Genomic DNA, 72,089 nt, shown 5'->3' with positions numbered 1-72,089 from the left:
TAGTTAATTACTGTTTATACGGAATGCAACCAAACGGCACTAAACGCAACTCTATCACTCAAGTCCCTACTACATAATACCGATTAGTCGCCGGGGCCAGGCGAACGGGTTATTAGTTGATAGCGCTATTTAGGTCTTACCAGCCTCACACCGTGCCATGGTATGGGATCGGTCGTGAACTAATGTACTCAGGCATCCGTCAATGATGATAGAACATTGACATCGGGGCATCCTGCGGAAACGCAAACGGTTACCTAGTGTTCGGTATTGGAAAAACAGTTTAGTCGCTAACTTTTGGGGTAGCTCCCCATGGCATGTATAAACGGGTAAATTAACTGGCGAAACAAGTTTTTGGTAATTAAAACTGGACAACTAGTGAACTCACTCAGCATTATTGTTGACCCCGTACTGCATGCTTTGCAGGTGGCCAGTGACTGGAGCAGCTGCTTGGGATGTGTAGTGGGCGTCTGCCCGTGTGTTGGGCATTTATCATGCTTACCTTATGAACATTGTTTAAAACTGTTAATTGTGCTTCCGCTACATTTTACTCTTAACTTAAGACATTGAACTCTAAACTTAACACTTGCTAATCGTGTGGTTAGTAAGTATTACTTTTGTTATCAATTTAGTTATTCAGTATAATTGGTGGCTGGATCCTGGTCAGTCACGCCCTCAAAGCGGGTGTCATCCGCGGGTGGATTTTGGGGGTGTGACAGATTGGTATCAGAGCCATTGGTTATAGTGAACTTGGTTTTAAAAAGGGAAAAATCTTTTTGAGAAAAACCAGACTATAACCCGTGACTCGTGACGACACTACACTCCAAGTACAAGGCTCGACTTATCTGACCTCATAGCTCGGACCCATATTTACTCGCTTAATTGTCTTATGCTTTCTACTTTACTATACGTACTAGTCTGCCTGATTAGATAGATGTGTCTCCTCTCTTCTATCTTATTCTCGCTATGTTACGACACCACACTCATACTATGTTTTCTGGTTATGAAGACAATGAGTGGACGCGGACGAGGAAACGTCAACATGACTCAGGCTCAATTCACTAACCTGCTCAACACTGTGGCTGCAGCTTTCGCAGCTCACCCTATAGGTAAGCTCGTTGTTTTAGGATGTTTAGATCCTACCGCCACATCGTCTTTTCTCCTCTAAACCTATTTCGCTTCACTCCCCACAACAGGTCAGCCTGCACCTGTGCAACCACGTGTCTGTACCTTCAAGACCTTCATGGATTGCAAGCCTCTTCCGTTCAGTGGCACTGAGGGTGCCATAGGTCTCCTGCACTGGATCGAGAAGGTCGAAGCTGTCTTCGCTGTCTGCGAGTGTCCCCCTGCTAATTGGGTGAAGTTCGCTACTGGTACTCTCGAGGGAAGCGCACTTTCATGGTGGAAGGCGCAAATTCAAATGCTTGGTTTGGAGACTGCTAACGCTACTGCATGGGAAGATTTCAAGGATATGATCAAGGAAGAGTACTGTCACAGGGATGACATCCACAAACTCGAGGACGAGTACTATGAACTCAAGATGGTTGGGTCAGAGATTGAGACCTATACCAAGCTGTCCAACGACTACGCTGCTCTTTGTCCAAACATGTCCCGACCCATGTACCGAAGGATCGAATTGTACATCAAGGGTTTAGTCCCGGAAATCAGGAGCCATGTAACCTCGGCTAACCTCCCTACTATACAGCCCGTGGTTCGTCTTGCCCACAAACTCACCAACCAGGCTGTGGAGGAGGGCAGGTTGCCCAAAAGGATCAGTGCTGCGGAAGGAAGTTCTAGTGATGGTAAACGAAAGTGGGATGGAAATCAGGGCAAGGATGCTAACCCTACTCAAGCCCCAGCCCAGCAAAGGAAAACTGACAACAACAAAGGCACACAGCAACAGGGTGGCTACCGGGGAAGCTACCCTAAGTGCAACAAGTGTAACAGGCACCACAATGGGGCATGTAACAGGGGTCAGTGTCAGCGATGCCACAAGATGGGGCACGAAGCCAAGGATTGCAGAAGTCAGTTCCCAGCAAGGCAGAATCAGCAACAACCTCAACAGCAACAGCAGCAGGGAAACAACCGGGCATGTTTTAAATGTGGGGCAACAGGGCACATGCGAAAGGATTGCCCTGAACTGAATCAGAATCGCAACAACAATCAGGGAGCTGGGAACAATGAGCAGAACAACAATGCTGGGAATGCAAGGGGAAGAGCTTTCGTGATTGGAGCTGGAGAAGCAAGGAACGACCCCAACGTCGTGGCGGGTAAGTTCCTACTTGATGATCGTTATGTTTCTGTGTTATTTGATTCCGGTGCCGATGCCAGTTATGTGTCCCTTCGCATTAGTAAGAAACTTAAGCACCCGCCTGCGTTATTAAGTTCTAAGCACATCGTCGAGATAGCTAATGGTAAGAACATCGACGCCACGCACGTGATCCACGACTGCACACTAGAATTGTCTGGCCACACGTTTAGTATCGATCTTTTCCCCGTCAAACTTGGAAGCTTCGACGTCGTCATTGGTATGGATTGGTTATCCAAACATCGCGCTGAAATCCTCTGTCAAGAGAAAGCAGTTCGTATACCTCGTCGTTCTGGCCAACCCCTCATCGTCAAAGGCAACAAAGGTGGAGAAGTCACAGGCATCATCTCGCTCCTGAAAGCCCAGAAGTGCTTACAGAAAGGGCACGCCGCTATCCTAGCACTTGTCACCAGCACCCACGAAAAGGAAAAAAGGATTGAAAATTTTCCTGTAGTACGTGATTATCCCGAGGTATTCCCTGAGGAACTACCTGGACTCCCTCCCCACCGTCAGGTCGAATTTCAAATCGAGCTAGCTCCTGGAGCAGCACCCATAGCTCGTGCACCGTACCGTCTAGCCCCTGCAGAACTGAAGGAACTTTCTACGCAACTACAAGAACTTTTGGATAAAGGATTTATCCGTCCTAGTTCATCACCCTGGGGAGCACCAGTACTCTTTGTCAAAAAGAAGGATGGCACGTTCCGAATGTGCATTGACTATCGTGAGTTGAACAAGGTTACCATCAAGAATCGTTACCCTCTCCCGCGCATCGACGACCTATTCGATCAGCTGCAAGGATCGAGCTACTATCCTAAGATTGACCTGCGATCAGGCTATCATCAGCTGAGAGTTCGTAATGAAGACATCTCTAAGACTGCATTCAGGACTCGTTATGGTCATTATGAGTTCCTCGTTATGCCTTTTGGAATGACCAACGCGCCGGCAGTGTTCATGGATCTTATGAACCGCGTATGTAAGCCTTACCTCGACAAATTCGTGATCGTGTTCATCGATGACATCCTGATTTATTCGAAGAGTCAAGAGGAGCATGAACAACACCTACGCCTTATTCTGGAACTCCTTCGCAACGAGCAGCTGTACGCCAAATTCTCTAAATGTGACTTCTGGCTCCGAGAAGTCCATTTCCTCGGCCATGTAGTTAATAAGAACGGAATTCATGTTGACCCAGCCAAGATCGAATCAATAAAGAACTGGCCTACGCCTAAGACCCCCACTGAAGTTCGCCAATTCTTGGGATTGGCAGGTTACTACCGCAGATTCATTCAGGGATTCTCGAAGATTGCACAACCCCTCACTATACTCACTCAGAAAGGCGTCGCCTACAAGTGGAATGAAGCACAGGAATCTGCTTTTCAGAGGCTTAAGGATAACCTCTGTAGCGCTCCTATTCTCTCGTTGCCTGAAGGCACTGACGACTTCGTAGTTTACTGCGATGCATCTATTCATGGGCTCGGTTGCGTGTTAATGCAACGCGAGAAAGTTATTGCTTACGCCTCTCGACAACTCAAGACGCACGAAAGGAACTACACGACACATGATTTAGAATTGGGAGCAGTGGTTTTTGCTCTTAAGATATGGAGACATTACCTGTACGGTACCAAGTGCACTATTTACACCGATCACAGGAGTCTCGAGCATATCTTTAGGCAAAAGGAATTGAACATGCGACAACGTCGATGGGTCGAACTCTTGAATGACTACGAATGCGCCATCAAGTATCATCCGGGCAAGGCCAATGTCGTGGCAGACGCCCTCAGCCGAAAGGACACTATACCGAAGTGCGTGCGAGCATTGCAACTTACCATCCAGTCTAACCTCCCTACCCAGATCCGAAATGCTCTAGTTGAAGCATTGAAACCGGAAAACATCCGGGCTGAGTCTCTGCGAGGGTCGAGACAGCAACTAGAACAGAAAGAAGATGGTGCTTACTATGTAACAGGGCGCATTTGGGTTCCACTCTTTGGAGATTTACGTGAACTCGTGATGGACGAAGCCCACAAGTCCCGCTACTCAGTACATCCTGGTTCGGACAAGATGTACCACGACTTGAAGACTACATATTGGTGGCCTGGTATGAAGGCCCACATAGCAGCATACGTCAGCAAATGTTTGACTTGCGCAAGAGTCAAGACAGAATACCAGAAGCCAGCAGGTCTACTCCAACAACCAGAAATCCCGAAATGGAAATGGGAGCAAATTTCCATGGATTTTGTTACAGGGCTACCTAGGTCTCAACGCGGAAATGATACTATTTGGGTAATAGTAGATCGATTGACCAAGTCTGCGCACTTTCTGGCTATTAAGGAAACAGACAAGTTTTCTACCTTGGCGGAGATTTACTTAAAGGAAGTAGTTTCGAGGCACGGGGTGCCAACCTCAATTATTTCCGACCGAGACGCTCGTTTTACTTCGGAATTGTGGCAAGCTATGCACAAATCCTTCGGCTCACGTTTGGACATGAGCACCGCTTATCACCCGCAAACGGATGGACAATCCGAACGCACCATCCAGACTCTAGAAGACATGCTTAGAGCGTGTGTGATCGATTTTGGCAAGAACTGGGAGAAGCATCTACCGCTAGTAGAGTTCTCCTACAACAACAGTTACCACACTAGTATTCAAGCAGCACCTTTTGAGGCATTGTACGGTCGTAAATGCCGGTCACCTCTCTGCTGGGCAGAAATCGGTGATAGTCAAATCACGGGCCCAGAGATGGTGGTGGATACAACGGAAAAGATTGCCCAGATCAGACAACGCATGGCGGCAGCTCGTGACCGTCAGAAGAGCTACGCTGACAAGCGTAGGAAACCCTTGGAATTCCAGGTCGGTGACCGGGTTCTACTTAAAGTCTCACCCTGGAAGGGTGTGGTTCGCTTTGGTAAACGGGGCAAGCTTAATCCACGATACATTGGACCATTCGAAATTACCGAGAAGATCGGTAAGGTTGCTTATAGCTTGAACCTGCCTGAAGAACTGAGTGCGGTACACAACGTTTTCCACATATCCAACCTGAAGAAGTGTTTGTCGGATGAAACACTTGTGATTCCTTTTAAGGAATTGACTATTGACGAACAGCTACACTTTACTGAGGAACCGATTGAAATCACTGATCGAGAGATCAAAATCCTCAAACGTAGCCAGATACCCCTTGTACGAGTTCGTTGGAACTCGCGACGTGGCCCAGAGTATACCTGGGAGCGGGAAGACCAGATGAAGCATAAGTATCCCCAGTTGTTCCTTAACGAAAACCCCAGCACTGAAGCTACAGCCGAATTTCGGGACGAAATTCCAAACTAACGGGGGGATGATGTGACACCCCATTGAAACGCTTTCACTTACGCTAGCTTGACAGTGGCTGCCTTAACTTTCGGGACGAAAGTTCCTAAAACTTGGGGATAATGTGACACTTTGGATTTTCCCGGATAACCTTTTGATGTAACTTACGTATGTATGTGTTTATTAAATGGAAAATTTGAACTATTGTGTTACATGTTATGTGTGCCTATGAATATGTGTACATAGATATATATATACGCGTGTGTGTTACTAGTGAGCCGAGACCACAAAACCCGACTCGAGCCCACGGCCTCGAGTGAACAACAACTGATGGGCCGGTTTGGGCCTTGTGACCGAGAAACCCAACCCGGAATCACCCTAACCCACTCGCAATCTTATATAAACCAACCCACCCCTCCCTTTAACCATTTTTACAACACTCTCATACTCTCCTCTCATCTCTCTCACTAAAAACCCTAAGAATTCTAGCAACCAAGATCACTTCCTCACCATCTCATCTCTCTCGGGTCAAACCATAGCATCAAGGCTCGCGGATTCAAGCTCAAGATCATCTTTCGGAGCTTAGTTTATCGAATTCTTGGACCACTACTTCTAACCGGTTAGCATGAATATTTCTACAAGTTGTTTTGCTTTGCTTGTTACTAAATGATGCTTGTAGCCTCTTGTTATGTTATCCGATTGATGCATTTAGGACCTAAAGATCATAATCATGTAGGTGTTGTTTGCTATGATTATCCGGTTAGATATTGGAGTTTGATTAAATCGTTGCTAGTTGTAAGGATTTATGCATGATTTAAGGTTGAATGTTTATGAATTGTGTGTTATCCGGCTTGTTATATTTCGTTGGTTAAATAGTTTTGTTATTCGGTTGTGATAAGGGTTGGTTAGATGGTTTTGTGCATGGTTTTGGGTTATAAATGATGAATGTGGTTTGAATATTGTTTGATTATATGATGAACAGTTTGAAGATGGTTTGCATATTCAAAAATATGTGTGTTTGATCCATTTTAGACAAGGGTTAGACAAGAAAACATGTTTTAGTGGCATAGTACAATCTGATTTCATGAAATTGCAATTCTATTGGCCAGTACTGTTTGCAGGTTCTAGAAGGATTTCTGTGCACGTAATCACGGTTGCGAGTCGGAACCTTTGGTTGCGACTCGAGACCACAGCAGGATTTGTCGAGACCTCTCGGTTGCGAGTCGTAATCAACGCTTATCGAATCCGGTTGCGAGTCGTAACCACTGCTACTGAGTCGGAACTGCTGGTTGCGAGTCGTAACCTCTGGTTGCGACTCGTAATCAAAACGTGACGGACCGAGACCTCGGTTGCGAGTCGCAACCTCGGTTGCGAGTCACTCTTGTCTCGACTGGACTGTTTTAGGGTTATTGGGCTTTTGACTGTTGGGCTTTCTGTTGACTGGACTGCATGTTGTTACTGCTGATTATATGTTTAGGGCCGACCCAATAACCCAACTGTTTGTGTATTCGCATGTTATACGTGTTTGCTATATGTACTGCCATACGTGTTCGCTATGTGTTTACTTGTACCCGACTTGACCCATACTTGGTAACCATGCTAGGACGTGGTGACCAACATACTTGACCGGGTAAAATATCTACCGAGCAACCCAAGGTGAGTTCACAACTTAAAAGCATGCGTCCCGGTGGTTTGGGACACGAGACTAAAACAACCCTATCCCCTTGCAAAGGGGATACCATTTACATTCCTTCCCTGGTTATTGGGAACAAACTTACTTTTCTTTCCCTTGACATTGGGAAACCTTTTAGTTAATTACTGTTTATACGGAATGCAACCAAACGGCACTAAACGCAACTCTATCACTCAAGTCCCTACTACATAATACCGATTAGTCGCCGGGGCCAGGCGAACGGGTTATTAGTTGATAGCGCTATTTAGGTCTTACCAGCCTCACACCGTGCCATGGTATGGGATCGGTCGTGAACTAATGTACTCAGGCATCCGTCAATGATGATAGAACATTGACATCGGGGCATCCTGCGGAAACGCAAACGGTTACCTAGTGTTCGGTATTGGAAAAACAGTTTAGTCGCTAACTTTTGGGGTAGCTCCCCATGGCATGTATAAACGGGTAAATTAACTGGCGAAACAAGTTTTTGGTAATTAAAACTGGACAACTAGTGAACTCACTCAGCATTATTGTTGACCCCGTACTGCATGCTTTGCAGGTGGCCAGTGACTGGAGCAGCTGCTTGGGATGTGTAGTGGGCGTCTGCCCGTGTGTTGGGCATTTATCATGCTTACCTTATGAACATTGTTTAAAACTGTTAATTGTGCTTCCGCTACATTTTACTCTTAACTTAAGACATTGAACTCTAAACTTAACACTTGCTAATCGTGTGGTTAGTAAGTATTACTTTTGTTATCAATTTAGTTATTCAGTATAATTGGTGGCTGGATCCTGGTCAGTCACGCCCTCAAAGCGGGTGTCATCCGCGGGTGGATTTTGGGGGTGTGACAGATTGGTATCAGAGCCATTGGTTATAGTGAACTTGGTTTTAAAAAGGGAAAAATCTTTTTGAGAAAAACCAGACTATAACCCGTGACTCGTGACGACACTACACTCCAAGTACAAGGCTCGACTTATCTGACCTCATAGCTCGGACCCATATTTACTCGCTTAATTGTCTTATGCTTTCTACTTTACTATACGTACTAGTCTGCCTGATTAGATAGATGTGTCTCCTCTCTTCTATCTTATTCTCGCTATGTTACGACACCACACTCATACTATGTTTTCTGGTTATGAAGACAATGAGTGGACGCGGACGAGGAAACGTCAACATGACTCAGGCTCAATTCACTAACCTGCTCAACACTGTGGCTGCAGCTTTCGCAGCTCACCCTATAGGTAAGCTCGTTGTTTTAGGATGTTTAGATCCTACCGCCACATCGTCTTTTCGCCTCTAAACCTATTTCGCTTCACTCCCCACAACAGGTCAGCCTGCACCTGTGCAACCACGTGTCTGTACCTTCAAGACCTTCATGGATTGCAAGCCTCTTCCGTTCAGTGGCACTGAGGGTGCCATAGGTCTCCTGCACTGGATCGAGAAGGTCGAAGCTGTCTTCGCTGTCTGCGAGTGTCCCCCTGCTAATTGGGTAAAGTTTGCTACTGGTACTCTCGAGGGAAGCGCACTTTCATGGTGGAAGGCGCAAATTCAAATGCTTGGTTTGGAGACTGCTAACGCTACTGCATGGGAAGATTTCAAGGATATGATCAAGGAAGAGTACTGTCACAGGGATGACATCCACAAACTCGAGGACGAGTACTATGAACTCAAGATGGTTGGGTCAGAGATTGAGACCTATACCAAGCTGTCCAACGACTACGCTGCTCTTTGTCCAAACATGTCCCGACCCATGTACCGAAGGATCGAATTGTACATCAAGGGTTTAGTCCCGGAAATCAGGAGCCATGTAACCTCGGCTAACCTCCCTACTATACAGCCCGTGGTTCGTCTTGCCCACAAACTCACCAACCAGGCTGTGGAGGAGGGCAGGTTGCCCAAAAGGATCAGTGCTGCGGAAGGAAGTTCTAGTGATGGTAAACGAAAGTGGGATGGAAATCAGGGCAAGGATGCTAACCCTACTCAAGCCCCAGCCCAGCAAAGGAAAACTGACAACAACAAAGGCACACAGCAACAGGGTGGCTACCGGGGAAGCTACCCTAAGTGCAACAAGTGTAACAGGCACCACAATGGGGCATGTAACAGGGGTCAGTGTCAGCGATGCCACAAGATGGGGCACGAAGCCAAGGATTGCAGAAGTCAGTTCCCAGCAAGGCAGAATCAGCAACAACCTCAACAGCAACAGCAGCAGGGAAACAACCGGGCATGTTTTAAATGTGGGGCAACAGGGCACATGCGAAAGGATTGCCCTGAACTGAATCAGAATCGCAACAACAATCAGGGAGCTGGGAACAATGAGCAGAACAACAATGCTGGGAATGCAAGGGGAAGAGCTTTCGTGATTGGAGCTGGAGAAGCAAGGAACGACCCCAACGTCGTGGCGGGTAAGTTCCTACTTGATGATCGTTATGTTTCTGTGTTATTTGATTCCGGTGCCGATGCCAGTTATGTGTCCCTTCGCATTAGTAAGAAACTTAAGCACCCGCCTGCGTTATTAAGTTCTAAGCACATCGTCGAGATAGCTAATGGTAAGAACATCGAGGCCACGCACGTGATCCACGACTGCACACTAGAATTGTCTGGCCACACGTTTAGTATCGATCTTTTCCCCGTCAAACTTGGAAGCTTCGACGTCGTCATTGGTATGGATTGGTTATCCAAACATCGCGCTGAAATCCTCTGTCAAGAGAAAGCAGTTCGTATACCTCGTCGTTCTGGCCAACCCCTCATCGTCAAAGGCAACAAAGGTGGAGAAGTCACAGGCATCATCTCGCTCCTGAAAGCCCAGAAGTGCTTACAGAAAGGGCACGCCGCTATCCTAGCACTTGTCACCAGCACCCACGAAAAGGAAAAAAGGATTGAAAATTTTCCTGTAGTACGTGATTATCCCGAGGTATTCCCTGAGGAACTACCTGGACTCCCTCCCCACCGTCAGGTCGAATTTCAAATCGAGCTAGCTCCTGGAGCAGCACCCATAGCTCGTGCACCGTACCGTCTAGCCCCTGCAGAACTGAAGGAACTTTCTACGCAACTACAAGAACTTTTGGATAAAGGATTTATCCGTCCTAGTTCATCACCCTGGGGAGCACCAGTACTCTTTGTCAAAAAGAAGGATGGCACGTTCCGAATGTGCATTGACTATCGTGAGTTGAACAAGGTTACCATCAAGAATCGTTACCCTCTCCCGCGCATCGACGACCTATTCGATCAGCTGCAAGGATCGAGCTACTATCCTAAGATTGACCTGCGATCAGGCTATCATCAGCTGAGAGTTCGTAATGAAGACATCTCTAAGACTGCATTCAGGACTCGTTATGGTCATTATGAGTTCCTCGTTATGCCTTTTGGAATGACCAACGCGCCGGCAGTGTTCATGGATCTTATGAACCGCGTATGTAAGCCTTACCTCGACAAATTCGTGATCGTGTTCATCGATGACATCCTGATTTATTCGAAGAGTCAAGAGGAGCATGAACAACACCTACGCCTTATTCTGGAACTCCTTCGCAACGAGCAGCTGTACGCCAAATTCTCTAAATGTGACTTCTGGCTCCGAGAAGTCCATTTCCTCGGCCATGTAGTTAATAAGAACGGAATTCATGTTGACCCAGCCAAGATCGAATCAATAAAGAACTGGCCTACGCCTAAGACCCCCACTGAAGTTCGCCAATTCTTGGGATTGGCAGGTTACTACCGCAGATTCATTCAGGGATTCTCGAAGATTGCACAACCCCTCACTATACTCACTCAGAAAGGCGTCGCCTACAAGTGGAATGAAGCACAGGAATCTGCTTTTCAGAGGCTTAAGGATAACCTCTGTAGCGCTCCTATTCTCTCGTTGCCTGAAGGCACTGACGACTTCGTAGTTTACTGCGATGCATCTATTCATGGGCTCGGTTGCGTGTTAATGCAACGCGAGAAAGTTATTGCTTACGCCTCTCGACAACTCAAGACGCACGAAAGGAACTACACGACACATGATTTAGAATTGGGAGCAGTGGTTTTTGCTCTTAAGATATGGAGACATTACCTGTACGGTACCAAGTGCACTATTTACACCGATCACAGGAGTCTCGAGCATATCTTTAGGCAAAAGGAATTGAACATGCGACAACGTCGATGGGTCGAACTCTTGAATGACTACGAATGCGCCATCAAGTATCATCCGGGCAAGGCCAATGTCGTGGCAGACGCCCTCAGCCGAAAGGACACTATACCGAAGTGCGTGCGAGCATTGCAACTTACCATCCAGTCTAACCTCCCTACCCAGATCCGAAATGCTCTAGTTGAAGCATTGAAACCGGAAAACATCCGGGCTGAGTCTCTGCGAGGGTCGAGACAGCAACTAGAACAGAAAGAAGATGGTGCTTACTATGTAACAGGGCGCATTTGGGTTCCACTCTTTGGAGATTTACGTGAACTCATGATGGACGAAGCCCACAAGTCCCGCTACTCAGTACATCCTGGTTCGGACAAGATGTACCACGACTTGAAGACTACATATTGGTGGCCTGGTATGAAGGCCCACATAGCAGCATACGTCAGCAAATGTTTGACTTGCGCAAGAGTCAAGACAGAATACCAGAAGCCAGCAGGTCTACTCCAACAACCAGAAATCCCGAAATGGAAATGGGAGCAAATTTCCATGGATTTTGTTACAGGGCTACCTAGGTCTCAACGCGGAAATGATACTATTTGGGTAATAGTAGATCGATTGACCAAGTCTGCGCACTTTCTGGCTATTAAGGAAACAGACAAGTTTTCTACCTTGGCGGAGATTTACTTAAAGGAAGTAGTTTCGAGGCACGGGGTGCCAACCTCAATTATTTCCGACCGAGACGCTCGTTTTACTTCGGAATTGTGGCAAGCTATGCACAAATCCTTCGGCTCACGTTTGGACATGAGCACCGCTTATCACCCGCAAACGGATGGACAATCCGAACGCACCATCCAGACTCTAGAAGACATGCTTAGAGCGTGTGTGATCGATTTTGGCAAGAACTGGGAGAAGCATCTACCGCTAGTAGAGTTCTCCTACAACAACAGTTACCACACTAGTATTCAAGCAGCACCTTTTGAGGCATTGTACGGTCGTAAATGCCGGTCACCTCTCTGCTGGGCAGAAATCGGTGATAGTCAAATCACGGGCCCAGAGATGGTGGTGGATACAACGGAAAAGATTGCCCAGATCAGACAACGCATGGCGGCAGCTCGTGACCGTCAGAAGAGCTACGCTGACAAGCGTAGGAAACCCTTGGAATTCCAGGTCGGTGACCGGGTTCTACTTAAAGTCTCACCCTGGAAGGGTGTGGTTCGCTTTGGTAAACGGGGCAAGCTTAATCCACGATACATTGGACCATTCGAAATTACCGAGAAGATCGGTAAGGTTGCTTATAGCTTGAACCTGCCTGAAGAACTGAGTGCGGTACACAACGTTTTCCACATATCCAACCTGAAGAAGTGTTTGTCGGATGAAACACTTGTGATTCCTTTTAAGGAATTGACTATTGACGAACAGCTACACTTTACTGAGGAACCGATTGAAATCACTGATCGAGAGATCAAAATCCTCAAACGTAGCCAGATACCCCTTGTACGAGTTCGTTGGAACTCGCGACGTGGCCCAGAGTATACCTGGGAGCGGGAAGACCAGATGAAGCACAAGTATCCCCAGTTGTTCCTTAACGAAAACCCCAGCACTGAAGCTACAGCCGAATTTCGGGACGAAATTCCAAACTAACGGGGGGATGATGTGACACCCCATTGAAACGCTTTCACTTACGCTAGCTTGACAGTGGCTGCCTTAACTTTCGGGACGAAAGTTCCTAAAACTTGGGGATAATGTGACACTTTGGATTTTCCCGGATAACCTTTTGATGTAACTTACGTATGTATGTGTTTATTAAATGGAAAATTTGAACTATTGTGTTACATGTTATGTGTGCCTATGAATATGTGTACATAGATATATATATATACGCGTGTGTGTTACTAGTGAGCCGAGACCACAAAACCCGACTCGAGCCCACGGCCTCGAGTGAACAACAACTGATGGGCCGGTTTGGGCCTTGTGACCGAGAAACCCAACCCGGAATCACCCTAACCCACTCGCAATCTTATATAAACCAACCCACCCCTCCCTTTAACCATTTTTACAACACTCTCATACTCTCCTCTCATCTCTCTCACTAAAAACCCTAAGAATTCTAGCAACCAAGATCACTTCCTCACCATCTCATCTCTCTCGGGTCAAACCATAGCATCAAGGCTCGCGGATTCAAGCTCAAGATCATCTTTCGGAGCTTAGTTTATCGAATTCTTGGACCACTACTTCTAACCGGTTAGCATGAATATTTCTACAAGTTGTTTTGCTTTGCTTGTTACTAAATGATGCTTGTAGCCTCTTGTTATGTTATCCGATTGATGCATTTAGGACCTAAAGATCATAATCATGTAGGTGTTGTTTGCTATGATTATCCGGTTAGATATTGGAGTTTGATTAAATCGTTGCTAGTTGTAAGGATTTATGCATGATTTAAGGTTGAATGTTTATGAATTGTGTGTTATCCGGCTTGTTATATTTCGTTGGTTAAATAGTTTTGTTATTCGGTTGTGATAAGGGTTGGTTAGATGGTTTTGTGCATGGTTTTGGGTTATAAATGATGAATGTGGTTTGAATATTGTTTGATTATATGATGAACAGTTTGAAGATGGTTTGCATATTCAAAAATATGTGTGTTTGATCCATTTTAGACAAGGGTTAGACAAGAAAACATGTTTTAGTGGCATAGTACAATCTGATTTCATGAAATTGCAATTCTATTGGCCAGTACTGTTTGCAGGTTCTAGAAGGATTTCTGTGCACGTAATCACGGTTGCGAGTCGGAACCTTTGGTTGCGACTCGAGACCACAGCAGGATTTGTCGAGACCTCTCGGTTGCGAGTCGTAATCAACGCTTATCGAATCCGGTTGCGAGTCGTAACCACTGCTACTGAGTCGGAACTGCTGGTTGCGAGTCGTAACCTCTGGTTGCGACTCGTAATCAAAACGTGACGGACCGAGACCTCGGTTGCGAGTCGCAACCTCGGTTGCGAGTCACTCTTGTCTCGACTGGACTGTTTTAGGGTTATTGGGCTTTTGACTGTTGGGCTTTCTGTTGACTGGACTGCATGTTGTTACTGCTGATTATATGTTTAGGGCCGACCCAATAACCCAACTGTTTGTGTATTCGCATGTTATACGTGTTTGCTATATGTACTGCCATACGTGTTCGCTATGTGTTTACTTGTACCCGACTTGACCCATACTTGGTAACCATGCTAGGACGTGGTGACCAACATACTTGACCGGGTAAAATATCTACCGAGCAACCCAAGGTGAGTTCACAACTTAAAAGCATGCGTCCCGGTGGTTTGGGACACGAGACTAAAACAACCCTATCCCCTTGCAAAGGGGATACCATTTACATTCCTTCCCTGGTTATTGGGAACAAACTTACTTTTCTTTCCCTTGACATTGGGAAACCTTTTAGTTAATTACTGTTTATACGGAATGCAACCAAACGGCACTAAACGCAACTCTATCACTCAAGTCCCTACTACATAATACCGATTAGTCGCCGGGGCCAGGCGAACGGGTTATTAGTTGATAGCGCTATTTAGGTCTTACCAGCCTCACACCGTGCCATGGTATGGGATCGGTCGTGAACTAATGTACTCAGGCATCCGTCAATGATGATAGAACATTGACATCGGGGCATCCTGCGGAAACGCAAACGGTTACCTAGTGTTCGGTATTGGAAAAACAGTTTAGTCGCTAACTTTTGGGGTAGCTCCCCATGGCATGTATAAACGGGTAAATTAACTGGCGAAACAAGTTTTTGGTAATTAAAACTGGACAACTAGTGAACTCACTCAGCATTATTGTTGACCCCGTACTGCATGCTTTGCAGGTGGCCAGTGACTGGAGCAGCTGCTTGGGATGTGTAGTGGGCGTCTGCCCGTGTGTTGGGCATTTATCATGCTTACCTTATGAACATTGTTTAAAACTGTTAATTGTGCTTCCGCTACATTTTACTCTGAACTTAAGACATTGAACTCTAAACTTAACACTTGCTAATCGTGTGGTTAGTAAGTATTACTTTTGTTATCAATTTAGTTATTCAGTATAATTGGTGGCTGGATCCTGGTCAGTCACGCCCTCAAAGCGGGTGTCATCCGCGGGTGGATTTTGGGGGTGTGACACACATGGCAAACCACAGCTGGTAAAAAGTTGGCAACCACAGCTTGCACTGTAGGCTCTCAACCCGTCTTCCTTACGTTTTAGTTCCATACTCAAAAGCTCAATCGCATATATTGAAACCTTTCTGAGAATATATGCAAGCATGGGCTGATTCTTGTGGTGCGTCATCACTTTTCGGAGGCTTGTTTCAAAGCTACTTCTAATCTCGGCGTATTGTCTATCAACAACATGATCAACATACAGTACAAGTTTATCCAGTGTGTTGCGATGACTTGGAAAGTGACTTTTTACTGTTGCATGCATGCCCTCAACCCTGTTGGTCGTAGTTTGGTGAAAGTTGATAGTTTGGTTAATCCAGCAAGATACAAACTTTTCACGGTACGGATCCAACCAGGATTTCTTCAAATAATCAAAAACCTCTAAAATTAAAAAAACGTAAATAGTCAGTTTTTGTTATTATATAAAATTTGAACATAATTATGTAAGAAATACTCACGTTCACGGTCAGCTTCTTTCAACTGTACTTCAAGGTTTTCCAAGTTATACCTGTATATTTCCTCGGTCGTAGACTCGCACAATGTCCAAAATGTACGTACGAATTCTTTCCACTCCTTGCTGTTCTTATTAATATTTTGTTGAATATGGAACCGACAAAGATACTTATGCGCTTTTGGAAAAACTTGTTCACACGCGTTCATTAGCGCAAAATCCTTGTCTGTTAAAATCACGCGCGGTTCCATACATCCTGCCAGCATAGACTTGATCCTCTGCAACACCCATAGGTAGTTCTCTGACTTCTCAGCGGAAATTACCGCACAAGCAGCCGTAAACGATTTGTTTGTCGACGTCATGCCTACGACCTGAAAAAATGGCAGGTTGTACATGTTCGTTTTGTAGGTGGCGTCAATCATTAGCACATGCGGGAAGGCACACCACATAGTGAATGATTTTTCGTGAACAAAGAAGACGTCTTCAACTTCGTTCGATATCTCATTCGTGCGCATGTAATAAGTGTAATTTTTTTCGATAAGAATGTTTTCAAGTTTTTTTTTCAAGTTTTTGCATCGGAGACTTACCGACATTTTTTTCGGCGTTGATCTTCTGTACAACGTTGTGTATATCTTTCGGAATAAGCTTTCTAGCCGGATTGTTTTTTGTCAGCGTTCGCCAGATACTTTGGTTGGGAATATCTTGCTCTGCCAACTCCTTAACCAGTTTTTTGTCCTCCGAAGAAAGCCTTCTCGCATAGGCGTGACCCTCGAAGTTTTCAATAGGAGTGTGGTTATGCTTCGCCTTCGTCACCTCGATCCTCCAAACACTTCCGGATGATTCCGAAAACCCGATCATCTCGAACGGGCAGCCTATTTTCTTGCTACCCGTTTTCCTCTATGTAGCTATACTCTTATGCTCCCCACCAAAAGTACATTGAAACCAAATCTTGTAATTCTCTCCTCTTTTATTCGACCTCTTAGTCACAATGAGGTAACCATTGTCTTTTGCCGTGTCTTGTACCCAACGCACCAACTCTTTACGTGACGAAAAGGTCTACGTTGTATCAAACGAAAATGTAACCGGGTAACAACCTTCCTCGTCAACAGACACATCCTCCGGCTCACCATCGTCACCGAGGTTCGAATAGACTTGATGTTCAAAGCTCTGTTCACAACCGTAACTCTGGTTTGGATAACACTCCTGCTGTACAAAGCTTTGCTCGCCACCGTAACCGAAATTCGAATAACCTTGTAAGCTCTGTTGACAACCGTAACTGTCGTTTGGATAACACTCCTGCTGTACAAAGCTATAGTCGCCACCGTAACCGAAATTCGAATAACCTTGTTGTGCGTAAGGGTCCTCCACAGGGGTATTCAAATCCAGCTGCACCGTGTTATCACGATAATGAATGCCAGATACAACCTCTGTCTCCCTCAAGTTGGACGACACCGGTTTCTCAAACGAGTCAGAAATAGCGGTCCCCTCGTAAGAATCAGGAACAACTGACTCGTCAGAATATTGACAGAAAAGATAATTACTTAACCACGACATCGTTTTTTCAAAACATGTAACTAATAGAGCAAAGAAGATTGACAAAAAACAATCTGAATTATGAATGTCGAGTCTGTCCAGGGATTTAAAGGCAGCATTTGGGGTCGAAGCGCCGCGCTATGGCCAAAGCGCGGCGCTTAGGGTTCACGGGGCGACTGAAACCTCGTATCACCTTTATGTCTCTGTGTCAGTCAGTCAGTCAGTCATTCGAAACCTCGTATCAACTTTTGTCGCCCTAAGCGCCCCGCTTTGACCATAGCGCGGCGCTTAGGGGTGTGAAAATTATTTTTGGCGTGTGTAATTAGCATGACCCACCAAAAAAATGCCTGCTGTGATGATGCCAAAGAGAAAAGGTTCTTCGATTGCACAAGACAAGAAAAGGATTTACAGTTTACTGGTTACATCATCCTACAATGGCGCTTTTCACATACAAGCGATCTAATTACACAGAGTTAGTTTTTTCACATACCAAAATTTATCTAATTTCATCAACTTTTCCCGCCAATTTCCTTTTTTAAATGTCAAGTTCTTCAATTGAAATTCGAGGCTGGTTGTTTGATGGAGCACTTCCAGATCTAGAAAGTACACAATCTGGTGCAGGCGAGTTGTATGATCTCTTGCAATGCAGAATAGCGTCTCGGATTCCATCCTGTTGTTCTAATGCGGAATCATCATTCTTCGTTACAGGCGTTTGCAGAATTGCAGACGCCGAACGGCTCTTACCTAACCGCTTTCGAACCTCTCGGAACACTGCGCCACCGCCACCACCGCCTCTTTTCTCTTCTTTCCTTGGAGAAAACACCGACGACGCCGGAGACGACGACGGCGTAGTAACAGATTTCTCCGATAACCTCGATTTCTCACCGCTCCGTTTCGAAACCTTAGCTTTCATCCGATTCAAATATTTATTCACAACGTCCTTCGAAAACCGCTTCGAAGGCGTCTGATCCGTTTCCAGAAGCTTCTCCGTCATCAATTTACACCTCAAACTGTTATCTCTCTTCAACAATGCTCCAATTTTAACCTCTTCTATCTCCGGTTCCAGTTTCAGATCATTCCGAAACCCTAGCATCACCAGCCGAAGAGGCGAGTGAGGCGTTTTCGAATTCGGTGAATCAAACGAGAAAATATTCGCCTTATCGTTAATATTGTTCGTATAAACCTCATCTGGCGATGAAAACCTGAAACTCGCGTTCGATTCACGGCTACAAAAGCTAAAACCGTTGAAACTTGGAGATCTGCCATAACTGTACTCGTTCTCATCAGTGAACACCAGATCGAAGAACGACTCTTCGTCGTCGATTGAGGAATCGAAGTCTCCGGAAGCTGTTACATCTCCGCCAGCACCGGTGGTTCTCCAGAAGTTTAGCAGGCTGAAAACGTCCATTGTAGGGAAAGCCAGAGTGATTGATTAAAGAAGAAATGGTTACAGAGCTTTTTGCAGTGGAGTGAGTATTGAGTGTTTTGTTTGATTTGTATTTATACGAGTCATGGAGGTGATGGGTGAGGAGCATGTGAGTTTTTTGTTTTTTTTTTACAAAGGGTAGATGCTATGTATAAACATTAGCACTTTCTCCCATTATTTTTCTTTTCAAATTTCAATGATCTCTATGTGATCAAAATGTCACAAGGTTAATTAATTTTATTTTTTTAATCAGTTGTTAGGATCAAAAAATCTTAACAAGGGTAGGGTAGATACTGTTTTGTTCAGATGATTGGAATACAAGAGAGTGATTGCATTATTGTTTAAATAAATGTAATTATTCGGATAGGTTAAAGTCGACAAGTTTTAGTACATGAACATCTTAGGCTAAATAAATCTCCTAATTGTTGTTAGCCAACTTACAAAAAAAAATCATGTTGAAAGCGGGTCCGGAAAATTTTACTAGTATGAATTAGTGAAAATGTTTTGTAATGTCATTCGAGTGTCTGATACATATAAATCATAAAAACTTGGGATAGTAAACCAACTCGAACTTAATGGGTAAACCGAAACCTAGAGCATTTGGGACGGTCATTCGGAAATGCGATTTAGTATAAAATTAGTTTAAAAAAATTTACTTGTATAAGATAAGTATGGTATTAGAAGATATTTGTCCAGATTATCCAAAATATATGAGTTTAAAATATGATCTGTGCTTTTTTTTTTTTTTTCTGTTTAAATTGCTTAAAACGACTAACTCACTGTCCTTCGAACTCACTCCTAAGGGTGTAAGGGGTGCTCACCTAAGAGGTGAGTCCCCTCTCTTACGCCCAACCAATCCTCGTGTGCCACGTCAACTCCCCTCTTAAACTCCCCTAACACCCTAAATTGATGGCGGCACTCCCCTCTTAGGTGAATTGGTTTTTTGTTAAAAAAAAAAAAAAAAAAAAAAAAAGCATTGATTGGACAAGGCCTCTCTCTCTCCTCCCTCTCTCTTCGGTGAGCCGCCACCGGGAACACCCCCTCTCTCTTGGTCACCGCAGTGATGGCGGTGTCTTACCGCTCGGTTAAATGGGTCACCGCATGGGGTTGCCGAAGGCACCCCGTGGTGCACGGGGTGCCTTCGGCAACCCCATGCGGTGACCCATTTAACCGAGCGGTAAGACACCGCCATCACTGCGGTGACCAAGAGAGAGGGGGTGTTCCCGGTGGCGGCTCACCGAAGAGAGAGGGAGGAGAGAGAGAGGCCTTGTCCAATCAATGCTTTTCTTTTTCTTTTTTTTTTTTTTAACAAAAAACCAATTCACCTAAGAGGGGAGTGCCGCCATCAATTTAGGGTGTTAGGGGAGTTTAAGAGGGGAGTTGACGTGGCACACGAGGATTGGTTGGGCGTAAGAGAGAGGACTCATCTCTTAGGTGAGCACCCCTTACACCCTAAGTTTACATTAAGACTACAACCTTGAACACATGAGAAGATACACCACTACTACACACTTCAAACAGCTACTCTAAAAGCTCTTTGGTGGGTAAGTTTAGGTCAAAGGTAATAAAATGTAGGGGCAGCATTTTTATCTTTACTAAAAGTAACCTTTTACCACTAATGTCGGCCCAAGGCCCGTCATCTAAGAATAAAATAAAACTGTAAATAAGAGTTATAATTGAAAATTGAAAAGTGATGTAAGAATAAAATAAAACTGTAAATAAGAGTTATAACTGAAAAGTGAATAGAGGGCCAGAAATAAAGTGCATGACAAAGTAAAGAGAGTTTATTATCACTTTTAATTATTTTTTCTTCTGCCACCATGCATACAACCAGTGTTGTAAAAGTCGGATTTCTCGGCCGAGTACTCGGCGAGTACTCGGTCCTCGGACCTCCACCTTGGCAACTTCCTCCTAGGCGGTCTCAACTAGTCGGCCTCGGGAGTACTCGGTCCTAGTCGGCGCCTAGTCGGCCTAGTCGGAGCCTAGTCGGCCTAGTCGGAGCCTAGTCGGCCTAGTCGGAGCCTAGTCGGTCAACGTGGTTTGTTGACTTTTAATCGGTCAAACTCGGTCAAAATCGGCCTACTCGGCCTTGTACTCGGACTACTCGGCCTTGTACTCGGACTACTCGGCCTTGTACTCAGACTAGTCGGACTTGTATTCAGAATATTTGAACTTTAAACATGTTTCATTTTAAATTATACCCAGTTGACATGAATTATGCTTATTTTAACACATAAATAATATATAACAATTAATTTTATTTATATTTACCATGTCCGCGTACTCCCCGAGTACTCTCCGAGTACTCCGATTACTCCCAACTCCCCAGTCGACCGACTAGGGACCGCCTAGCGACTTTTACAACACTGCATACAACTATACAACATTACAATGCATTGTTCAGTTTGAAAAAAACAAATCCCAAAATCACATAGTTTTATTTTTAAGTTATGTCATTAGTATATTAACATACAATCAAATAATAAAATAATAATAATAATAATAATAACAACAGTAACAATTAGAAGCTGTTTGGTAACTTCTAAATGGTTAAGTGTTGAACTAGTAAGAGATCTTATTTATTAAGTGCTGAACAAGTAAGAGGTCTGAACCATTAAGAGCCAGTATAATGCATAACCATTCAGAGGCAAATGTCTAACCAATTCAGATTAGAGGTCTTAACCATTCAGACTCTTTATAATTCTTAACCATTCAGAGGCAAATGTCTGAACCATTCAGACATTTTCTCACGAAACAAACAGTCTGAATCATTAAGTACTGAACCAGTAAGAGGTAAACATTAAGAGCTCCATTAAGTACTGAACCATTAAGTACTGAACCAGTAAGAGTTCTGAACCATTAAGAGCTCCATTAAAAGGTAAACAAACAGCCCCTTAGTGTATTACTATTTCAATTTTAAATATCATTGGTTTTTTTAGGTTAAAAGGTGACAAATATTTGACAGTAAAACTGATTATGGAGATTAGGTAATCTTTTTGGCTTAAATATATAGTTAATCCATAATATAGATTAGCATTTATTCAGGGTAAATAAAATTTTTCGTCCTTTATATTTATACTAAATTTCAGTAGATGTTCTTTACTTTTAAAAATATAAAAAATCGTCCTTTAAATTTTAAAAACCTTGTTTCGGCTGTCTTTTGGCCCTAATCACGTCTCTTTTCAGTGCTATATCTAGTCATGTGGACCCCACGTGAGGGCAATATTGTATTTTTTTCATCCCTCTTTTATTTCCCCTCATATAATTTATAAAAAAAACACATTAAATTAATAAATTCACAAAAAAATGATTAGAGTAAACTGCCATTATGGTCCCTGAGGTTTGGTCACTTTTGCCACTTTATTCCAAAACTCAAACTTTTTGTATCTGGTTCCCTGTGGTTTCAGTTTTAATGTCATTTTGGTCCAAAAGTGAAATCAGGTCGTATTTGTTTTATAAAATCCTGCTATCTTGTCCTTTTCCTCAGGGGCAAAATGGTCATTATATAGAAAAATTATATAATATATTTTTCTTTTTCTCCCATCTCAAACTCTGCACTCTCTCTCTCTCTCTAAACATCCCTCTGTCTCTCTCTCTTCTCTCTCTCTATCACAGGTTCAATGGTGGAGACGATGGTGGATGATAATGGTAGAGACGATGGCGGTGGTGGATGATAATGGTGGAGAGGATGGCGGTGGTGGATGTTAATGGTGGAGACGATGGCGGTGGTGGACGTTAATGGTGGAGATTGTGGCGAGCTAACTCTCACCGGACATTTTCCGCTCCGATCAACTGCTCTGGCTCGATTCGGTTTATGAGCACAATGTTCGATTTGTTGATATGCAAATTCGGTGGCTATCTGTGCTTGAAATTGAATGATTAGTGGAACGTAGAAGACCTTTGAGTTGCAGAACTTCAAGAATTTGTTTAAGTGTGTTCAGTTCTTTGGAAGGTTGAGTGATGGTTTAAGTTGCAAGTGGTGGTGGATTTGAGAAAGAGAGAGAGAGAGAGATAGAAGAGAAAGAGAGAGAGAATGTTTAGTGATGGGTTTATGTAGGTAAGAATCAGATGGTGGCGAGCTAACTCTCACTGGACTTTTTCTGCTCCGATCAACTTATCTGGCTCGATTCGGTTTACGAGCACAATGTTCGATTTGTTAAGATGCAAATTTCGATCATAAACAAAGTCCCGGTGGTTATTAGTGTTTGAAATTGGTGAGGGTATCAACAATATCAGGGGTTTCAAGGGTTGGAGGGCTGTCGAAATCGGGTGAAAGAGGAACAGAGACAGAAACTTACCTGGTGCTGCAGGGAATGATGGTGGTGATGTTGTGGTTCAGAAACGACAACTGGAGATGACTGGCGGTGGTTGAAGACGTGATTCAGAAGTGGTGGTGACAAGCGGCGATTGAATACGGAGGTGCGCGACGGCCGCCGGTGGTTGTGGCTGGATAGATGAGGAAGACGAGAGGGGCACGGTGTGTGAGGTTGGAGGAGAAGCTGATTTCTTGATAAAGACAATAGATAAAATTAAAATGACCATTTTGCCCCTGAGGAAAAGGACAAAATAGCATAATTTTAAAAGATAAATATGACCTGATTTCACTTTTAGACCAAAATGGCAATAAAACTGAAACAATAGGGACCCAGATGCAAAAGGTTTGAGTTTTGGACTAAAGTGGCAAAAGTGACCAAACCTCAGGGACCAAAATGGCAGTTTACTCAAATGATTTTATATATACACATACATCTAAACTTTCCAATCACAACCGTGTGGCCACCAACAGCCACTCTTCCCCACCAGCAAAACACTAGCATCGTATCCTCACTCATCTTCATCTCACTCCGGTGAGTAAGCTAATCAGTCGCCGCTAAACACCCCCATTGGTCATTGATCATCCACCCACGCTTATCTCCACCTTCCTTCACGTTTTTTTCCGGCAACGACCACCAAGAAGGTCGTCGACGGCTAGAGATTCTTGGTGAAGATGGTTTTTTCTTGTTTTTTTCAACAATGACCATTACGAGGACGCTATTGCCAACGACTAGATTTGAAGTTGCAGGTTCAGATCTGAAAATAGACGTTTCTTTGTTTCCTGCTCTCTCTCCCTCATGGATCTGTCCCGATTTGTGAAATGGACTGAAGTTGGGGTTGGGCATAGCGTGTGACAACTCGCATTTTCAGGTTTTAAATAATTAGAAAACTACCATTATTATAAATCTCAAGATCTCCTAAATCAATGGACAAGATTTGTTCATTTTGTTCACAAAAACACAATGGTTCACTCTTGAACCCTACTATATATATATATATATATATATATATATATATATATGAGTAGGGTTACTTCGCAAAGTGTGTTTTTCCTACAAAGTGTAGGAAGCGATCTGGGCCATCCGATTGGTGTGTTTAATGGTTGAGATCAAGTCAGTGGCATTTTTGTAATATGTGTGTCATTGATTAATTTTCATAATAGGTTAGAGGTAGTCTGGTCATTTTACGTGTTTTAAATCAATCAAATAACTGTCATAAATAACATACCCCTACAATCTCGCGATTTTCCATCTCTCTCTAAAACCAATTATAGAAAACCCTCTTTCATACCAAAAATAGCTAGAATCATGGATCAAGATAACAAATTCTGATTGAAATATAAGCACGATTGATACCATGTTTATCATTCCATTCTCAATTCATCATCTTCTTCTAAAGCACATTCAATTCGTATTTCATCCCAACTAGTTCGTCACATTGTGTTTTATCACTAAAATACACTACTATGAAACAAATCCAGCATCCAACTTCAAGTGTAGTAAAACACAATACTGTGATAAAACACAATTTGATGACACTAGAAACTGATAAAACATAGCGTCAACACAATGTTATTTACATTGATATTGTTTTAAGGTTTGATGTGTTAAAGCTACATTGTGATTAAATCCTGCATATACATGTATCCAACATGTTTTGTTGAAGACAATGTTGTTTTTTAAAGTTTGATCATAGTACTGTGTTTTGCTAAACTTGATGTTGGATATTAAATGTGTTCATAGTACTTTATTTTAGTGATAAAACACAATGTGACGAACAAAGTGACTGCCTTGGTAAAGGTGTTGTTTTTTACATTGATATTGTTTTAAAGATTGATGTGTTAAAGCTACATTGTTATTAGATCCTGCATATACATGTATTCAGTATGTTTTATTGAAGACAATGAGTTTTTTTAAAGTTTGATCATAGTATTGTGTTTTACTACACTTGAAGTTGGATAGTGGATGTGTTCATAGTAATGTGTTTTAGTGATAAAACACAATGTGACGAACCAGATGAAATACAATTTGAATGTGCTTTAGAAGAAGATTAAATGCGAATGGAATGATAAACATGGTATCAATCAGTTCGAAATTAATGAGATATTTGGTTTCCTTAAATTTATCATATGTTAGTTTAAAATATAATAAATATCAAATTACATTCTTGCTCTTTTCATTAAAATAACTAATTTCCACATGTCATTAGGATGTGGCTTCCTATACTTTCTAGAAAAAATTGGCTTTATAGCCAACTCCTACTCATATATATATATATATATATATATATATATATATATATATATATATATATATATATATATATATATAGGGGATGGTTCAAACGAAAACCACTTTTATTGTGAAAACTCGAAAACTAACTAAAAAAAGCCTAAAAAATACACAAAATTTTTTTTTTCAATTTTTTTTATAAAAATCGCTGGTTTTTATATATAAAAAAACTTTTTTTCAAAAAAAAAAAATTTATAGTACACAAAAAAAATTTTTTTAATTTTTTTATATAAAAAAACCTGCGAAATTTGGTTTGCAAAAAAAATAAATAAATAAATAAAAAAATTTGTATGTTTTTTTGGCTTTTTTAATTAGTTTTCGAGTTTTCACAATAACTAGTGGTTTCATTTGAACCTTCCCCTATATATATATATATGTGTGTGTGTGTGTGTGTGTGTGTGTAGGGGAGGGTTTTAATGAGAACGCTAAATTTCGTGAGAACCGTAAGAACGAATGAAAAAACCGCAAAAACTTGGTCAAAAACATTTCAAACTCAAAGTTTCTTTTTATAGTTATCATTATTATTCGAATACAATGTTAGAAATTTGATTAACATGTTTAAATTTACATGTATTCGTAAATATTGAAAATTTACACATGTGTAAGTTTTCTCATTTACACATGTGTAAATTTGTTGTATTTAACAAATTTACACATGTGTAAAAAATCTAATAAGAGTGATTTTGAGAGAATAAATAAATTATTTGATGTTGTAAATTCTTTTTTTAATGTTGTATCTTAATTACAATGACAGTTGGAAATACATATGAACATGTGTTCATCAACGCGAGGTCTCTATTGGTTACTATAAGAAAGGGCTCCATACAATTATCCAACATACCTTTGAACTTCTCTAACACCCACACAAAGTTCTCCTCTCATTCGTCGGTTATAAACGCATGGGCAATAAAAAATAGATGTATATCGACATGGCACCAATAATTTGAATGAGTGGCAGTTTATACTTGTTCGTTTTGTACGTCGCATCTATCAGCAACACATGTAGAAGGCACACCACAGATCATGTGATTCTGGGTGGATAAAAAACATCTTGTACCTTGTCATCGGTTTCTTATGACTAGTGGTAGTAAATAAAATCTTTTGAGCACAGCAGCTTGAAAAGAAATTGCGGTTGAGTGTCACGAACTTTCTCACTTTCTCGAATTGACCCAATTTCACTCGTGCGTTGTATACTGTATTTCTAGTGGACACATTGTCGGTGTTCTGCTCCTTAATGGTTGAAAGTATGTCTCATGGGAACATGTTCTGTTCTGTGAGCAGCCACACCGTCCTTTCTTCATCTGGGGTAAGCCCTTTAGGATACAAGAAAGGTTCATGGTTATGCTTAGCGTGTCTTACTTCTAACCTCCAAGCATTTATTCTATTTCTGTATGACCCAATCAATTAAAATTTGCACCTGTTTCTTTTTTCACCACGTCTAACCTTGGTTGTTTGCCTATGTTCGCAACAACAATTAATTCTAAGCCATTTTTTTTTTATAATCTCATCGGTTTTAACGTCCTTCTTTATTCCCTGGGTGACTATGGCCTATCCGTTATCACGTCCTACTGCAACACACCATTCCACCAAATCTTTTAACCTGACAAATCTCTGAAAAGAAAAACTTTGTGGTTAGACTACAATTCTATTAAGTGTACGACATATAAGTATAGAAATGTGTACCTGGTTGGTTAGAAATACACAAGGTTCGTCATTACTAAGCCCCTCATTACAGTGTTCACTAGTAGACACTATATCTTTCTTGGGTTCAACCAAACCCAAACTCGTTAGGATATTCAACGTCATAAGTCCCCAGATAGTTATCATACAACCCTGATGCATTAAACGACCCCTGATTTAAATTAAACCACTCCCGATCTAACTCCAATGTTAAAACTCTAGATTGGTATCTTGATTCAAATCATACGTCACCTGATACGAATTGCTAGTAGACTCACCACCAAAAAAATAATTGTCGTCCCAAAACGACATTGCTAACTAAGATAACTTGAATATAGAGATAATCGAATAGATATGAATAGAAATTGGATGAAAAATGAAAAAGCTCTTAGTCGTTTATATGTCTTATCAAATAATTGGTGCGTAAACAGAGGAATATGACGTTTAGTCAAATAATTGGCGCACATAACGAGGACTATTACGTTGAATTAAACAGCTCACACGTGAACAGAGGAATCTTACATCGAGTCAAATATTAAATAAAAGATTAGACATATATACAACCTGTATAACATTATATGAGCCGTATAGATGTTCGCATATCATACATACAAGTTAAAAAAAATTGTTCTGACACCCTATATACTAGCCGTATAAGAGTATATGACCCGTATATAAGGTGCCAAAACAAAATTTTAAAGTGTACCTATATTCTCGATGTACAAGTGAACCACAATTTTGAGTTTATGTGTTTACTTTTTTGTGATTACTTACATATGAATGGGAATTGATGATATGGATTCGGTGTTTTAAAGCTTGTTTTTAGCTTAACTTGGTAAATTATGCAATGGCACCTAGACTTAATTTTATATATTTGTTTACTTTTGAATGTTTGATGTATTGATAATGTATTTAGACTTTATGTCCGAATATTCACATTGCTATTAACTGGTGTGCGTTTGTATTCATTCATTATGGTGTATGTCTTTGTTTACATTCGTTTGTGTTGATTTACACTGGTTTATGTCCAGGAATTGTTCTAACAAACTCACACGAACACGTTTATATTTTAACAAACTAACACGATCTAGGAAGTCCGTTAGTTCTATTTTTCCTTTAAGGTTAAACGAACAAACTCAAAAGATGCTGAAGTAACTTTGTTTTTTTAAACTAAATAAATCATATTGATACATTTGTCTTCATGCATCATAGTGGGCCTATTTAGAAACTTGGTTCAAAAGTATATTCTTTGAGAATGTATCTTCATTTTGTTATTTATTTATGATTAGAAAAAAAAAAGGATATACAAACGCATAAAGGGATAGATGCGTGTTTGTCCATCAAGTTAGACATACCAACCATATTAATTTCTTTTTTCCTTTGGATATAATTGATGATCATTCATCATCCATGGCCACTCTCATCTAATCTCACATGAAACCCAGAGACAAAAAAGATCCGAATCCGAAATCATGATCTTTTGGCTATGATGAAAAACTCATATCTCGGTTTTCATTTGCACCCTCCAAAATCTTTCATGTATTCTTCAACTATGCTACTTACATCCATATTATGGTAAGATATTTTTCCTCTCATCATCTGTCGTATATGTAAACACATATACACATATGCAAAATCTCATGTATGAATTGTGATAACAATGTTATATGAATACGATAAAATAGATGAATCAAGCATACATGTGGTGAGATTTTCTGAATTAGACAACTGTCTTTGTACTTTTAGCATTCTTGGTATTAGTTAATTACAAGTACGTATGATTTTGCATTGTCAGTGACTCGTCTATTTGCATTGTCAGTGACTCGTCTATGTTATGTTAAACCGTATGCCTGTTGTGGAATATCGATTTATTTTCTTACCTTAGTTAATCATCGAACTTAATTAAAGAACCCAACACTCAATTGGATGGTTCACCAACGACAAGAAGATTTGTGTAACCAAGACTAAATTGGATAGTTCACATTCCACCACCGACAAATGGAATTATGGAAACAACATGTGAGCTTTAAACCGGTTCGGTTAATTAACGAGTTATTTTCGGTTAATAACCGGTTTTTTTTTTATTTTTTGGTTAACCGGTCCGCCGGTTAAAAAACCGGTTCCTATACTGAATATCAATAACCGGTTACTAACCTACGGTTAAAAATAACCACTAACCGGTTATTCCTTGATCGGTTAATAACCGGTTACGGTTAATTAACCTTATTAGCCGGTTATTTTGCGCACCTCTATCGTCAGTTACTCGTCTATGTTGTGTTAAACCGTATGTGTGATTGTAGAATCTCGATTTTATTTCGTTATCTTATCGAACTTAATTGAAGAACCCAAATTTGGGTAGTCTCATATGGGCTTTAACTAAACCAACATTAAATTGGAAAGTTTACAACAGCCCATAACCAAAATTGTAAACTGGTCCGAATCATGTGGGCTTTAAAGCCCACCATAAATCATAAGGGCCCAACAAGAGCCCATAACGAACCCTAACGTCGTCACTTTAAACGGAATTCCCGCTCACTTTTATCTCTCACACCTGCTCCACATAGGTTTCCGTGAAAAGCCACTAGCTTCGGGTAACCCAAACCTAAGGCTCGGTTCCGAACCTCCAACTTAAACCTACAGATATTTATTCATTTCATTTCTCTTCACACACACAAACGAATTTTTTTCAAACAGTCTCTTGATTTCCGGCGCCGAATCTCCGTCAGATCCGGTAACCGATCTTTCAGAAAATGGCCGATAACGTCGCCGGTGAACACGAACAACATGAGCACGAACAATCATTTGTTGAATCTGTGACGGAGAAGATCACCGAAACGTTTCACAAAGACGATTCATCGGATTCCGACGGTGAAGCTAAGAAGAGTTCACCGGTTTCCGATCTCAAGGATAAGGTTTACCGGCTGTTTGGTAGAGAGAGGCCTGTTCACAAGGTGTTAGGAGGCGGCAAAGGTATATACATTTTACTGTGATTTGTAGATCTTCGTGATTTAGAAGTGTTTGGTGAAGTAGATCGTACGCTTTGTTGTTAATGTTGTGGTTATTGATTTGTGATTGATTGTGTTGATTGTTAGTTTTAGTTTAGGTCGGTTGACTTATTATTTGTGATCTAGATCTGCAATGATTATAATTCGATTTTGCATTTTGAGTGTTAGTAAACTTAATTGCTAGATTCGCTTTATGTGTTGAATGTGTATCGATCCATTGATTGTAGTATGTGTAGAGAGATTTAATGAATTAGTTTTTGAACGATGTAGCTTTGGATTTTTGTGAATTTGTAATAATTGCAAAAGGAAGGGTTTTATATATCTTTTTTTAGTGCAGTTTCTGTGAACTGTGCTAGATTTGGTATGCCAATTAATGTCAATATTTGTTCTCTGTTTTGGTATAATGAAAATTCTAATGAGTTGACACACTTACAAAATGGTTTGGTTTTACTGGTTGGGAATTCAACCTTTTTTCACTTTCGTTCAAAGTTGTAGTTTGCTTTAGGTTGTATGAATACGTATACTGTTATACATAAGGTTAAATGGCCTGTTCTAGGTTTCAAAACTTTTTCAAACAGTCAGAATGTCAAAATTCAACCATTAAATATGTTGAGTTTACGGGTTTATATTGGCTTGGTGGTTCAATATTTTTCAACAATTTCTTAACTATAAAATCTGGTTGCTTTTATAGTTTAAGTGTATTTACTGATGTGCGTTCGTGTCGCACTTTTTTAAGATATAATGTGGCAATTGCGATTGTTTGCTCGCTGTAAGTTTCATTTTTGAAAAACTAGAATAGCTCTTTTGATATAACTAAGTTCTTGCGTATTAAAGTAAGAAGATTTAAGCTTTGTAGTCTTGTGACATCTTATACATTTGAAATCTTTCATGACAGCCGCTGATATATTTTTGTGGAAGGACAAGAAAGTTTCTGCTGGTGTTCTCGGCTTTGCCACGGTGATATGGGTCCTTTTTGAATTGGTCGAGTATCACTTGCTTACACTAGTTTGCCATACTCTAATATTAGCACTGGCTGTTCTTTTCTTGTGGTCTAATGCTGCCAGCTTCATCAACAAGTAACCTGCCACAGTTTTCTTTTGTTATTTTCTGGCAATTTTGACCCGTATCCATCTTTGCTTGATCTCTATTTATTGATAACGTCTTCAGGTCTGCACCGAAGTTCCCGGAAGTCGCTCTCCCAGAAGATATTGTCCTTGGTGTTGCTTCTGCTATCAGGACTGAAATTAACACTGGTTTAGCAATCCTTAGGAACATTGCTTCTGGCAAAGATTTGAAGAAGTTTCTTGCTGTAAGTATAGTTTCTTTTTTGTATGTATCAAGGGTGCTAAACAGGTCCGTGGGTTCAACCTGACCTGAACCCGAAAATTTTAGACGAACCTGAACCCAAACCCGACCTGGGTATTCGTGGGTTGACCCAAACACGATCCATTCATTCTGAATTTTTATTATTTTTTCGCAAGTTAATATATTAAATTTCACTAAAAACGCTAATGCATATAATATGATTATATTTAAATTATAAAATCTTCTGTCAATTTCTATTTTTAAGTTATAACTATGAGATAAAATAAACACCCTATTTAATTATGACATAAAACATATAGTAAAAAACTATATAACATAAAAATGGGTTAAACGGGTCAACCCACCAACCTGACCGGGTTGGCTCAAACCCGACTCATTTAGCTAAACCCAAAACCCATAGTTGTCAATAGCGGTCACTATAGCGAATAGCATAGCGTATAGGTCAAAGGTCGCTACAGGGTATGTAGCCCATAAATAGCGATTGAACATAGCTATAAAATTTCTAGATTTTAGGTTTTTGTTAAATATACATGTAAAATAGCGTATATACTAGGGTATTTTGATATAATATACATATATTTTTTTTTAATTCTTTTCTAGTGTATCGCTATATATAAAACAGCGCCCGCTATTTATCGCTATTCGCTATGTAGCATATAGGTACCTATTGCTATTATTTGCTATTTGCCATTAACAACAATTCCCAAACCCACAAATTTCGTGTTAGGTTCGTGTTGTGTTTTTGGGTCGTGTTAGAAATTAACACCCTTAGTATGCGTATAGTCGTCAATGGTAGATGAGTTCTGATGTTCTTTTTGCGCTAAACAATTCATTCACTGTTATCAGGTGATTGCTGGTTTGTGGGTGCTATCAATTTTGGGAAGCTGCTGGAATTTCTTGACCTTGTTATACACAAGTAAGAATCTTTTTCATCTTTGTGTTGTAAATTCGTACATTCATTGCCATTCGAGACTAAGTACATCTTTTTTCAGGCTTTGTTTTGCTGCACACGGTGCCTTATCTATATGATAGATATGAGGACAAGGTTGATGCATATGCTGAGAAAGCAGAGGCCGAGATCAAGAAGCAGTATGCAGTATTCAATGTTAAGGTTTTGAGCAAGATTCCTGTTGGGACATTGAAGAAAAAGTTTGCGTAAAGATGATCTAGCGGTGCCACTAGTTTCAGGTGACTGGCTAGTCGGGTCTTTGGACTTGTTTGTTATATTTTATAAACTAGGAACCGTGTATTTCATTGATTTGCTGATATGTTTTGGTGAATCCGTGATAATTTAATCATGTTCAGTTATCATGTGATGAAGTTTTAGACGATTAAATCCCTTTTTGTATTGTAACTGTGGGCAGATGGTTCTGAATGAAAGGGGATGTAATTTTGTATCCTATTACCTGTTGGATCGAAGTGAGCTTAGTTCGTTTGTTTCTACTTTGATACTTGATTATGGGTTTATTTGGATGCATTAAAGTTTTTACAATTGCCTTTATTTTTATTTGGGTATATAGCAGGTTATTTTTGACTGCTGTGGGTTCGAATAGTTGAGCACCACTGTCATTGTGCCACTCACTAAATGCCCTTGTAACACTAAGGGTGGAGGGTATAGTCAATCACCCTAGGGTGTTTGAGTAAAATCCTACCTAATAATATTATGCCATGTCAACTCTCTATTTTACTCCCTATTTTACACTCAATCACTAGGTATAGTCAAACACCCCTCAATTAAAAAAAAAACTTGATTTGTCTCTCCTCTCCCCTCTCCTCTCAACACAATCGGTGACTACACACCGAATTCCACACCCTCTCTCAAACTCAAACACCCAACTTAATCAAGTGGGGGTGGTCACCGATCGGTGACCCCCACTCCCCGCCTAAGTCACCGCTCCTTATACCCTGTACCCTAAGTTTTGGAGTGTTAGGTTTTGTTTTAGATTAGATTGTACATGTGTATGTATACGTATTTGTATAAGATTGGTGAATTTTAAAGAAAAGTAACATGTTATAATTCTAAGATGGTAAGACAATGAGTTGGAGATAGAAATATTCAAAACTCAAATGGAGGTGGCTTGGATGCTAACTAAGTTAGTGCATAACCAACTCTCCACACTGGGAGAATATGGCATCTCCTATTTTTCATTGTTATCACCTTGGTTGTTGCATAACCATATATGGTTATACATGGGTTGAACCCAGGAAAAGGTTTGACATGTCATTCGGGGCTTTTTTTAGAACAAGTTTTGGTATGGTGGTTTTTAATATTTAGAACAATTTGGGGCTGTTTAGCAAAATCGCTCAGAGCCTGGGAGAAGTTTTGATTTGTCTCCCATCCAGAAGGGCGGTGTTTAAGTGCTTTAAGGGCCCTCGTGCTCAGGATTTTTTTACTGTTATCCTGATTGAGGGGTTGGGACAATGCATGTTTGCAATAGAATACAGAGCCATTCTCAAATACCGGTTGGATGAAACATGCCCGATATGCCCTATGTACTCGGAAGATGAAACATGCCCGATATGTCGTAAAGCTTGTATGGATGAATACGGGGAGCACGCAGTCCGTTGTAAAGAGCTCTCTGGGTTCAAATATCGACATTACTGGGTGCGGGATGTTTTGTGGAACATCCCAAGAATAGCTGGGATTTCTGCTAAGAAAGAGGCTTCTGTGAATTTCTCACGGACCCTATGGAAGAGAGATCTACTCTGCAACCAGTGGATCTGCTCGTCCTTGGTTGGGCTGGGGGGAAACATGCTTGTGTGGACCTCACGGGGGTTTCCCCGTTGGTTGGTTTAAGGGAAAACGAGTTTGTAGCTGGGCAAGATCTAAAAAAGCAGAATCAAAGAAAGTGGATAAGCACACTAAAGCTTGCGTAGAGAACCAACATGTCTTTGTCCAGTTTGCTTTTGATACCTTTGGCTCCCTAGCACCAGAAGTTATCCACTTCTTGACTAGGGTTCAACGGGTCATCCATAGTAATTGTTCATCTCCAGGGGGAAGGGGTTTGTCTTTGGAAGGTTAGGGTTTGCAATGCGGCGCAACTTGTTGCTTGTCTACCTTCTGTTTTGATGTAACTTGGCAAGTTTTTTAGTGAAATAAATTGAAAAGTTTAATTGCTAAATATAAAATTATGATCTTATCTTAGGGGTTAATCACGAATATTAAGCGATGGTTTGAGTATTGTGAATTATGCATTTTATATGTGATTATGACAAATCGTGTTGATATCTGTGTAATGATCATATGTTTATTATGTGCATGATCATATATGTAATGTGGGGTGAGGGTATGGTAAACTACTAAATCTCTATAACACCACCTTAGTGGGGTTTTTTTTGGCGTGAATTGGGCCGAAAACGCCCGTCAACCGCCCTCACAGGCATTTGATTTCATGTTTTTGCTTGGGCGTGGCTATTAAAATGACGGATGAAAAATTGGTAGAACAATAGGAGATTTCTAACTTATTTATGATAATATTATGAGTAAATTGCTATTCTAGTCTCTAAGGTTTGTTCCAAATTGTCGTTTTAGTCCAAATAGTTTATTTTTCTCCTCTTACGCCCCGTTCTTTTCCATTTTTTTGTCATTTTGATCACATTGCCTAACTCAGTCTAAAAATCTGGTTATAACCTGTGATATTTTTGGCATAACTGTTGTGTAGTGATAACCAGAGGTAGTTTACAACATAATTTATAAACCTCATAATAATTTAATGCCAAAAATACCCCTGATTATAATCGGGTTTTTAGACTAAGTTAGACAATGTGATCAAAATGGCAAGAAAAAGGAAAAGTCAGGGACCCAGAGGAGAAAAAAAAATATTTGGACTAAAATGACAATTTGGACAAAAACTCAGGGACTAAAATGGCAACTTACTCTAATATTATTTGTTTTATTTTTCTAAAAAGATAATAATTGGGTAATCATTGTTGGGCATTATGAGACATTATACCATTACACCCCCTTTTACATTCATCTCCCATAATGACTCATATGTCACATGTCACTTTATGCCTAAGAGAGAGACATTATGATAATGCTCCACAACACATAGTGGTGTGTGAATAGAAGTGTGTAATTGTATGTTGTAGAAGGGTGGAGGGGGTGGTTATCACTTACAAAAATCTCATCACTCACAACATCCAATCAAATTCCGCCATGTCATCAACCATTATTCTATCACTCACAATCTTTTTTAGCGGCAATGGTCATCACTCACAACACCCAACAATAAACCCTCAAACCCCCCTTACATCCATTTATCACTCACAGCCCATCACGCGTGAAAAAAATCACGGAAACATCTCCATCACTCGTTAACTTTGTTGGTGGCGGTGGGAATTTGTTGACTTCCACGCGTTGAACTTGTTCTATCACGGAGAAATGGGCACCGCCCCCAGTCTTCGAATCATGTTATGATTTTATGTAAATAAAGATGTGTCATGTCACTTGAATTATGTAATTGATTGCCATGAGGATATTTGTGGGTATCAGTGATTAACGAGTACAAACTAATCATGTAAATAAAAGGTATGAATGGTTTGGCTAAGGTGTTGGGCTAGGGTTTCTAGTAGAATTGTTATCGAGACTGGGACGCGTAGATAATGGTCAAGCATAACCACCTCACTCCCATTAATATTAATAGTTAACATAAAGGTTTAGGTAAGCGGTTTGTAAATATGATCTTTGATGAATCTTGAAAGAAGTGTTCTCACAAGTTAATATCAAAAAGAGATTAGGTGATAGTTGCCCTAGTGTGACAAGTTGTTTGAATTGTAAGTGTGAATTATGTGTTAACATGATTTATTAGTGGTAGGGTTGGTGTTTATTAACACTGGATTAATAACTCCTAATTTTGCACACCAATCCTTATCATCCTTGGAAGGTAATGTGTTGAGAATCTTATGCAACTCTAACAGGGGAGGGGAGAGAAAAGAGATGAAAATATGAGTTCCCGAGTCTCATTTAACAGGGAGAGGGGAAGGAAAATGAATTAAGAGAGAAAATTAGGGAAAACATGTGATGTTTTTCGTGTTCCCGAGTTTAATGAAATGTAGAGGAAAAGAGAAGAAATCAAGCATTTTATGTGTTCCCGAGTTAGAAGGAAAAGAAAATAAAATAACAATTTTACCATTATACCCTTTAAACATAAAACATTTTAATATTAGATTGGAGGGTAATTTAGTAATTTATAGTATTTTCTCTGCTAATCTCTCCAATTTGAGAGGATGAATATATGAACAAATTTTCTTCCATTCCCCCCCCCCCCCCCTTTTCCCTCCCCTACCCCTGTTAAATGAAAGGGAGAACAGAGATGACATCTCCAGGCTATCTAACAAAGTAGCTAGCAGCGCATCTTAGGCTTAGAAGTTTGTTATGTTTTCAAGTATTGTAATTTGTAGAGTAACGTTATTTTACAAATTGGCTTAAGAAGTAAACGAGGAGATTTTTTTTTCTAAAATTTTTTCCGTCTTGTCAAGCAATGTATTTTAGTCGCATAATCTAAATTTTTTGGATTAAAGTAATTCCCAGATGGATTTCCACTTGGCCAATTAAAAACAAATATGTGAACTACTTGTTGTCAAAACAAACAATATTAGTTTTTACCAAATATACGATATTACGTATTAGTTGTTCCAAAATCTGTTACTACAAACAAACTAGTTATAGATTTCAGAATACTATGCACTATAAAAATCAACCAAAAATCAAACCATATAATTTACAACAAAATGACTTAATAATTTCCAATCCTCAGTCCACTGTCTAGATGTATTACAAAATAAATCGATAAACATAATTATGTTACATTTCACATTTCAACTCCAACAACAACAATAAACAACACTTTCGGATTGGCATTACCATTTATAGGAAGTACGTCAACTGTTCTTTCTTTCTTGAACCCCCTTCACCATATAACTCATTCCACTGTTTCAGCTCACCCATTACACATCCCTCCCCAGCAAAACTTGCTGCCACCTGTGTCACCATTATCCAAACATATTACATATTTGAGCAGCAGCTAACATTCAACTTGTTTATATAAATCTATAGTTTACCTGATTCTTTGCCTGCCTCATATCTTCCATGTTTAAAGCTCTCAGTTTAATCACACTTTCGCTCTCTTCCTCATCGCCTTTCTTCTCCTTTAACATAAAAGAAATGCATTTAAGTTTTTTATTTTCTACATAAAACCCAAAAAAAAAAATGGAATTATTATATTAAGAAATAACTTACAATATCTTTTTGCTTCTCTTGCTGCATTAGCTCTCTCACAGGTCGATAAGCTGCTGTTACACACAAATTCTGTTTCAGTAGTTAATGCCAACACCCCTTGCCAGTTTTATACATATACACACATATATTCAATTAAATAGTTAAAACAGAATAAAACACACCTTAAGATCGCTTCCGCTATATCCTTCCGTCATTACTGCAAGCTCCTTAAAGTCCAAGTCGTCTACCTTTTCTTTTGCAAGGAGCGTTTTCAATATTGTTTCTCTGCTTTCAACCGACGGTAGACCCACCATGATTCTGTACATCAAATATAGCATAATGTAATGTAACTTTCTTTGGGACATGACATGAAGTTAAACGGATTTGAGGTCATAAACGGGTCAATATGTTAATGACAAGGTTAAACATGTGTCAAAACAGTTTTGAGTTTAACCTGCCTAACCCATTTGTGACACCCGTAAGCATAAGTGCATATCCCATTTAAGTAATCGTGTTAAAGGTCAGTATCACACATTTAAGACCCGTTTACTAAACGACATAGTTTTATAATTTTTACAACAGTTGAAGGTTATGGACTGTTCTTTAAAATTTTACGCATTGTAACTCTTGATAACTTTTGTTTTGTTGTGTTTATTACATCTTACTATTTGTTAACATTGTTATGTCTTGCGTGCTATTGAATTGTTTATATTTAACTGTGTCAAATAGTTCAAACCGGCTTTTAAACATGTTCGTATTAGTGTTTAAGCAGATGACACGTTTGTGAATATACCTGCGCTCAAACCGTCTAATGATGGCTTCATCAAGATCAAACGGTCTATTCGTGGCAGCAAGAACAAGAATCCGTTCACCAGGTTTAGTCAACAATCCATCCCAATGTGACATAAACTCGTTTTTAATCTTCCTCATGGCTTCATGTTCGCCAACTCTGGTTCGCTGACCAAGCATACTATCAACCTCATCCACAAATATTATAGTTGGAGAAACTTTGGCAGCTAGAGAGAACAAAGCTCTCACATTCTTCTCATCTTCCCCAAACCATTTCGACGTTATTGTTGACATTGATACGTTTATAAAGCTGGCTCCAGCTTCATTCGCGATTGCTTTTGCCAGCATCGTTTTGCCAGTGCCCGGAGGGCCGAATAGTAATATTCCACGGCAGGGTTTAAGAAGACCTCCATTGAAAAGGTCTGGTCTTCTAAGAGGAAGCATTACTAGTTCTTGAAGTGATTCTTTTATCTCATCTAACGCTCCAATGTCTGCAAATGTTACACCGATCTCGTTCGCTGGGATAACTTCGGGTCTTATGCGTTTTTCAAATTCGTTGTCGGGGACCTCCTGTTTCAAGTGGGTTAATGTGGTTTTAATAACTTTTTTTTTTGTTTTGAAATTAGTTAGGAGAAATTGCTGCCTTTGTAAAGATAGTAACACAAAGGATATACCGGTTTTGGAGGAACTGATTTTTCTGTCTCGTTTTTGTTATCGGATTTTGATGCAGCATTTTCTTCTCCATTTGGTCCCTACATGAAAGATAAACGGGTCAACAGGATCAAAGGAAAAGTATATTTAGTATATACAACTTCCTAAATTATAATTTATTTATAATATTGTTTCTCTAATCCTAATTAATGCATTTGTTAATATTAAAAAAAATTCTAATGAATGGAAAAAAAAAATATCGGGTCAACCCAACCAGATGTGTCATTAGCCGACTAGCTAGCCGCACTAGAAAATTAGTCACGTTAGACTGGATACATATTTAAGCGTTACCCAACCCGTATATTTTGTCACATACAGCAAAATGCTGACTGCAACATACCTTTGATGAGTCAGCGTTTGTTTCCAGCTTCAGAGTATCTTTTCCACCATAACCCTCTTGGAAGATGTTCAATCCATGTGACAAACTGCAAAACAGTTAGATCAGTAATCATATAGCACTCTCATTCATTGCTAGTTAATGATCATAATTATTGTAAAAAATATATTAAGAATCCTAAGCTGATATTGCCTAATTTGTATCTACCTGGTAGATGATATGATGAGCTTTCCATTTCGGTACTCCGGATTTTTTTCACTCATCAAATGAAACGAAAGTGCAGAAACGACTATTTCTTCAATGTAATTACTGATAAACATTGTGTCCGCGTGACAGATTGAACCTAAATCGTCACACTCGAGGTCGTTTGCTGCTAACACCTCAGCAATATGATTTTTGTTCTCTTCAAACTGTATGTCCTTCATTTGCTCTTCTAATTGTGCTTTCCAGTTTATGAGATGGCACTCATCTTCAGGAGGTTTTATTTCAATATTGTAAGGAAACAAGGAAGCAATTTTCTCGTTGACTTTTGTATTTGTAGTTTCGTCATATGCATCCACCATCCTGGAACCAAGAACTAATGTTGACCCTGATAGTTTTTTCAACATTTTTTCGAACAGTTGATACGTCCGTGGGGATTGAAGAAACCGCTCTATGTCTTTTATATAAAGAATGATCCCATTTGTTTCGGAAAAAGAGACTAAAACCTGCAACCGGTTATGGATACATTTATAGGGGTGTGAAGAGTGAAGTATAATACCCAAAAAATGTAATGTTGTATGCTAAGCAGTTAATGCGGTAAAAAATTAGATATCGGTCTAGGACCGATATTTGAGATATAGGTTATCGCGGTGGGATATCGGTAATTTTAATATCATGCAGAATTTATTTTATAGCAATTTAACACTAACAATTCAGTATACTCTCCTAACATTAACAAATTAACCTTTTGCAACTTGAAAAACACTAACAATTTTAGCAAGTAGAAACTGATTAAGACTTAAAACACCAACATTTAACACTAACAATAACAATTAAGTCCTAAAACAATATAGCAGCAATTAGAAGAAAGAGGTATGGTAGAACTAAGAAGAAAGGTATTGATATCGGAAATATCAGTGATATATCGGTCAAATATCAGAACTATCAGTCAATATCGCCGATAATATCGGTACCGATATTCTGAACGATATTTGACACCGATATATTATACATGGGGACCAATAACCGATATTAACTGCATAGGTTGTATGTACAGAAAAAAATTGTTTTTTACCATTGTATATAAGTAATCTTCTACAACAGATAAAGTGATAATGACGAAAAGGTGAAAATAAGTTACATTTTGGTGTAGTAAACCTTTGACTCAAATGTTAATTTTCTGGAATTTTCTACATGTCATTGAAACTTACCTTGTATAGTGCTTGCAAGAAATCTCTCTCGTCAAAAGGACAGTTGCTTACACGCTTGACAGAAGCTAAGACAAGTAAACATGATTCAACAAATGAGTAACTTGCATAATGACCTTATATTTCATGGCTTCAAATCATCAATTACTAAAGAACAACAGCAGCCTGTTATTGAAATAATGGAAGATGAAAATAGCAACCTAAATTTGAAGGGCTGGGAGAACTGATGGCACCTGCATCAGAAGAAACAGAGGCATTTCTATGATGCTTTGTTGGATGATTAACGGTTTCGGTACTCCTGCAAGATTTATGATGAAATTCGTGTTTATCAACTAAAGCCAAGAGAATATTTTTATGATCAGATGATGCTGATGTGGCAACCATACCTAGATTTGGCAACTGTGCCACTGCTTTGCTTACTTGAAGCTCCTGAAATTACAGACAATCATTTCATATGAAGTTGTTCAAAGAATCAAAGAAACAGACTATTTTTCAGAATGAATGCTATGATCATCGCTAAAACCCTTGGGTTAAACTTATGATTTGTGAATATCAACAAAATGGCCAACCGGTTATTTATATTCTCGAATTCTTACAAGCAAACTAAGCATGCTTAACATGATGAAGAACAGAAGTAAACAATTTTACTAAAGTAAGGTTGGTGAGTGTCATCATGATGAGCAAGCTTGTCTACAACATAAAAACAAAAGTCTTATCATTCTTTTTTATTTTTTTAAAAAATATCTAATCATACAATCGTTTTCATACCTCCACCATCTTCCTTAGCTGTTGAGAAAGATCCAAGTAAACTGGACACTTGCTCCAAGGCCATGTCTGAGATGGACCTTTTACCAGACTGTACAACTAATTATTTATCAGAACATATTCATATTCAAACAAAAGCATTTAATAGTAGTTAACTTCTGACAAACTTATCTTTCACTTACAGAGTCTTTCTTAAGGCCGTACTTGCTTTGCATCTGTGGGTAAATGCCAAACATTAGTACATCATAGTAAATTCTGAGCTTGAAAAAAGAACTAGCCTGCATCTGTGGGTAATTACCTTTACAGAAAAGTTTACGATGTCTAACATCAACAGCTTTGCTTCAAAGTCATGTGACAGAGCCTTTGCAAGCTTTTGATGATAAAATTCTTCACAGGGTAAACATACAGAACACAATTAGTTTAATCAAGCAATAACTGAGTGATAACATTTGGATGCTGGGAAGAGTTGACTTACCAGCAGGTCCTGAGAGTAATATAGCCCTACTTGCAGGTGAAAGATTTCTGGTATACTTTGAAACATCCAAGTGTTTCAAATGAACATATGCAGCACTTGTTAACAACCACCGTGTTCGCTCACTGCATTTCATTTAACAAAAATAAGGAAGGTGCAAGACATACATCACGCACAAATTCAAAACAACTTTAAATAGTGCTTATATGAAATGCAATCCATGAATTGTTTCCTTTTATTTTCAAATTCAAAACCTATGCCACCTTCATAACCTTCTTCTAATCCGAATTTTCAATTGATTTTGAGATTAATCCCAGAAAAAAGTCATTAAAGTCAAACTTATTGGCTTAATATATACAATCACACAAGATATTCATCAGAATTACAGTAAAACTCAAGATGAAGATGATGATAGATACATAGATAGGGCAAATACTAAATATAGATTCTAAAAATGCCACAACTGGTATAAATTATAATCGATGATACTAAATGAACTCCTCTGCCATTTACAAACAAATCGCACATTTGTAACTGAATCCGAACAAATCATACACTAATTTTCTGCAAAAATCAATAAGTAATTAATCCGCATCGATTTGAAAATTGCAAATTAAAGCTCAAAGAGTTGTGTTCTCATCACGTGATATATATAATCACACAAGATATTCATCAGAATTACAGTCAAATTCAAGATGAAGATGCTGATAGATACATAGATAGGGCAAACACTTAATATAGACCGTAAAAATGTCAAAACTGAGTTAACAGAATATATCAAACGTGCTACTCTGTCATTCATTGACAAATTGCACATTCCTCACATAATATAACTGAAACTGAACAAAATCACACGCTTATTCAAACGAATCTAACAACAAATTTCAGCAGAATCCATAAGTAACTTAACCGTATCGTATCGATTCGAATACTGAAAGTTACAGCTCAAGGAGGTGTGTAACTGTGTTCGCATCACGTAATGAAAACTGAAAATAATCATGAACATCAATCGATAAACGTTTAACTGTATAAATTCTAACTAGAATAACGGTTAACGAACGTGTTTCACCTGAGATAATAAGGAAACTCCTTAAGCGTATCCTTCTCATCTTTACCGTCAACAATAAGCCGGAAAAGCTCGTGCTCAATTTGCGCCGCCGTGACACCGTCGTCCACGCTGCCGCTACTCCACTTGTTCACTCCGAGCCCTAATCCTACGCCTACGCCTACACCAACGCTCAATGCCGACAACAAAATGTGCTTCTGCTCCATTTCTTCTAAATCTCAACTCGATCTACTAACCGAATCTCGCCGATCTCTGTTCAAATCATTCAAATTACGAACGATAACTTAATTGAATCTGGTTCAGTAATCATGCCAAAGAGAACGTAAAACAGATTTGAAAAGTTTGATTGTGGGGCAAGTGTGGTGAATGAGACGTTGTTGTTTTAAGAGAGAGAGCGTGGAAGTGGATATATAGAGATAAATGTGTGTATGTATATATAGAGAGAGAAGGTGAGGTGAATTGTGTGTTTTGATTGGTGGAACACTAAGCAATTCCACTGTTGACTTCCTGAGGCTGACTTTAATTTGGTGGGAAACTTAGATCCCGCAAATTCGGTAATATACCAGAATCTAATTTAACCAATTACTCGCTATGGTAGCAAATGAACCAATTATTATTATTTTTTTATTTTTATGTTTAGTTAGGGATCATGATATTCACACACGCATTCTTATTTTTATACTCTTTCAAGCGTTGCGTCTTGGCTAAAGCGCGGCGTTTAGGGTTCTTTTCCAGACAAAAAGAGATGTGATCTTATGTGACTTTGTCAGCCGGGTCACGAGGAACCCTAAGCGCGACGCTTCGCCCCCAAATTCTGGTGCTTTAAGTAAGCAGACCATGCATGCATTCGACATTTCATTCAAATTCCAAAGGCCTTACAGTGTTTCAAACAAACGCGTATTCTGTTGTTTTAGTGGCGTTTCTTCAAAATACGATGCTGTGATTTAGCAACTACCTTTTCGGTGAATACTCTGACGAGTCCGTTGTTCCAGATTCTTACGAGGGGGATGTTATTTCTGACTCGTACGAGAAACCGATCCGGTCCAACATGAGGGAGGAGGAGGTTATCTCTGGCATTCGTTATCGTGACAATACGGTGCAGCTGGACTTGAATATCCCTATGGAAGACTCGTACGCACAACACGGCTATTCGAATTACGGATATGGAGGTGAACCATATCCTTAGGCTGAATATCCAGGCATCAGTATCGAGCATGCGTTTGACGCACACGTTTGACGGGATTGGTGTGCGGTTTCAGAAGCGAGATTACCAAATTTTTCACCCCTAAGTGTTGCCGCAGGTGATCCCAGTTGTTATTGAGATTAGGGAAGGAGTACTAGTGCCTGCGGCTGTTCAGGCTGCGGCTTGGTAGGCTCAGCTTGAGGCTCTGGGTCAGGCTCTGCCTCAGGCTCAGCCTCTGCTTCCGCCTCCGCATTCGCCTCCGGCTAATCACGTCATTGGCGACGAGATCCTGCCACCTCCGCACCCGCTGACGTGATATGAGTGTGGGTATAAATTTTTAAATATATTTTAAGCACTTTTTACTCGCGGATCAAGCTTTAAATTTATAAAACACGATACAATACTATCATTCTACACATGTTAGGGCAAGTGCACCCATCGTAGACATTGTATAGTGATGATAAGATACCGAGGTCGTCCAAGGACACAAGAGCTTTTAGTATCGGCTTATTGTTAACGTCTAATCTAACCAAATTTTGATAAAAGTTTTGAAAGTTTTAAAATATAAACTAGAAAATAAAAACGTAAATGAAAGGAAAAACAAATAGATAAGAATGAATCACTTGGTTCCAACTTCTCTTTTATGTATTCTTTGATGATATCCGCACTTTGGGCGTTTTAAGAGATTATCTTAGTTATAGTGGTAGGCCCCTCTTGTGAATGTGACGTTACCCTCAACCTATTGGTCTGAGTCAGCAGGGATACAGTCCCGCAAGGTCGGATTATTGAAAGATAATTAAATAAGTTATTAATGCGAAAAGTGGTACGTCCCTCTTGTGAAGGCGACGTTACCCTCGGCTATATTGGCCTGAGTCAGCAGGGATAAAGTCCCGCAAGGCCTGATAAAGTTTTAATAGTAGTTTATTTATAAGGGATTACAAGCCGTTCTTACTTCCCCTGATTTGATGCTACCTGCCTCAAGGGAAGTCCTAATAAGCTTGAATCAGGTCCTCGCAGGTTATGCAGTTAATGCGGAAAAATATCGGTTATCGGTCAAGTACCAATATTTGAGATATCGGTTATCACGGTGAGATATCGGTGGGTGATGTGCAATAAGTAGTTCAAATAAATAAACTAAAATAAACCTAAATGTAGACTCAAGTAACAATAATCTAGACTCTCTAACTTGACTAAACTACTCACCGACAAGTGAACCGATCGACTCTAGCAAAGAAAAGCAAGTCCGGATGTCGAACCCACAAGGACTCTAATTAATCACGTTAAAGACTTTATTTAGACTTGACACTGACACGACTTGATTATTGTTGTATTTTAAGGAGGGGGGGGGTTACTAAAATCCTAGAATTGGAATTAAAATAAAACTAGACTATGACACGAACGAGAACTAATGTTTAATTCAAATGAGATTAACGACTACCTAGGCTTGAATCCAGTTTAACTAGGAATGGATTTCTAACGGTACTATTGTGGTATGGAATCGGGATCGTAAAGTACTAAACCCTAAGGTATTTCAAGCTAAGACTTCCCGACCCTTCTCAGGAAGAAACCTAGGAAACACTACGAGGCTATTATGAACACCGATTGTTAGACTTCCTCTCAGTCTAACGACTCTAAAAGTGCCCCAATACGACTATCTACCTCTCAGCGCGACAGTCTAAGGCAATCCTAGATTCTAACTTGGTTTAATAGACACGGATATAATTAGGGAACTAAGAGCGACTTCCCTCAAAACCTATCTTAGCTTTATATTGCACCGAGACCTACTAACTAACTCAAGCCTCTCAGCGACAAGTTAAGCAGAATACTTAATTCTAATTGAATTTTAATTACTGTTTCTAAGGCTATCGGCCGATTTACCCAAAGATCACCCGAACCCGCAAAGATACGAATAATTAACACAAATTCATTATGTGAAAGACATCCACCAAAATTTATGTGAAACAGTAAATAATCAACAATCAAAATTAAATACGCACATGCACCAAATTAAAGGTTCTAGAATTATTTACTTTTAAAGATCAATCCATAACCAAACAATAGAAAACCATTAAAGATCCAAACTTCATTAAACTATCATCTAACCTAGGTAGTAAGAAGGTTTTAGCCTGAAAACATAGTATTTAAAATCAAAACACAAGTTTCAAAACAAGAATTCATCGTAAAAGTATCGAAACAAGAAAATAACGAAAACCGGGAGATAAGACCCGAACAATCTTCTTTCCTATGCTCCGAGCTTCAATCGGATGATTCCCGCAAGCCAAAATACTCCGGAAAGCGTAAAATCAGCTCTGAAAAACGCCTAGGGTTTATTGAGTTCACAACTTGTCATTAATGATGATTCTCTTGGAAATTATATACCAAACCCTAATAAGTAACAACTTTTTGCCATAGACATCCCCGTCGCGTCGCGCGACGGGTGAGCACAATCCTGGTGGCCCGACGCCAGCATGTGAAAATCTATATCCTTCTTGTTTATTGCTGGCGCTACGCGACTGGTACCCATTTTAGTCGTGGCGCGACGCTACGGCACTTTTTTCACAGAATGTTGCGTGAATTTTCCAGCTTGAACTCTCAAAAACTTCAAAATAATTCTAACTCTTTTTTCCAAATAGTTCCGGGACTTGGTGTTTCAGCATTGTAGCTCGGTTTCACTCCATTTTCATCAACTTTTAGTACCAAGACCTGGAAAAACGCAAATATATCAATAGCACGCAATTCTAACTAAAACTAAACTAGAAATAACGAGAAATAATACAAACTATACACGAATAAAGGATGTATTTTGCAATACATCAGTGGGATATCGGTAATTTATAATATCATGCATAAATATATATATATATCTTATAAAAAAATAAAGTGGTAACTTTGTAGAATAGTAACCAAGTTTTAAAAGTGTTCCAATTAGGTCACTCAAGTTTCAAAAGTGTTCCAATCAGGTCACTCAACATTCATTATTCATTAAAATTAAGGTTCTTTTCATCCATTTCATAAGTAACCATGGTGATGTGGATTTTTGTTTCTTTTTTCCTTTTATTTGATGCTAAATTTGAGTATTGACGTGATTTGTAACTTATTTTTTTAATTTTCAATGTAATTAAAGTGTTTTAATTTTTAATAAATATAATTTCATATATTAGAATAATCCGATCCCGACATCTTATTCTTCATTTTTTTCTTGACACATAGAAAAAAGGACATGACTCGATTTGAATGTTAAGTTATCTAATTGGGACAAAAACGATCCGAGTGACCTAATTAGAACATTTTTGAAACTTGGTTACTATTCTGTGACATATTCCCAAAATAAAATAATACTTCAAATTTTCAATAAATACCTTAAGAATTCATTGGGCTAAGTCAAAATTTTCTGATTTTTAGGAATAAGCCCAAGTTTTAAGAAAAGCCCACTTTTATAATTACTTTTATAAGCCCAAGTTTGAAATGGCTTAATGAAACATCTTAAAACCCTACAACTGCATTACATTTTTACAGTCGTCATTTTCATCTTCTTGTTTCTTCACTTCATCAACTCTCCATATACCTTGTTTCTTCTAGATTATCCACACCACACATCCATCTGTCGTCTTTCTTCTTCACCGCAACACTAGGTAAGCATCATTTGGTTGATACAACAGTCATCTTCAAAGAATAAAACCCTAATTATGAAAATCGAATGGGCTTTGAGAAGGATATGGCAAATTTTAAAGGGAAAAGAACAAAATTTGGGCCTACTGATATTCTCGGCGAGATGGCCGATATGAAATATACAAAATATAGGCGATATCTCGGTAATTATTGCCGATATTCTCGGCACCAAGATTAAAACCGATATGTTACTCCATGTCCGATAACCGATATAGCACTGAGATATCACCGATAGAGCGCCAAGATTGACTGCTTAGCTCGCAGGATCTATACACTGAACGAGGCATGAATTTTACCCAAACACCCTTCTAACCCCCTTCCAGACAGTTAACGCGCTATATATAGACCGTAAATACACGAATGAATGAATCAACAAAACATGAAGAAATGATTAAATAAAATTTACCTTCAATATAAAAAACTAGTTATTAAAGTCATTAATACATGCCCATTTAAAAAGTTGCCAAAGATTGAAATCAAAAGTAATACATAAAAGATTTGTCTTCACCAAGTGATGTAAGAGATTTAGCCAAGCATGGCCTTTGATTGACAAGAACTCTTACGATCGATCTTGAATCCCGAGACTACTACACACTATAATAGATGAAAGATGGATGATGGTGTTGGTGTTGTAGTGGTGGTGGACTGATGGCAAAGTGTGAGAGAAGTGGTTTGCCAAAGGATGCCTTTCTCTTGAACCAAACACCTCTATTTATAGTTGGAAAAAGAGGTCTGGCACGACCCCGTGGTCTTCTATTTCTCTCCCTTCATTAACTGAAGATGTCAGATCTTTGTACTAACACACCCCGTGGTGACAGAACACGACCCATGTTAGTTTGTCTTTTGCTGTTGTCTTTGTCTGCAGGGAATCTTGACTGGGCACGGCCCCGTGCCTAAGCTTCTGTTTTTGTTATTTTTGTTGTTTTGGATGTGGATGGGGGTTCGGCAGATCGTGTCAATCCTTCTTCTTTGTATTTGTGTTGGTTTTTACTGTTAATTTGTTCCTTTTATCCGTTTAAGCTCTTTTAATCCAGTAAATTAAAAGTAAACAAAGAAACATGCTTTTTCCAACATTAGTACCAAAAAAGGTTTGATTTTATGCCTTGTTTGATATAATTTATATGTTGCATTTTACGCACATCACCCGTTGTAGTACCCACAGCACGTCTATGCAGACTTGCTTCCTCCTGTGCAGGAGGTGGCTCGAGACTTCGATCGGTGCCTCCAACATTCTTAGTGATACCAGATGTGGATCATTGAGACGCTCATGGAGCTCCGGGCTCACGCGGGATTGCCGCCCCATCCACTGCCACCGTCCCTAACGCCAGAGGATCGGTAGCTTAAGTTTTTATTTTGTATTAGACATTCAGTTGTACTTTTGTATTAGACATTCAGGTTTACTTTTGTTTTGTATGTACAAACTAATTTTATATATATTTATGCAGTTGATCTTTTATTTGCACGATGTTTGTTTGGATTGTTTGAGCTTATTTCATACGTCTCTTTCGCAACTTATCGTACGGTATTTTAATTAAACATGTTTCAGCAATTTAACAAAATAAAATCGGTTAACATTTATAAAAACAATGGCATAAAGAAATGTATCTTATAAACGACTGTTATAAATCAACTATAACCGGTACACTCACGTTAAAAACGACCGTTATAAATCAACTTTAAATTATATATGTTTTATAAAAATAAAACACAAATTTACAACTTTTCAACAAAAAAACACAACCAAATACAATCAAACAACAAAACAAGACCCCACTTTTTTCCACCAAACCCTCACTTTTTCCACCCAAAAAACAAACATACTCACCTATGCGTTGTGTTTTGGCCAATGCGCAGCATTTAGATACAAGGTCAACAGACAAGGTCTAACAGGTTTAGTCCTTGTCTGTTGACTTTACATCTAAGCACTGCGCTTTGGCCAAAGGGCAGCGCATATGTGTGTGTAAAAAGCCAACAGGTGTCTGTGAATAGCCAAGGCCTTAGTTAGAGTATTCACGTCTTGTCCCTCGTCCCCAACACTATTCTTAAATTAAAAAAAAAGCATAAAAGAAACATCTACATTTGATTCCTCATCCACATTCGCATCCCCCGCGTTTCTTTACGAGATCTAATTTCTCAAATTTGTTTTTAACTATTCATCCTTTATTTTTTTTCTATATTTTTATACGTTGATGTGAGTAGAAGAAAATAAGACCGTTCATAATAAGGTATTTCAAAAACAACTAAAACATGTCTAGTTAGCTCTCATGTCATAAAAACATTTATTTTTCAAAATATCAAAAACTCACCTAATAAAAAAAACCTAAAACATATAAAAACACTATCACATCATCATCACCTTTTACCTCATTTTTAGTTACCAATCTCTTTTAGTTTACATAACTATATTAAAAAACTGAAAATTTAAAAAAGTAAAAACTAAGTCAAAATTCAAAAAATAATGTTTGAAAATATGAAAAGAAAAAAAAATCAAAGTAGTAAAGATAGTAAAAATAATAGATTATTTAATTTAAAGTAAAAATTAATAAATCTAATACTTGTGGTTTATAAATAAAGTGTTGTTCATTAATATTTTTAAAGGTTTGTTTTTTTCTAGGGTAAATTACATTTTTTGTCCTTTATGTTTGTACCGGATTGCAACGAATAGCCTTTAACTTTAATAATTATAGTCACAATCCTTTATTTGGAAAACTCATTACATCTTTCATCCTTTAGCACTAACTAGGTTAAAAACTTTAGTTAAGTCTATTTATATAAGGGCACTTTGGTCTTTTTACCAATCTAAATCAAATATAAAATTAAAAAAAAATCAACAGCATTCATCGATTTAGATTAGAAAATCAACACAACCAATAACAACACTATACTTCCTACAAATCGCTGCAAATCACCCCATCTCTTCTCCGATTCAACAAAAATATCAACTGCAACTTAAGAATCTCTATTCAATATCAGACCTGCAAATCTTAATTCGTTCTAAATCGTTTCAGATCCAGTCATAGAACAACAAATAATCTGATTTCGACTCGAGAAAACAACGATTTTTTTCAGTCTTAACTTACAAATCAGCTTCTTTTTCAATATCTTCAGTCTTTTTTTAATCACAGATCAATCTTCATATAAGCTGCAACTCAGATCTAGTCGTATTTAGAATCAAATCTGGAAGTCACTTCTATTCGCTAAACGCACTTATAATTTTGATTCCAATTCAGATCTGAAACTAAAACTTGAAGATATATGCCTTTCTTCTTCGTTAAACACAAAAACCTGCACTTTTACTTCTTTCTTCGATAATCAACAAATTTTTTTTTTCAATTATCACAACACAAAAAATCAGATTTTGAATTCTAATTCAGATTCAATAACACCACTGATGTCAGTTATGCGTAATACCTTTTAATTTTCAAGGGAACTACTTTCCCTTTTAATTTTCAAGTAGCTATAACCTTTTCATATGTTAATTTTTTTTTGAAATAATTATTCCGTATTAACGAACATTTCATTCTCTTTAATTCGAGCAGCCTACTACTAGAGTTTTCTTAAACAAAATTTACATGATTCTGAATACCTATCACATGATTACGTGTTTTTGAATACCAGTACCCATTATGTGATTTTGAATACATAGTACATGACTACGTGATTTGTGAATACCCATTACGTAATTACACATTTTACATAAATCATTACACATTCAATATAAATTTATTACGTGATTACACTTTCAATGTGATTTGTTATAACTAATGTTATTACAATTATGCTTATTACGTGATTACACGTACAATAATAAGAACTTGGTTGTTTATCCTTTATTACGTGATTAAATTTATAATATACGACATTATGTGGTTATTATATGTTGATTTGGTTAATGTTTTGTGTATAATTTATCCTTAATACGTGATTATACCTGAAATATTATTCCATATGAAATATTACGTATTACTTGTTTTGTTTTTACGTAATCACTCAATGGGGTTTCACATAAAATACTATAATGAAATCATGTAATCACGAAATGGATATTCAAAATCACGTAGTCACGTAATAATACATAGTCAACTATTGTTACGTAATTACGTAATCACTTAGTAGGGTTTCAAATAAAATATTATAATGAAATCATGTAATGGGTATTCAAAATCACGTAGTCACTTACTGGGTATTCAAAATCACGTAATCACGTAATGGGTACTCAAAATCCTATTTTTTAAGAAAACTATAACAATAGGCTGCTCGAGTTAAAGAGAATGAAATGTATGTTAATACGGTGTAATTTAAAAAAATATTAACGTATAAAAATGTTATAGCCGTTTGAAAATCAAAGGGGTGAGAAGTTCAAGTGAAAGAAGACCAGAATATTCTTTCTATATTTGTTTTTTCAATTTTTTGAATCTCATATTTACCAAAATGTCAACACCTAATTTTGAGCCATCAATCTTGGAAAATCAATGAATACGATTCTCCCTTATACTCTGCATGCAAATTGTGTCTTATATTTGATCCTCTACCCATAAAATATTATACACAAACGTATTATGTCATCAAATACGATTCTCTGCATACAAGCAGTTTTGTATTGAAAAAGCTCTAGACATTAACATTAACATATATATTAACATTAACATTAACATATATATTAAAGAACATCATAAGCTACATAATACAAAGAACCTTACTTTCTAATTTTATTACCAAATGCACAAGGGTAAAAATGTCATAATAATTTGTTTCATATTATATTTTGTATTATATATAAATAGTTCTTTTCAAGTTTCAACTTTTTTATATTTCAACTTTTTCGTTATAATAATATATTATCTTGTCTTTATTTTCTCATACAAAATGAGAGCTCTACTTGAAAACAAATTGTATTTATCTTTAATATTATTAATATTTTTTTTTGGTTTTATCCAATGTATTCAAATGAAAATTTGTTAAACTCTTATAAGTTGTTTTCTTTATATTCATACTAGGTTAGAACCCCGTGTATTACACGGGTTGAATAAATATAATTTTATATAGTAACTAATAAAATAGTTACATCTTTTAAAAACTCGTGTATTGCACGATTTGAATAAACACATGTCTTACACGAATAATGTAATCCGTTAAAACATTTAGTCATCAAGATGTGTTTTCTAACAAAAGGAACTTTGAGGTACTATTACTTATTGTAACATCTCACTTTATCTTTTATTAGGTTAGAGAGTTGTGTATTACATGGTTTATAACATTTTAGTTTGTTTTTTATTTATTATTAGGTTATAAATTTACGCACTACCTAATGTTGGATAATCAGCAGAGAAAAAGAAAAGAAATGTTTTAGTAAAAAATATTAAATATACAAGAGATAAGCTGGATATTATGATTTAATATTATTATTTCATTGGAGTGTAAAACGGGATAATGAGATCCTTTATTAGAAATAGGATTCTAAATATACCATGTATAAAAAATATATATGTTCTACATGTATTGAATAAATCCTTTTAACGAAACAATTTATTAAAATAAATATATTTTTTTAATATTTGATTATCAGTTATCCCTGTCCTTATCATCAAAATATAAAAACAATTAAAACTGCAAATTAAATAAAATCTTTATCTTTATAAACATTTAAAACGTTAATATGTTTTTTTAGATTTTAATAATTAATATATGATTATAATAATTAATATATTATTATCAGTTATCTTTGTCATTAAAATATCTTCTACAAATTTTAAATTTAATATTATCAATAAATGACTTTTCACAATAAATATTTAGAAAAATAATTAAGATTGTCACATAGAATGCCATGTGTCCCTAACATGGTTTCTTTTATTATATGTATAGATTTAGCTGTAAAGAATTATTCTAACCAAAACGCTAGGTTTAAATGCTAGGGTTTAAAGTTTTAGTTAACTAAATAACTCTCAAGGTTTTTTAATAACTTTTATTAATTATACATACATTTTATTAATAGTAGACATGGACATAATTACTTATTTTTATCTATGTTTAAATTTTTACATAATTTATTTTTAAATTTATTTTTGTGTTCCTTAACATTTATTTGGACAACACATAATGTTATCGTAACCATATGTAGTTTTTATCTACGTTCGATGTTTAAAACCCTACATAAGAACCTACTAGTAACATATATAGTTAAGAACATCAATTTTTATGATTTATTGGAGTCTTCTTAGAAAGCTCAATATTTGAGTCACTTTTGATGTGTATTTTAGATTGTGATGTGGATCTTTATCAAAAAGTTATAGCTCCCGACCCAAGTTTGAAAAGAAGTTATAACAAATTATTAAAAACCATATGACCCAAGTTTGAAAAGAAGTTTTAACAAATTATTAAAAACCATATTTAGTGTTTTTTTTAACTATACTAATATAATAGGTTCCCAAAGATAATTATTAGATTGTTATTTTATTTCGTAAGATGTTTTATTTTGTTTTCCAAAATAAGTTGAGTTAAAATAGACATCTTTGTTGTGAAACAACGACCTACTAGCCTAATAGCAAAAATAAGAAGAAAAATAATAGGGAGAAGGAGATATAATATTTCATTGATAGATATGTCTAATACAAGAGATACAAGGTAGTATACATAGAAGAAGAAAACTTGGAGGAGAAGTCAGTCTATTTTAAGAGTTGATAATCATAATAATATAATAATATATTTATAACACTCCCCCTTGGTTATCAACTTAATACGCTTTGAGATGCTGTCTCGTTAAAAACCTTGCTAGGAAAACCCAGTGTGACAAAACCTCAGCTAAGGGAAAAAGGGAAAAATAGTGCAGCGCGTATTTTCTTCTCATGATACTTCTGGATCATGTGTGTTGCCTCATTAAAAACCTTACTAAGAAAACCCAAATGGGACAAAACTTAGTGAGGGAAAAAGAGTGCAACTTGAATAAGTCTCCCCCTCATTTTAACATGTATCCTGATGTCTGTCCATCTTCCTTGAAAGTTGTACAAAGCTTTTGCAGCTAATGATTTGTCGCTTGATCCTTTAATGTGCAATCCTTTATGTTGAGCAATGTTGTATAATCTTCTAACGAGACTTTAGGTGTCTCCTTCCAAAAAATATCATATCTTCACGACTGTGTTTTGTTACATTCCTGCATCTACAAGACTAACCAAACTTGTTTTGATGGGTTAGTGAAATATAATCAAATATCGTTTATACTTGAAATATTTCTTTGAACACAATCCAATGTCTCTTCGCTTGACAAAAGTTATATCATGATAATAAGCTCAAGTGAAAGATATTATAACCATACATAGCTAGCAAAACATTTTAATGCATTTATGAATTTAACGATGGTACTTCTAGAATGAGAATCTCTACTTTGGTAGGGGATGATAATAGGCATTTCTTATAACAAATGACTTAACAACCTTTAACATACTTTAAGGTTCAACTATGTCCATACTAAAATATCCAAACATCATCTTCTAGATGTACTTGAGGGATTGGTAAAATATCATTACATGTATACTCGAACTGCAGTTCGAGTAATAATTAGACCGTGCCAAGGTCATTCAGAAATTCTTCCTCTAAAAGCTCGACAATTTCTCTTGATGATGTCTCTCGAGTTGTACAACACTCGTCTTGACTATTTAGTCCATACGTATTTTGTCAGCTTCATATAATACGTTCTTGAGGTTTTGACATCATTAATGCTTCTAACATTATCAATCCATGAGGGAATTCTTTCCATCTTGTCCAAATATGCATGTCCTTTCACTCTTTAGAAGTTTTGCTACATAAATTTGCCCATTTAACACATAGATATCTATATCATATGCAAAAATGTCATGAACACTTACTTTTATCTCCAAAATCCATATTGTACCATGTGTGTACACTATTTATTGAGGTATCACAATCACCGGGTACACGTTTTCTATGTATGTTTCTTGGTGCACAAGTAGTACATTGTTAAGATGTTTCAATTAATCTTTTAAGCACTCAATTGCTTTAGGATACTCATGCGGAGTTCCAGTTATATTGAATTCGATAAGAAATACAACATATATAATGTATTCGAATCCGAATATGCATACAATACTTATACTATTTTCAGTTATATTGAATTCGATAAGAAATACAACATGATTTTGATAATTTAAATCCTTTAGGGACTTTCATGTAAATTTTCAGTATTAGGTGATACATAACATTCATAAGACGCACGTCAATTCTCTTCTTATATATTACCAGACTAATAAAATATTGGAAAGTCAATGTAACCACCATTGGAGAACACGTCTCCTTATAATCAATCATAGGTCTTTGCGAAAATTCTTGTGCCACCAATTTTGCCTTATATTGCTTAATTTGATTTCAATTCATGATTCACATAAAAGACCCATTTGTATCCAATATGTTTTACAACTTCAGTTGTATGGACTGTTGGTCCGAAAACTTTCCATTTTTAATAGAGAATTCAACTCTGCCTCATTTGCGTCTTTCCATTTTGGCCAATCATTTCTCATAGGCAGATCTTAAATTTTGATCCTCGTCATTTCAAGCGCTATATTATATACAAAAGTATAACGATGTCGATTTTGTTTCGATTCCATATATTTCATAGACATGATACAATATAAGGACATATCTTTATTTTTAGGTACCTGAGGTTCTTCTTGAACTGTGACAACCCGTATTTCGAACCTACTTTTGTGTAACGTTACGTGCTTATGTGAACTATATTAATTGATTTAATGCATGATATGTTATGTGAATGTGTATGTGTTTACATGAACCGAACCGCACAAGACTCACTCGATCGCACAATGCACACAAGCCCGGTTGGGCCGCACAATTTAGTTAGCCTGAACCGAATGGGCAGCCCAAGTTGGGTTCGGCCCATCCCTCCCTTATCCGATTTACACTTAGAATGTTAGTAACATTCTCACAACTTGCAAAAGATTAGCACACACACAAAACCCTAGGAGCTCTTTCTCTCCTCTCAAGCGCGACGGCAAACATCCCCCCTTCAATCGAAGCATTTTCCTTCAATCGGACCACCTTTCATCCTACCTTCTATTTCGGTTAGTGTTTGGATTCTTTGGTGACATGTTTGATGATGTTTTGATGTGTGTTTACAATTTTGCATGTTGATCTAGAATTACTGTTAACATGATTGATTATCTTGTTGTTCATGTTATAACCGGCTCATAATTATATATTAGATTATGTTCACATAAATCAGAATTGTATGATAAGGATCTAGAACCGAATGCATGGTTGGTATGATGAATCGGTTAGGGTTACATGCTAGTCTTTGAGTTCAATAGTCGAACGATTAGGTTGTATGTTCATATGATACGGATTGATTGTTCTGGAATTGATATGAACGTGTTTAAATGATTGAATAATTGTGATTTGATCTGATTATGAAACTGTCAAATCTGTTTGCTAATGTTACGGAGATAATGAGCATCAAAGAAGGAAATCTGTTACGACACGGGTTGCGAGTCGAGAACCCACTGTCTCGACTCGAGACCACCATACCGACACAAAACAGCACAACCCGAGACCACGGTTGCGGGTCCGGTTGCGACTCGAGACCGTGTAGTCTCGACCAGACCATGATGACTCGAGAGCTCCTTGTTGCGACTCGAGACCCCGAAACCAGTACACCTCGAGACCGACTAGTCTCGACTCGAAATCGTTAGTCTCGACTCGAGACCGTGAACACTTGAACACTATTGGACTTTCACTGTACGAGCCCAACTGATTGGGCCGGATACTTGGACTTGTTACGTGATTTCTATTGAACTGCTGCGAATACTTGTGCATGCCATGTTTATACTTGTGTACAATACGTGTAGGACATACGTGTTATACTTGAATACGAACCTGACTTGTATAATAACCATGCTAGGACGTGGTTGATCACTATATAGCTTAACCGACTTTCTGTGTATCTGCCGAGCAAACCAAGGTGAGTTCACACAGCCAAGGCATGGGATTCTCGGGTTGGGAATTGGGTTGGAAGATTTGAATTGGATAATTACTCGTACTTACGCTATTGCTAGACTATATACCATCGTCCTCAGGTTAGTCAAGACACTTACATAAAACCTACGTAAACTAGTATCTACCACTGTCTCCCGGGTCGGGAGGACACTTACGTAAAACCTACGTGAACTCATACCTACTACTGTCTTCCGGGTCGGAAGGACACTTACGTAAAACCTACGTAAACCCCACGCGTACCACTGTCCTCGGGGAAGGGCACTCACGTAAAACCTACGTGACCTTGTACGTATTCCTGTTCTCGAATTAAGAAGAACACACATGGTTACAATAGTCTAGTAAGTATAAATATGGGAAGCCCCCACTAGTAATAAGTATAATCACGGGAAACCCCCACTAGAAGTACATACATACATGGGAAGCCCCCACTAAATGAACATACGTTTTGCTATTACGTACTTACTTTCTGTGAACTCGCTCAACTAGTTGTTGACTCTCTGCTGCATGCCTTGCAGGACCTTAGGTACTTATGGAGCTTGCACAGGGAGGAGCAGGTCGTTGTGGGACATGGATCGTGGATGCCATGTCAAACGTTTAAACAATTGAATTTATGATTCACTTTGGGTTTACATACTTATGCTTCCGCTACTCAAATTACGTTTTGATAAACACCAATTATATTGTGGTGGGTTGTTTTGGCTACTTTTTAATATTTAAATGCTATGTTCAATATGATTGGTGGCTTGATCCTGGTCATGTCACGCCTCCAAGCGGTGGTACTCCGCGAGTGGATTTTGGGGTGTGACAGATTGGTATCAGAGCCATTGGTTATAGAGAACTTGGTTTTAATATGGGAAAAACGTTTTTATTAAAACTAGACTATAACCAGAACAGTGCTCTCAACGATCCACAACGACGCTTCGCTCCACGTGCAAGACTCAACATCCTAGGTAATATGGTTTATGTTTATTGCCTACATGCTAGAATTACATAGAACTTTGCTCGTAGTATGCTTAGATACACATGACACTATTGCTTGAGAACACTTGTGTGCTTACTCTCCTCTGTCATCGCACTACTCGCGAACCATTCTCACTTATGCTACTTTTACTATGAAGATCATGTCTGGACGTGTTAACATGACTTAAGCCCAGTTGACGGCTCTCATTAACGAACAAGTTGCTGCGGCACTTGCAGCCGCACAAGCAGGAGGTATATCCTGTAGTTATAACTCACACTAGGATCTTTAGAATCCTACACTCCTAGACCAACTCTTGTGTTTAACTTTGCCCTATTCGTACACAATAGGTCAACACGCACCGCAACCAGTTTGCACTTTCAAGAACTTCATGGACTGTCGTCCAAGTGCATTCAGTGGCACGGAAGGATCAGTGGGACTACTCCATTGGTTCGAAAAGCTCGAGTCAGTATTCGAGATGTGTGAATGCCCTGAGGCTCGCAGGGTCAAGTACGCCACCGGTACTTTGGAAGGGATTGCGCTAACTTGGTGGAACGCGCAAGTTCAGATTTTAGGGCTGGCAGCTGCTAACGCCACCGTTTGGAATGATTTTAAGGAACTGATCAAGCGAGAATACTGCACGCGTGATGACATCCACAAGTTGGAAGTGGAGCTTTATCACCTGAAGATGACAGGATCGGAAATCGAGGCTTATACGAAACGGTCAAACGAACTGGCCATCTTGTGTCCAACTATGGTGGACCCTCCAATCAAGCGCATCGAATTGTATCTCAAGGGTTTAGCGCCAGAAATCCAGAGCCACGTGACATCGGCTAATCTCGACAACATCCAGGATATTCAGCGACTCGCTCATCGCCTCACTGATCAGGCAGTGGATCAGGACAAGCTACCGAAACGTGTCAGCGCTACTACTGCTACCACATCAGCCGCTACTCTTACTACCCCCAGTGACAACAAAAGAAAGTGGGAAGGGGATTCTAGCAAAGGTTCAGCAACAGTTCAGTCTCAGGCTCAGCTGCAGAAGACTGACCACTACCAGAGTCCCAGTCAGCAGTTTTCTGGTAGTCGTGGGCAGAGAAGGTATCAAGGAAATCTCCCTAAGTGCCACAACTGTAGCAGGCACCACAGCGGCCAGTGCAACAAGGGTCGTTGCCAAAGGTATCTCAAGATGGGCCATGAGGCCAAAGATTGTAGGAGCCGACGACCTGCGAATCAGAACCAGCAACTGCAACTACCAGCTCCACAAAACCAGGAACAACAGCAACAGCGAGGCAACAGGGGATGCTTTCAGTGTGGTGCTGAAGGCCATTTCAAACGTGATTGCCCTCAATTGAACCAGAGCCAGAATCGCAACAACAACAACAATCAGGGCAATGGTAACAACGGTGGGAACAATAATGCAATGAAGCTAGGGGTCGAGCTTTCGTGCTGGGTCAGGGCGACGCAAGGAATGATCCCAACGTGGTCATGGGTAAGTTTCTTCTCGACGACTTTTACGTTACTGTTTTGTTTGATTCGGGTGCGGATACAAGTTATATGTCTTTGAAAGTTAGCCAAATGTTAAAACGTACACCCACACTTCTAAACACCAAGCATGTTGTAGAATTAGCTAATGGTAAGAGTCTAGAGGCCACGCACATAGTTCAGGGTTGTAATCTTATCCTCGCGGGTCAGACTTTCTCGATAGATCTCATCCCCATAGTTTTGGGTAGTTTCGACATCGTCATCGGTATGGACTAGTTATCTCAACATCACGCAGAGATATTGTGCAAAGAGAAGATTGTTCGCATCCCTCGTTCGGGCCAGGAACCTCTCGAAGTCCAAGGCGACAAGAGTGGTGCAGTGGTTGGCATCGTCTCTTTCTTGAAGGCTCAGAAATGTTTGCGGAAGGGTCACACTGCCATTCTGGCACTTGTTACCGATGCATCAGCAAAGGAAAAGAAATTGGAAGACATTCCAATAGTTCGCGACTTTCCTCAGGTGTTCCCTGAAGATTTACCTGGTCTACCGCCTCATCGTCAGGTCGAGTTTCAAATCGAGCTAGCACCAGGAGCAGCACCGATAGCACGTGCACCGTATCGATTAGCTCCATCAGAGTTGGAAGAACTCTCCACGCAACTACAAGAGCTCTTGGATAAGGGCTTTATTCGACCTAGCTCTTCACCTTGGGGAGCCCCAGTACTATTTGTGAAGAAGAAGGATGGTACCTTCCGTATGTGCATTGACTACCGTGAACTGAACAAGGTAACGGTGAAGAACCGTTATCCTCTTCCGCGTATTGACGACTTATTCGACCAGTTGAAAGGGTCGAGTTACTACTCCAAGATAGACTTGAGGTCAGGTTACCATCAGCTGAGAGTCCGGGATTAGGACGTCTCCAAAACGGCATTCAGAACTCGCTACGGTCACTACGAGTTTCTAGTCATGCCATTTGGGCTAACGAACGCACCGGCAGTCTTTATGGACCTTATGAACAGGGTGTGCAAACCCTACTTAGACAAGTTTGTGATTGTATTCATTGACGACATTCTGATCTACTCCAAGAGTCAGGAGGAACACGAGCAGCACTTACGGCTTATCTTGGAACTTCTTTGAAAGGAACAATTGTACGCCAAGTTTTCCAAATGCGACTTCTGGCTTCGTGAAGTCCACTTTCTAGGCCATGTGTTAAACAAGGATGGGATCCATGTCGATCCATCCAAGGTAGATTCGGTTAGGAACTGGCCTGCGCCTCGCACTCCAACGGAAATACGCCAATTCTTGGGTTTGGCGGGTTACTACAGACAGTTTATCAAAGACTTCTAGAAGATCGCACAGCCGCTTACACTACTGACACAGAAGGGTGTCACTTACCGTTGGGGTAATGCTCAGGAAACTGCTTTTCAGCACTTAAAGGATAGACTTTGCAGTGCACCTATCCTCTCATTGCCAGAGGGCACGGACGATTTCGTGGTTTATTGTGATGCATCCATTCAGGGTCTTGGATGTGTGTTAATGCAGCGCGACAAGGTCATTGCTTATGCTTCGCGCCAACTCAAGGTTCACGAACGAAACTACACGACGCACGACTTAGAGCTGGGAGCTGTTGTTTTCGCGCTTAAGATATGGCGACACTACCTGTACAGTACCAAGTGCACTATCTACACCGATCACAGGAGTCTTGAGCATATCTTCAAGCAGAAGGAGTTGAACATGCGTCAACGTCGATGGGTTGAACTACTGAACGATTACGAATGCGCCATCAAGTACCATCCAGGCAAAGCCAATGTTGTGGCTGACGCCCTCAGTCGGAAAGACACTACACCTAAGCGCGTGCGAGCACTGCAGCTCACCATTCAGTCTAGTCTTCCTGCACAGATACGAGATGCTCAGGTAGAAGCATTGAAACCAGAAAATGTCAGGGCTGAAGCCCTACGCGGCTCGAGGCAACGATTACAACAGAAGGAAGACGGTGCCTAATATGTAACAGGGCGTATTTGGGTCCCACTATATGGCGGTTTACGAGAACTCATGATGGATGAAGCACACAAGTCTCGCTACTCGGTATATCCAGGGTCGGATAAAATGTACCACGACATCAGAACAACGTATTGGTGGCCTAGCATGAAGGCCCACATCGCTACCTATGTCAGCAAGTGCTTGACCTGTGCAAGAGTCAAGGCAGAGTATCAGAAACCAGCAGGCTTACTTCAGCAACCAAAGATACCACAGTGGAAATGGGAGGAAATTTCCATGGATTTTGTTACAAGCCTACCTAGGTCCCAGCGTGGGAACGATACGATTTGGGTGATCGTGGATCGACTCACCAAGTCTGCTCATTTCCTGGCAATCAAAGAAACAGACAAGTTTTCCACACTAGCAGACGTATACTTGAAAGAAGTAGTCTCAAGGCACGGGGTGCCCACCTCTATCATTTCGGATCGCGATGCACGATTCACTTCAGAACTATGGCAAGCAATGCACAAAGCTTTTGGCTCACAGCTAGACATGAGCATAGCATATCACCCTCAGACGGATGGACAGTCTGAACGCACGATACAAACTCTAGAAGACATGCTTCGAGCATGTGTTATCGATTTCGGCAACAGCTGGGAAAAGCATCTCCCTTTAGTGGAGTTTTCATATAATAACAGTTATCACACCAGCATCCAAGCCGCTCCATTTGAGGCATTGTACGGACGTAAATGCCGGTCACCTCTCTGTTGGGCAGAGGTGGGGGATAGTCAGATCACGGGTCCAGAACTTATAGTGGACGCCACGGAAAAGATTGCGCAGATACGACAACGCATGGCGGCAGCTCGCGACCGTCAGAAAAGTTACACGGATAAGCGTAGGAAGCCATTGGAATTTCAGGTCGGGGACCGGGTTTTACTTCAAGTCTCACCCTGGAAGGGTGTGGTTCGTTTTGGCAAACGGGGCAAGCTCAATCCACGGTATGTTGGACCGTTCGAAATCAGTGAAAGAATAGGCAAAGTAGCCTACAGACTAAACCTACCAGCTGAACTCGGTGCAGTTCACAACGTCTTTCACGTGTCGAATCTGAAGAAGTGCCTGTCAGATGAGACCCTCATAGTTCCTCTGAAGGAACTCACTATCGACGAGCGGTTGCAGTTCGTCGAGGAACCAGTTGAAATCACGGACCGGGATGTTAAGGTCCTCAAGAACAAGAGAATCCCTCTTGTTCGAGTTCGTTGGAACTCCCGTCGTGGCCCAGAGTACACCTGGGAACGCGAAGATCAGATGAAAGAAAAGTACCCACAATTGTTCGCGAACAGTACAACCACTACTGAGGCTGAAGCTACCACGGAATTTCGGGACGAAATTCCAGATCAACGGGGGGAGGATGTGACACCCCAGGAAAACCATGCAACTTAACTAGCTTCCTCAGTGAGTACGTACCAAATTTCGGGACGAAATTTCTTTTAAGTTGGGGATAATGTGACAACCCGTATTTCGAACCTACTTTTGTGTAACGTTGCGTGCTTATGTGAACTATATTAATTGATTTAATGCATGATATGTTATGTGAATGTGTATGTGTTTACATGAACCGAACCACACAAGACTCACTCGATCGCACAATGCACACAAGCCCGGTTGGGCCGCACAATTTAGTTAGCCTGAACCGAATGGGCAGCCCAAGTTGGGTTCGGCCCATCCCTCCCTTATCCGATTTACACTTAGAATGTTAGTAACATTCTCACAACTTGCAAAAGATTAGCACACACACAAAACCCTAGGAGCTCTTTCTCTCCTCTCAAGCGCGACGGCAAACATCCCCCTTCAACCGAAGCATTTTCCTTCAATCGGACCACCCTTTCATCCTACCTTCTATTTCGGTTAGTGTTTGGATTCTTTGGTGACATGTTTGATGATGTTTTGATGTGTGTTTACAATTTTGCATGTTGATCTAGAATTACTGTTAACATGATTGATTATGTTGTTGTTCATGTTATAACCGACTCATAATTATATATTAGATTATGTTCACATAAATCAGAATTGTATGATAAGGATCTAGAACCGAATGCATGGTTGGTATGATGAATCGGTTAGGGTTACATGCTAGTCTTTGAGTTCAATAGTCGAACGATTAGGTTGTATGTTCATATGATACGGATTGATTGTTCTGGAATTGATATGAACATGTTTGAATGATTGAATAATTGTGATTTGATCTGATTATGAAACTGTCAAATCTGTTTGCTAATGTTACGGAGATAATGAGCATCAAACAAGGAAATCTGTTACGACACGGGTTGCGAGTCGAGAACCCACTGTCTCGACTCGAGACCACCATACCGACACAAAACAGCACAACCCGAGACCACGGTTGCGGGTCCGGTTGCGACTCGAGACCGTGTAGTCTCGACCAGACCATGATGACTCGAGACCTCCTTGTTGCGACTCGAGACCCCGAAACCAGTACACCTCGAGACCGACTAGTCTCGACTCGAAATCGTTAGTCTCGACTCGAGACCGTGAACACTTGAACACTATTGGACTTTCACTGTACGAGCCCAACTGATTGGGCCGGATACTTGGACTTGTTACGTGATTTCTATTGAACTGCTGCGAATACTTGTGCATGCCATGTTTATACTTGTGTACAATACGTGTAGGACATACGTGTTATACTTGAATACGAACCTGACTTGTATAATAACCATGCTAGGACGTGGTTGATCACTATATAGCTTAACCGACTTTCTGTGTATCTGCCGAGCAAACCAAGGTGAGTTCACACAGCCAAGGCATGGGATTCCCGGGTTGGGAATTGGGTTGGAAGATTTGAATTGGATAATTACTCGTACTTACGCTATTGCTAGACTATATACCATCGTCCTCAGGTTAGTCAAGACACTTACATAAAACCTACGTAAACTAGTATCTACCACTGTCTCCCGGGTCGGGAGGACACTTACGTAAAACCTACGTGAACTCATACCTACTACTGTCTTCCGGGTCGGAAGGACACTTACGTAAAACCTACGTAAACCCCACGCGTACCACTGTCCTCGGGGAAGGGCACTCACGTAAAACCTACGTGACCTTGTACGTATTCCTGTTCTCGAATTAAGAAGAACACACATGGTTACAATAGTCTAGTAAGTATAAATATGGGAAGCCCCCACTAGTAATAAGTATAATCACGGGAAACCCCCACTAGAAGTACATACATACATGGGAAGCCCCACTAAATGAACATACGTTTTGCTATTACGTACTTACTTTCTGTGAACTCGCTCAACTAGTTGTTGACTCTCTGCTGCATGCCTTGCAGGACCTTAGGTACTTATGGAGCTTGCACAGGGAGGAGCAGGTCGTTGTGGGACATGGATCATGGATGCCATGTCAAACGTTTAAACAATTGAATTTATGATTCACTTTGGGTTTACATACTTATGCTTCCGCTACTCAAATTACGTTTTGATAAACACCAATTATATTGTGGTGGGTTGTTTTGGCTACTTTTAATATTTAAATGCTATGTTCAATATGATTGGTGGCTTGATCCTGGTCATGTCACGCCTCCAAGCGGTGGTACTCCGCGGGTGGATTTTGGGGGTGTGACATGAACCATCATGTCTACTACCTCTTCAGGAGATCTTATTACTATAACCTCGACTTGACCATCTTAATTACTTGCTCCAATTTTCGAGGAATTTTATTATTGGAATTAACTAGTCTACCACGCTTTAGGCGTGCAATAGATTCATTACAAAATATGTGGTTGTCCTCTTGGGACACAAATATAATTGGAGCATAAGCAGTTGATTATGTGACTTACTTAGTCACTCCATTTAGGTTAGTGAACTTGTCTGGTAATTTGCTCTTTAATATTGGTAAATGAATTATCCTTTAAACTTTGGGTTCACCGTTTATAGTCTAAGGATCAAGATAACATGATAATTCATTACACTTTTCACTTTCCAACTGCTTGTTATCTCCTCCTAATGTTGGGAACATTCATTCACTAAAGTGAAAACCAATGAGTCGTAAGCAAATCTCTCACCAATGGCTTTAAGTAATTAATCATAGACAATTATTTTTTACCCAACATATATTCTCAACCCTTTTAGAGGTCCCAACATTGTGCTAGTGGTGGATCAATATTATATATACCACACAACCAAAATCTTAGAAGGGATATATTTGGTTCCTGACCAAAAACCAACTATAACAGGGGAAATATGATGACATATTGGCTTGATGTGAATTAATGTTGTACATCTAAAATCACATGTACCCAAATACAAACATGAACTCTTGCTCTTATGATCATTGGCTTTGCAATCAATTGTGAACGTTTAGTGATCGTCTCAACAAAGAAATTCTTGTATAAACATAAGCGATATGAATTTCAAAATTTATTCCAATAATCAATAATAACTTGGGAATTGAATTCACCGTTAGTACCAAAATAAATATACCAATCTGGATTAATATGCTTGCTATCACAATAGCTAAGCCACAATCACACAGACTTCAGGTTGTGGATTCGATAACCATTTAGACGATGCATCGATTTAAAACACTAAATGGTATTGTGTTGGGATATTCATATCCTCTAACCATTTCCAGAATATTTAGGGAAACGCACCCTACTTTATTTGGAAAATATATAACTTCCTTTGAGAGCAAACATTAAATGTATAATTATCAAGAAGAATCTTCTAGTTCTTTAATAATTTCACATCATCATCGACTCGGTGTGGTCTAACCGGTCATGCCAATTAATTAAATAATCATGATCCATAAATTTCTGATTTATGATCGTATATGTATTACTTGCTCGCATGTAATGCAAAAAGTAAGATACAACTGTCACACCCCAACCGATGGCGGAATCATCGGGGCATGGCACTGAGCGAAACAGATTGTTCAGAAGTTTCCATAACAATTATTTATATAATCCAGTTTAAGATACGTCCCATACCGTATCCCGAAATAAACAAACATGTCATTACAGATAATCATCCAAACAAGAAATTCCGTTCCTACAACTCAGGTTCATATATTATTACAGCAATTGTTTATCTGCTTCTAGACCCCTATTCTGTTGACTTTCTGGCTGTAATACCAGAGGACAAGATCTACAGACAACTATGCCTCAGACGCTTGTTCCTGGCAGACAACTATTTGTTGGGGGCTTCTAGAAACTTATTCTAGCCTCGCTTTCCTAGCAAATAAGCATCCTAATTACCTGTCACATACGTTAAAATAAAGTCAATACATAAAATGTAAAGGTGAGCATACAAGTTTGATAATAGCATATAGAGTTTGAATAGTTTACGCATAACCAGCACGTACACAGAGGAAAACGAAGCATGTTAATTATCGACATGGACCTATCGATACCAATGACTGCGGGTTGACCGTCCGAGACGGTTCGCAATACATGATTACCACCGTAATCCATGCAAGTGATTGTCCTTAACAACCCCTGTGTAAACGGGTGCTGAGTCCAAACTATAGTACTACGTCGTTAAGGCAGGTAGACAGCATTCCACATGTAAACACATTCAACAAGCATTCATTAAGTCACGTAATACATGCATATTGGTTAGCGTTCAAATAGTCTGAGTAGTGTGATCGTTTGTGGTTTGATATAGGCAACGTATGTAACACCCAAAAGTGCTAAAAGCAAAAAGGGATCGAGTATACTCACAGTGATTGATTATGGATTGAAGGGAGCGTTGAGAGTAGGGTTAGCCTGAATAGTTCGATAGCACAATAATGAGTAACGTGGAAAGATAGACAAGTGTGAATGGATCGAATAGACTGGTCGATCGAACGGCAGGTTCGATCGAACGGGCTGTTCGATCGGCTGGTAGGTCCGTTTGGACAGTCCTGTTCGATCGGCCGGTAGGCTCGATCGGCTAGGCCATTCGAGTGGATTGTTTCTTCCTCTGGTGTGTTTGTGTTTGAGGATTTGAACTTTTGAAGTTTTCGTTGCAGTGTATGAGAACACTAAAATGTCCTTACCTTTCAGGTCGATCGATCGAACGGTCCGTTCGATCGGCCGACTTAACCGATCGGCTGGGAACTTTTGAAGTGGCTATCAACAGGATGTCGCTCGATCGAACAGACTGTTCGATCGGCTGGCATTCCCTACTACGATCGAGTTGTAAAATCAATCAAGTGTTGAAGCATAGTATCTCATGATCCGAAGAGTAATGTTTACCAATCAAGTAGCATACTCGATCGAACATCACTTCGTCAATACCATACCTCAGGAAGTTTGAAAAGTGAGACCATGTGCTAGCCGATCGGCTGGCCCGGTCGATCAGCTGGCATGTCCGATCGGCTGGGCTGTTTGAACAGCCTAGCCGTTCGGCCAGCATTTCTGACCTGGTCGGCCTTTCGTCTAACACTAGGCTGTTTGATTCCTTGTTGTCATATCAAGGTAGTTTGATAATGAGTTGAACTACAATATCCTCTGTTCCTACTCGTTTCTTTGGCTCGGACAGGAATCACCCAAGCTCGGCAGGCGAACGGTTCGGAACGTCGGTTAGAGTTTAACCCATCGTCGGTGAATGAGGAAAGTGGCAGCCGATCGGCCAGGAGCTCCGATCGAATGGGCTGCTCGATCGGCTAGGAAGATGCTAGCCGATCGGCTGGCCTGTTCGATCAGGATGCCTCCTGTTCGATCCGCGACCCACTTTGAGTATTTCGCGACGATTTTCGATGTTTCGATTTCGATGGACGATGATACGAATACGATAGAGTTCCTAGTCAAATTACTTTCAGTCCCAATCACTATATCTACATACAAGCATCTATATTTCACGTTTCGATGTCGGTTTTGATTGAGTTCGATTGCTTTTCGAGTTTCGATTTGATTTTCGATTGATTCGCTTGAATACCACACCAAACATATAAGTAAACACGCACAAGTAGCACATAAGGCACACACACATGTAGCACACTACCAGAGTTCACCTAATTCGACTCTCGAGTTTGATTGATGAATCAATTAGCTTGATTATTGATTGATTAGCTTTATCGCATTGTTACTTCCTACTATTCACAGTCGTAAATCGGTCGCATTGATTAAACATTCGATTACTTCGATTCTTTCTGATTACAACACTTACTCCACATAATACAAAAAGTAAGAAGAAACATTAACAGTCAAAGAAGTCAAAGTTGACTTGGACTTTGACTTTGACTTTGACATTCGAAAACACGGGGTGTTACAGCCTCCCCTTGTTTAGGGAATTTCGTCCTGAAATTAGGTCGAAGGCTACACAACGCCGTGATTTACCAATTTGATGCTTCAGATCTATTTATTTAAACAACTGCGGGTACTTAGCCTTCATGTCGCTTTCGAGTTCCCAGGTGAACTCCGCGCCTCGTTTGCCTTCCCATCGGACCTTCACGATCGGGATGCGAGAGCGCCTGAGTTGCTTGGTTTGGCGATCCATGATTTCGACAGGCTTTTCCACGAAGTGTATCGTTTCGTTGACCTGAAGATCGTCGAGTGGTAAGATTAGATCATGATCAGCGACGCATTTTCGGAGGTTAGAGACGTGGAAAGTCGGGTGGACGTCACTGAGTTCCTCCAGTAGTTCGAGTCTGTAGGCAACTTTTCCGATCCTTTCCAGAATCCTAAAAGGTCCAACATATCGAGGCGCGAGTTTCCCTTTCTTGCCGAATCGGACTACACCCTTCCAAGGTGATACCTTTAGGAGTACGTAGTCACCAACTTCAAATTCAAGGGGCTTGCGTCTTCTCTCGGCGTAACTTTTCTGTCTGTTCCGAGCTTTTACCAAGTTGTCTCGAACCATTGTGGATTTTGTCAGTCGTTTCTTGTAGAATCTCGGGACCGGTTAGTTGTGAGTGACCGATCTCGTGCCACACAATAGGCGATCGACATCTTCTACCATACAAAGCCTCGAAAGGTGCCATTTGAATGCTGGCATGATAGCTGTTATTGTACGAGAATTCCACCAATGGCAGGTGTTTGTTCCAACTACCACCAAAATCTATGACACACGCTCGGAGCATGTCTTCAAGAGTACAGATCGTTCTTTCAGTCTGTCCATCGGTTTGAGGATGGAATGCAGTACTCAGATTAAGCGACGTACCAAGGGCCGCTTGAAACGTTTCCCACAATCGCGAAGTGAACCGAGCGTCACGGTCTGAAATGATGTCACGAGGCGTACCATGATTACAAATGATCTCGTCGGTGTAGATTTGGACTAGTCGTTCCACCTTGTAGTCTTCTCGTATTGGCAAAAAGTGGGCTGATTTCGTTAGACGATCGACTATGACCCAAATACTGTCGTGACCTGATGGCGTGAGCGGGAGTTTTGTTATGAAATCCATAGCTATACTCTCCCACTTCCATATAGGTATCGGCGGTTGTTCGAGTAAGCCAGAAGGTCTTTGATGTTCAGCCTTGACTCTTGCACAAGTTAAGCAACTTCCAACGTATAGGGCGATATTCCGTTTCATGCCCGGCCACCAGTACTTGTAGCGTAGGTCCTGGTACATCTTATCTGCGCCGGGATGAATAGAATACCGGGACTTGTGGGCTTCATTCATGATAATCTTTCGCAATTCGGTCCGCTTAGGGATCCAAATTCGGTCCAGATAGTAGAATATCCCATCAGATTTGCTTACCAACTGAGCTCCATCGTGATAGATCCTTTCTTTCTTCAATGTACGCTCGTTAAAGCAAGCATGTTGAGCTTCACGAATAAGGGTTTGGAGGTTGTGCTGGGCTTGGATGTTTCGGGTACTGAGCACGTAACTCTTTCTGCTGAGCGCGTCGGCAACCACATTCGCCTTGCCTGGGTGATAACGAATCTCACAGTCGTAATCGTTGAGAAGTTCTACCCATCGGCGTTGACGCACATTAAGCTCTCTCTGATTAAAGATGTGTTGTAAACTCTTATGATCAGTGTAGATTGTACACCTAGTGCCATACAGGTAGTGTCGCCAAATCTTCAATGCAAAGACAACCGCGCCTAGCTCGAGGTCATGGGTTGTATAGTTCTTCTCGTGGATCTTGAGCTGACGAGATGCGTAGGCTATAACCTTGTCTCGCTGCATGAGGACACAGCCGAGACCAAGGTTAGAAGCATCACAGTAGACAATGAAGTTGTTGCTTCCGTCGGGCAGCGTAAGAATCGGAGCGTTGCACAGCATATGCTTGAGGGTTTGAAAGGCAGTCTCTTGTGCGTTTCCCCACACAAAAGGCTTGTCCTTATGAGTAAGAGCGGTAAGTGGCACAACGATCTTGGAGAATTCTTCAATGAATCGTCGATAATAGCCCGCTAATCCGAGAAAAGAACGAACTTCAGACGGGTTCTTAGGCGTAATCCAGCTTTTGACGGCTTTAATCTTCGCGGGATCGAC

At 39.7% G+C, this 72,089-nt stretch overlaps 3 protein-coding genes across 6 annotated transcripts; 1 reads left to right on the top strand and 2 right to left on the bottom strand.

Annotated features, from left to right (window-relative positions):
- Positions 1-18,092: 18,092 nt before the first annotated feature.
- On the bottom strand, positions 18,093-18,965 carry LOC110907453 (probable membrane-associated kinase regulator 5). The gene has a single exon (XM_022152436.1). It carries the CDS (start codon positions 18,963-18,965, stop codon positions 18,093-18,095), a length of 873 nt encoding a protein of 290 aa, XP_022008128.1.
- A 10,960-nt stretch (positions 18,966-29,925) lies between these two features.
- LOC110903938 (reticulon-like protein B2) lies at positions 29,926-33,042 on the top strand. The gene is made up of 5 exons (XM_022149736.2): positions 29,926-30,238; positions 31,169-31,349; positions 31,441-31,582; positions 32,446-32,515; positions 32,592-33,042. The coding sequence occupies exons 1-5, from the start codon at positions 30,019-30,021 to the stop codon at positions 32,756-32,758; spliced, it is 780 nt and encodes a 259-aa protein (XP_022005428.1). The 5' UTR covers positions 29,926-30,018; the 3' UTR covers positions 32,759-33,042.
- A 4,255-nt stretch (positions 33,043-37,297) lies between these two features.
- LOC110903939 lies at positions 37,298-43,794 on the bottom strand. Of its 4 annotated transcripts, none has more exons than XM_022149737.2 (16): positions 43,372-43,794; positions 42,306-42,427; positions 42,129-42,217; positions 42,013-42,045; positions 41,834-41,921; positions 41,452-41,494; positions 41,266-41,363; positions 41,069-41,133; positions 39,864-40,363; positions 39,660-39,744; positions 39,283-39,360; positions 38,613-39,178; positions 38,002-38,137; positions 37,841-37,909; positions 37,663-37,749; positions 37,298-37,582 (listed from the first exon to the last, which is right to left on the bottom strand). In XM_022149737.2, the coding sequence occupies exons 1-16, from the start codon at positions 43,572-43,574 to the stop codon at positions 37,469-37,471; spliced, it is 2,376 nt and encodes a 791-aa protein (XP_022005429.1). In that variant the 5' UTR covers positions 43,575-43,794; the 3' UTR covers positions 37,298-37,468. The 4 variants fall into 4 exon arrangements, 3 of the variants coding, with proteins under 3 accessions (XP_022005429.1, XP_022005430.1, XP_035833392.1); XM_022149738.2 differs by having other exon boundaries at positions 37,307-37,582; positions 41,299-41,363; positions 43,372-43,717; XR_002572265.2 differs by having other exon boundaries at positions 37,334-37,582; positions 37,841-37,893; positions 43,372-43,722.
- Positions 43,795-72,089: the final 28,295 nt, after the last annotated feature.

The sequence above is a fragment of the Helianthus annuus genome, chromosome 9 (genome assembly GCF_002127325.2).
Source record: "Helianthus annuus cultivar XRQ/B chromosome 9, HanXRQr2.0-SUNRISE, whole genome shotgun sequence".
NCBI classification, from domain to species: domain Eukaryota; kingdom Viridiplantae; phylum Streptophyta; class Magnoliopsida; order Asterales; family Asteraceae; genus Helianthus; species Helianthus annuus.
Note: the sequence above shows the minus strand (reverse complement) of the source record. Positions and strands in the feature narration are given on the sequence as shown.

What these genes read in the sequence shown, in the direction of transcription:
- LOC110907453 (XM_022152436.1), bottom strand. Translation starts at nt 18,965, where the DNA reads ATGGACGTTTTCAGCCTGCTAAACTTCTGGAGAACCACCGGTGCTGGC.
- LOC110903938 (XM_022149736.2), top strand. Translation starts at nt 30,019, where the DNA reads ATGGCCGATAACGTCGCCGGTGAACACGAACAACATGAGCACGAACAA. An exon ending in GGTGTTAGGAGGCGGCAAAG is followed by an intron (nt 30,239 to 31,168) that starts GTATATACATTT and finishes CTTTCATGACAG; the next exon opens with CCGCTGATATATTTTTGTGG. An exon ending in ATTTGAAGAAGTTTCTTGCT is followed by an intron (nt 31,583 to 32,445) that starts GTAAGTATAGTT and finishes CACTGTTATCAG; the next exon opens with GTGATTGCTGGTTTGTGGGT.
- LOC110903939 (XM_022149737.2), bottom strand. Translation starts at nt 43,574, where the DNA reads ATGGAGCAGAAGCACATTTTGTTGTCGGCATTGAGCGTTGGTGTAGGC. An exon ending in ATTACTCTCAGGACCTGCTG is followed by an intron (nt 42,218 to 42,305) that starts GTAAGTCAACTC and finishes TACCCTGTGAAG; the next exon opens with AATTTTATCATCAAAAGCTT. An exon ending in TCGTAAACTTTTCTGTAAAG is followed by an intron (nt 42,046 to 42,128) that starts GTAATTACCCAC and finishes ATTTACCCACAG; the next exon opens with ATGCAAAGCAAGTACGGCCT.